General features: G+C 39.1%; 1 long non-coding RNA gene across 1 annotated transcript; it reads left to right on the forward strand.

Annotated features, from left to right (window-relative positions):
• The first annotated feature begins 29,368 nt into the window (after window positions 1–29,368).
• Window positions 29,369–52,333, forward strand: LOC117271017 (uncharacterized). The gene is made up of 3 exons (XR_004502843.2): window positions 29,369–29,690; window positions 50,462–50,585; window positions 52,137–52,333. It is a non-coding gene; the product is annotated as an uncharacterized LOC117271017 (long non-coding RNA).
• Window positions 52,334–72,089: the final 19,756 nt, after the last annotated feature.

Genomic DNA, 72,089 nt, shown 5'->3' on the forward strand with positions numbered 1-72,089 from the left:
TTCCAGCAGATGTCTTAGTTACAACATGATTGAGCTAACTGGAGTAGTTTCATGTCGTATCCGACAACGGGAGGCTTTTAACAGATGATGTCCTGTTACCTTTGCTGCTGCTGTTAGCTGTCCCTGTCTGCTGCAGCCACTGATGCTTTCTAGACATCGTGATTTCCTAAAACTGAACAAATACCACACATAGCAACACAAAACTGCTTTGCTAGCTCAATCATGTTGTAACTAAGATATCCGCTGGAAAAAAAAAAATTTTTTCACGGACTGTTTAATGAGTTATTTCCTATTACAGACACTGCTAACGGCTGACAGGGCTAACGGCTAACGGTTAGCCCAGCTAAACGTGCACACAGAAATAGTAATGTTTGTTCAATCATTGTGTTTATAGACTTAACAAACATCGGATTAGTCCAAACGGTGATACAATGATGTGAAAAATGTGATATATAGGCTATATATATAGCTAAAAGCTCTGCTGGTTTTCTGCCCGGAAGTATTTGTAAACAACAAGGCAATTCCCTCTAACATTATAGTCCGGCCGGACGGATGAGTCATGGCCTTGTAAAAGATTATGTTTGTTTCTTTTAGTTGGCGAGAATGTGTCGCCGCAAATGCAACAAACATCCACTGAACTTTGACGGCGTTTTCTGTGAGCACGCTGAGCCATTTTGTACCGCTACACGTGTTTCTAGTGGGACTATGTTTACAAGCACAAGAGTTCAGCGAGCCACCGAAGGACCGCCCTGCAGATTTACTATTGGTTCTGCAACGTAGGGAGTTTTTTTAAACTCTGAAATTGTATCCGCCCATCTAAACACAAAATCAGGGAGAAAGTCATCAGTATTTAGTTAAGCAAAGCGTCTAAAGACTGACTTGTGAGTCTAGGTTTACACTGCTGTTTCAAAACCTCTTCACACAAAGTCAGATGATCACAAACCAGCTGACACACAGTAAAGCTGACGCTCTTCCTAGAGGCCCGGGTCTCCAGAGTCATTGACCTCTGGAGAAATATTTAGCAAACTGTTCTGTAATGTATACTTTACAAGTTCTCTGAACAAGTGCTCTTTTAAAACGACAACAGAATTGAAACAAAGTGATATATTACTTTAAGATGGAGGCAGGGCGGCTGGCCCTCCCTCCTTCGTGTCGTCCTTGCTCTGTGGGCGTCTGCAGCTGTGCACCAGGCAGCCGCTCCCCAGAGGGCATCACCATGAAAGAGCTGTTTAGACATCAGCTTTCATCACTTAGACTATTATAGACACAGAAAAGGGCTAAATGAGGGTACTGTAAAGTGAGGAATGATGACCTCTGTAATTCTGCTCCCCAGCATGATGCCGCCGTCTTCTGAGTCGTCCTGCTCTCACAGATGTGTGAGGAGCATGTTCAGCGGAGGGAAACAAGAGGACACGTTATCAGCTCCGGAGCTTTTACATCAGAGAGCACCTGCAGATACAGCAGAGGTATTTCTGCACAATAACAGATTATCATAAAGATGAGATAAAAGATAAAATTTAAAGAGCTTTCACGTAGCGTAGACCATCGCAGTGATCCATCTGATGATCGTCTGTAAACACTCAGATAAAGAACAAATGTAGCAGCAGGTGTTCGCTGACAGATTTTATTCCAAAACACTATAAATCTGTTTTGAAAAAGATAAATATGACGTGTTTAATGACATTGATCAGTTTAGATTTTTAAAGGATTCAAGAGAGGACAATGGGCTCTTAAAATGTGACTATTTTGTTAGCAGATGTCTAAAAATGTTGCATAACTCAAGCTGCAAATCTTGTCTTTTTCAGTGATGGAGGACAGAGACTTATTTTAATAATAAAGCTTCAGGGTTGATATGAAACTGAAAAATGATGTTTTACAAAATAAAAATACTTTTAATGAAAAAAAATGAAATAAATGTCACGTATAGTTCTTTTTTTGTACTTTACATGTTAGAAAATGTCCGTATACTTTCAAATAACTGACGATATTTCCATCTTTATATGAAGGCTTTATACAATGGTTTGCAGACCTGATTCTTATGAGTTTGGTCTGTCTGCCGGACAAAGAAACTCTCGGGGGAAACCCAGGGTGTGTTCAATTTTCTTTTATTTGTCGCAGTTGTTTTAATTGCACATTTTACATGTCTTTAATGTGTCACTGTGTCTGTCAGGATGAGACTAGTACTGTGGTTTGGTGGCTGACAGGTCAGAGTGACAGTTATACAGACTGTCGTGTTATAAGTGAGTCAGAGGAGGTTTGTTTGGACAGACCTGTCTTCTCTGTCAGTCTGATGAGAGTTATGTTACTGTACCAGCTGTTCATGTGTCACACAGATGTAACACACTCTGACAAACTGGAGAGGGTTTAGACTGCAACCATAAAGTGCAGTTTTTCGGGAGGAAGTAGGGGACGCGTCCTCCTCAGTATTTAGAACATGTGCATTCGTCCCCCTAATAACAATGTGAAAGTAGCAGAGGACTTAGCAGAGACGTCACCTTCACCCTCTGTACTCCTGTACAGCGGTGGAAAGTAAGAAGTCATTAGTTTATTTACTTAAGCACAATATTTCTTGAGTATTTCCATTTTATGCTGCCTTTGTCTTCTGATCCATTACATTTTAGAGGGAGATGTTGTAGTTTTTACTCCACTACACCACCACTATAACATTTTAAGAAATTTTTAAAAAATTACATAAAGAAAACATAAAATAAGTTTATATAAATACAATATATTTTTAAAGATTAAACCTGTGATTTCCAAACTATTTAGTTCATGACTTCTTCTTCTTCTTCAAAAAAAAAAAAAGCTGTCTCTATTTGTTTCTCCTTGTCATGTGTCAGATGTCTATGATTGAGAGCAGTTTCACCAAATTATGAACAGGCCATTTTAAAATTCCAATGGTTATTGAGCAGAGACTTTTATTTTGAAGGGTTCTACAGCCCCTCAGGTGTATACATAAAACAAGCTGTACCCTTTCCTATAAAAGGGGATGATCTGTGTGTTTTAACAGCAAGTTTAGTGATTGTTTTATTTTACAGATCATACTTGCTGCACTTTACTTCTTCTTTTGTTTCTTGGCTCTTTACTTCTTATACTTATTGGTGTTTTGTAATCTATGAGATTTTAAAGGTCCAGCATGTAGAATTTAGAGGGATATGTAAGCAGAAATGGAATATAATATTCATAACTATGTTTTCATCAGTGTATAATTACCTGAAGCTAAGAATCATTGTGTTTTCATTTCCATAGAATGAGCTGTTTATATCTACATAGTGAGCAGGTCCTCGTCCACAAAGTCAGCCATGTTGTTTCTACAGTAGCCCAGAATGAACAAATCAAACATGGGCTCTAAATAGGGCCATTCTCATCCTGTATTTATACACTGGCCACAGTAGTTCTCCCACACACCTGGCACACAGAAGAAGAAGAAGAGAAGTTTCAGTTGGTTGCAATCAGCAACCTCACCACTAGATGCCACTAAATTCTACTCACTAGACCTTTATGTTACTTTAAACAAGTGTAAAGGGAAAGCATTGTTATTAAGTTTTATTCATTTTCATTCATAATGTGTAAATTAGAAGAGACGTTTGAGGACATGGTGTCTTGCACAAAGCATTTAGTGACTCTGTTCATGGTGAGCAGGCTCAGAGAGCACTGATGCAAGACAGACCCTGTGGAGGCTTTGATTCTCCAGGAAGGTATGCCGATGCCATTGCTGGTACCTTGAAATAAATTGCTGTAAAACAGCTCTGGGAGGTGTGTTCATCGTCCACCTTACAACCAACCCAGTCACCAGATGACAGTGTTGGCATTGTACATTTCTACAAACTTAATACATAGTTAATGCATTTCATATCAATGTTCCTAAAGAGACATAGTGCTGATTACATGTACGTGAGCTGAGTTTGCTATTGGGACATGAAGGGGGCGGTTGATGGTGGGACACCTTGGTAAGATGGCTGCCAAGCTGTTCAAGACCAACAAAAGACAAAACCAGGTGTTTTTTAGCAGCGGCATTTCCTGCCGTAATTGTGCCACCAAAATCAGATATTTGAAACCATAACATGATCTTTTCCTAACCATAACCAAATAGGTTTTGTACCTAAACATAACCACACATTAAACACAGTGTAATATGCATAATAACATGCAAATGTTACATATCCGTGGTTTGCAGAAATGTACAACGACAGTATTTATTCTGGCTATTGGGTTGACACAACACAATGCGGAGTCACACCCAACAACCCAAAAATGCTACCATTTCTGGTAAAGGGGAGGAAGTAGCAGTAATAAGTGCAGCCCCTACAGTAAAAAAAATACCCATTAGAGAAAAGAAATGCTAATATGTTTTTGCTTCAGCTATAGAACTGCCACTCAGAGTTTGTCTAAGGTCAAAAAGCTCTTTGATTCACCACAGAGTCCTCACTGTGTTCCAGTTAAGAGAAACAGCTCAGTTTTTCACGGACCCTGTTGCTGATGGTTTTAAATGTACACGTGGCTTTGGTCAGATGTGCCCGAGTACAGACTCACAGTGGGATCCGGCTGGTATGATCGGCCCGCTGTGCTGCCTCGTGGGCTGAAGAGGTAATGGAAAACAAAGCCAGTTTCAGGAGGACAGCTGAAGAATGTGTCCTCAGATGACGGCACAAGGGAACCATTAAACTTTATGTGTTTTATTTCATTTCAAAAGGGAACAGATAAAAGAAATTCTTGCAATCCTCAAATGTGCTTCACTGTGGCACATGCACCTTGCATTGTTCACATGTGTTCAAATATTTTTTTATCCGTGATGTCATTATCAACACGGAGGAATGATTTTCTTACAGCTGCAGTAACATACACTATTATTGAATGAATTGATCTTGTTGTGTTGGTGATCAGCTGGCAGCAATGTGAAATCATGATTGGATGATGATTATGTATCGTCATTTTCAGGATATATCGGTCATCAGATATGAACAGGGACTCATAGAAACAGGTAATAATACTAAGTGCTGATACAGCTGTCTAGATTGGATGCCTATAACTTAAATTAATTAACTTTCACAGATAGGCCATGTTAGAACAAATTAAACTATAAAATTTCCAAAGAAATTTTGATGGGGGCCTGTTACTGCTGCTGAGTACCAATGTACATATTGTATATTGTAATGTACTGCATACTACATGTCTTGCATATTACATGTACTACAGGCACTGAGCACTTTGTGTGTTTTATATTGTATGTATTTACAGTACATGACAACATGTATCTAATATCCATAATCCCAAGTCACAGCACACCATTCCCAAATTTTCCGCACATTTTGATGTATCTTCTGCCTATGTGGTGGCAACACTGTGGGAGGAGTAGCGTGCCAAAGTTTGTACAGAAGAAGACAGAAAAATAAACATGACTGATTATATTGTTGCCTTGCTGTTGCACATCAGGCACCCAGATCATTTCCATGACACTTGAGTAAGGCAAGAATATGTATGACAAAATCCACAGAAGGAGGGAGCTTAGGGTGATAGATGAGTAAAACAAACACAGGACTTTGACCCAGGAGACTGGGGTTTGTGTCCCATGTGAAACCAAAGGTATTTTAGGTTATGTACTTTGCAATTTCATGTTGCCTCATTTTGCATCATGTTAGGTGTAGTGACGACGCCCAATCATGACTCTTCTCCTAAACCTTACCTGAGCAGTGGGAGCACAAATTCGCAATATATCCAGCATTTATTCGTAAGATATCATACAAACTGTGTGCATAAATTTTCGTAAGTAAGTGGACGCTTAACTAAGTTTTTTTTTTTTTTTTTTTTTTTTTGTCAAACTTAAATGAAGACAAATGTAATATCCTCATGAAATACACTCACTGGCCACTTTATTGGGTACACCTGCATAATCTAATGCAATCCAACACAAAGAGACCTTGCCCTAACAGCTATATTCATCAAGGGCACGATGTTCAGTTTTGGCTGACATTATAAGAAATCTGTATATTCGAAACACCTCTAAAAATAATTCATGCTAAAATATATATTTGAATAAACACCTCAGTGATAGTGCGAAGAAAAATATAACACTACAGACATCATAAAAGGTGATTTGACATTTTAGTTTATTTTTTTCTTCACCTGGCTGCAGATGATTTGCATGATCACACTCTGATTGTTCTTATAACCTGGGGCATGCTCAATCTTGTTTTGCTACGAATTACAGGTTGAATGACATGTTTCCTCGAAACGGTGTGAAACATTATGTTTTAAGGATTATGTTTTGTCTTGTTTGGCAGGTGTGTCAGTGTTACGTCCCCTGGCCGCCTGTGTATTTATTATGTGTATATGTGCATTATGATCTGTGTAATTATTATGTGTATGTGTATGTGTATGTGTATGTGTATATGTATATGCATCTGATCTGTATGTTTAGTGGAGAGTTAGACCTCTCTTTCTGTCCAGAGATCGTGTGGTGATTGGCTAACACCTCTAGTAGGTCTTTACTTATTCTAAGTATACTTCATGTTTATATTTCATACTTTCTCTGTAATGTAAATGTGTGTTTCCTATGTCAATAAAACCCTTTGAATTGAATTGAATTGAATTGAATTGAATTGAACTGAATTGAATTGAACTGAATTGTATTGAACCCCGCCATATTAAACGTCGGTGTGCCTGCATAGCACAACAGAGTGTTCAACTCACCACGGTTTCTGTTTTGTTAAACGTTACACTACATTTTGACAGGGCTGAACAAAGCCCTTCACCTGTGTGAAGGGAACATGTGTCATTGTTATGTGCATCAATTCTTTTCGTTCTATCAAGAATCAGAACATTTAAAAAATGTTTTTTATTTCTTAAACGATGCCAAAGTATGACCTGTCCGACCGATTATATAATCTACATTAATGGTTAACAGTCAACAAAGAGCAGTGTCATGAATTTTAAAGCCTCTTCGCCTTTGTGTCTTTGTTGCGGTCTGTTGTCAATAGTTATCACATTCATGCTGGATTGTTTCCACGTGAGATTAAACAGCTTGAATCTGAAAAACAGCATTAATTCTTTGCGTCCAATAAAAGAAAGAATTCTCCTTTTTAACAGCTCGCAGCAGCTCTTTCATTTGATGCCAGCAGCAAAACTCAAAACACATCAGACACCTTGATTCAGTCATCCCAGCTTTGCTTGTTTGTTTGTTTGCTACCTAGTTTACTGTTCTCAACTAATTAACCCATTTATTGACACAGCGCACAGTTAAGTTGATATTAAAACCTAGCATGTCTTGTGCCGGCCCGGCCCTGTTACCTCACCCCTCAATACACACGTCTGTCACATCTCATCCTGATTTTGAAATGAACCAGATATTTTCTTTGGAGTTTAAGAAACAATTATTCAGTGATTGTTTTCATATGACTCAGATTCACTGATTAAAAATAACACGTGATGTGTCATGAATATTAATGCCCCACTTTCAGCTTATTATCAAATCGTGCAGGATATACAGGAGTCACATATTCCATTCAGCTTTAAAGTGCACGTTTGATGGTTACTGTGTAAACAATTATTCGTTTCCATGGTGGATCACACTCTTGGTTTCAGGAAAGACTGTGATCTTCCATAAAATTCAGACCATCAGAAAAAGATTCAGCTCTCACCGTTAAGTTAAAACGTGTGATGTTATGCTGCTTCATAGTCAAGGAACACATCATCCTCTTCGGTTCCATGAATTAAAAAAATCACATATTCAATCATTTTGAGTCAGCGGGCCATGTGTGCTATGACTTACCCATGACCAAACTTTCAAACTTAGGTCACATGTCAGGAGTTCAGAAATTTTTATCACAGATTTGTAGCTTAGCCTATTTTAACCTCTATGTACTTGATGAATGTAATGTAACATTTCAATATAAGCCTGAATCCCTTCAGATCTGCTTGTTTTAAAGACAATTTTCAGTCAGGAAACCGCAAACAATCGTCCAGTTCCCAACATCTGGATGATAAAAATACTGCTTAAAAGCTAGCCTAGCCAAGCTGCATTATATTTGACATGTTCGCACCTTGTGATTTACGTCCAAAGCCAACAGTGCCAATACAGGAAATAGTGTCCTTTCTAACAAAGTGGACAATTAGTGCAGGGACCATGCCCAAATTTCATGTAGGAGATAGAGGTAGAAACAACAGATAAATTTGCTGATTTAAATGGTTTTGTTCAGTTCAAAGAAAAACACTGACTTAGTTTGTATAGTTTTTGTTACAGTAACTGATATTATCACCATTCAAGTCAAGTTTGAAAGAACATCGGTACTGGACGATGATACAAAACTCTGGATAATATTCTCAAAGATTCTGTATATGATATTCAGAGCATTGATATAGCAGCAAACAACTAGGCTATTTGCTATGTATAGATATAGCAGTAAGTAATGGCATCCTGAGCAGAAAATGAAGCTCTTGTCCCTCTGTGTGTGCTGCAATCCAAGCTTCTCTGTTTTTTATTGTGGTAGGTGGTCCAGCCACATGTTCATGTTAGTGCAGGTGAGTCCTTTTGTGTGTATCCCACTGGCTAGCTAATCGCCACCACTCTGCACTGCACTCATACGGAAGTTACAAACAGTTGTCGTGGAAGTTAACACTGTTAGCTCTATCAGTTCTGTTGCTGTTTTTAGCACTGTTCACACTGTTAGCGCTGTTAGCTACTAGCCAGCTTCGTAGCCACCTCCATGTTGAGAGCCATGTGCAGAGAATCAGCTCTGACTCTGAATCATAGCTATGCTCTGAATTGTGCATACAATATCTGCACAAGGCTACTGTTTGTTTAAGGTTAAGGAAAGACTGGGGTTATGGTTAACACAAGCCCTTTTTAAATAGGAATTGTGCAAATTTGCAGGAAAGCCCAATCAGTCTTCGTTCAGCATTTGCAGTATAAAAACAAAATCGGGGAGTGCAGCAAAATGCCGCCTACCTACTTTTGTTTATACAGAATGCGCCTTTTTCAGGGCAATAGGGGGTGTGAGCAAGTAACAAAATGTGTAGCTCAGCGCGTGACGTAAACAGTGACGTACTCAGAGGGAAGCCACAGCTGGTCAGTCCTTTGGCTATTCTCTCATAAGCTGGACCGTCCTTCACCGTTCCTGTCATTTGACAGTTAATGGCCTCTTCGTTTGCGAAGGACAAGGAGGGTGCACAATTCCTTGTCTCCCCAGTTGCTCATCTATACAGTGTCTGTCAGGTTTGTGTTTCCCTCTTGCTACTAGCTGCTCACTAATTCCTGCTATCAGCTGTTTCCTGTTTATCCATCGCCAGTGGCTCGCATGTGTCGCGTCATCAACAGCTCCTCCCACAAGTCATCAACAACCCCTCCCGTGGCGGAAGGCCGCCTCGTTCTTTTGAAACCAAAAAGGTTTCGCCAATATGTTTACCTCTACGTGGCGGAAAATTGGGCAGCTCGGATCAACTCACCAATCTGGCTCTGTGTGTCTAAACATTCGCAGAAAATCTGGCAGTGTAAAAGGAGCTATAGACAAACATAGAAGAAGTGGACGGAGCCAGTGTGACGTCACAGATTTGTGGATTACCATTTTGAAGCCCTGACTTAGACCAGAGGGTGGAGGTGCGAAAGAGTGAGGGTTGAGAACTGAGAACCCGAGCACACAACCATGGTAGTGACTTGTCAAACACAATGTGGCCATGCCCTAAAGCATACCCTGTTTTATCGTCCATTTTAATCTAAATGAGACCACAATTTACAAAATGAACATCATGCTGTATTAAAGAAGACTTGAAACTAGGATTGAGACTTCATTGGGAAAGGTTTTACAGAGATAATAAATCAAGTTAGAAGTTGAGTCATTAGCTCACAGACTTTACAGTAATAAAATCAGACATATTTGTGCAACCATTGCAGTTGCCCCCTGCTTGCCATTGGAGTGAATTCAGGTTTGAGGCACTTCTGCATTAGCAGAAGTAGCCTCTGTAATGAAGTCTGTTTCATAATCTGTTAATGCCAGCTGAACACTTCCTACTGCTGCTTCATATTAAAATCTTTCCACAGCAAAGCTACTGGAAAGCTCTAATTGTGATGCATTGTGAGGTAGAAATTGTACTGGTGTATGTGCTAATACATATGGTTATGATAAGGTATCTTGTACCTCTGTGCCTTTTCTGCATCCAAGGTTCTGACCGTTATGTCGCAGTGCAACTGTCCCAACGGTACAAAACGTCAGCATAGCTGCTCTGTATATTATCTCCCCCAGAGGTTCAGTATGGCTGCTGTGCAGTAATGGGATAATGTCTGTAACTTGTTTTGACAGAGGGAAATCTCGTGGTCGGTGACCCTCAAAGAATCAAACGTCACAGCTGTGTTTGATACAGCTGTCAGTCAACACAAGTTGTTTGTTATTTTCTGCTTTAAAAATGCAAAGGCAGACTAACGTGACATGAGACAGATAGTAAGCCAGTTGGCCGAAGTATTAAAGGCAGAAGATTGAAACAAAATGTAAAAATGTTTTTGATTATGTCATGTCAGCAAAACACATTGTTAGAATATGTTGTTTTCAGAATTCCTTTTTAAAATATTTCACTGGAGGCTGTCAGAAGTTAAACTAATGTTATGCTTTGCACACTCAGGCTGAATTCTGCTCTCAGTGGGATCCAGGTCTGGTGCGGCCGCTTTCTCCAAATTTAAAGAACAGGCCATTTTGATACCAGATGTCAGCTTTTACTACCTAATTAGATTTCTCTTTGAAAGTAGGATTTCTTTTCAGATTTGGGGAAATAAGAGCCCCATGCTGCTGTTTCCCACTGATTTAACTTATTTCCTTCTAAAGGTCAGACTACTATGTGGCATACGACTATACTGTTATGTAATCGTTGTATAGGAAGCCCAAGCTTATTCTTACTGTTTGTAGATTTGGAGAAATACAGTAAAATCTTTGCAGCTGTGCACTTTCAACGACACAATCCATGAAGAAAATGCTTCATACAGCAGAGAATTAAGGCCACGGTGACAGTTTATTAGGTGGTCCCTTTCTGGATTCATAGATTTCTATTAACAGAAAAAAAAAAAAAGTCATCCATAATACACTGCTGGTCACTAACATTGTTTAATGGCACCCAGCAGCAAAAAGTCCCAGCAGGGTGGGCAGGGTGGGTGATGAATTTGTCCAACAACCACCGACTTTCACTCTGGAAGCTGGTGTTTGCTTCCAATTTCACAACGTTGTACTGTGGTAGTGCGTTTATTTTAAAAGAAACTGTATGTAAACGTTAAATTCCCTGTGATAACAGAAGTGGATTTTGACAGAAGACAATGCATGTAACAGACAAAAGTTGACACGGTGTCTCAGAATGAGAAAACACACCCAGGGTACCTTGCATGTCATATTTCAATGTAGAAAAAGTCTGTGATCAAGCGCTGATATGTGACGAGGTTGAAGTGAGAATGTGTTGCACATCAATAAACATACAGCAGCATGCACAAAAGTTTTCACTTTGGTGTGGTTTCTATAATGTGTAATATTGTTTTTAAATGTTTTTGCAATGGGAAATCTATAAAATTGTATTTTCTTTTACAACCTGTTTTCAGGCTTTGAGTTTAAACTCTATAAAAATATGTGTAAGATTCTACTCTCCAAAGAGTAGAATGGCCAAAGACAGGAAGTCATGAAGTATTTAAATACAGACTAACACATTGTTGGTTTTGGTCATGGGATTTTTCGACAACAAGAAAAGTAAACAATATTTCCACCCTTATCCTTTAATACAAAAGCCTGCACCAGTTGTTTAAAAGATGAGGCTGGAAATATTGTTTTCTTGTCGTCAGAAAATCCCATGGAAAGACCAAACCAACAATGTGTTCGTCTGTATCTCAGTACTTCCTGACTTAAGCCATAGAGACAGAGCGCAACACGTCATAATCTGAAAGCCACGCCCCCAAAGGGGAAACGAGGCTCGCTTTCCCCTCACACTTTCCCCCTCCGTTTCCAGCCTGTTGAGTTTTCCCAAAGTCCAAGTGCCGAAAAGTTGCTGTGTGGTGGGTTGGACAGCAAATAAAAACCCAGAGCTTAGCTTTTATCAGCTGTCGAGCAGAAAAACAGAACCTTGTAGAAGACAAAAGTGGATACAGGCAATAAAACGTGAGGCTTCAACAGGGAAGAAATTGTGGGATCCTGACACTCGGTATGCCTATGTGTGCAGCAAACACTTTGTCACACCCTCCAAATGTATTTTTTAGAGTAACAGTTAACTGTATTTATGTATGTTAAACTGATGCATTGAATGCAACTTCCGTTATAATTGTGCCCAGCGCTCCACGATTCAAGCAGGGCTGCCCCTGACCAAATTGGGGCCCTAAGCGAAATTTTATTCGGAGGCCCCCATCCCAAATGTATCATAGGTAAAAAATGACCGTACAACAACTTGCCATTTAACTTGACAACCTTTACTGGCAATAACAAATGTACTGTAGATACAGTAGTTTGGCTGTATGAGTCAAATAAAATAAAAAATTCAACCTGAAATAAATAAATAAATATTAAATAAAAATAACTTCAAACTGAAATAAATAAATAAACAAATCTGAGTCACAAATAGCCATCAATTACTCATCAAAAGAAAGTAACTTCCACCACCTCAATCCCCCACCCTTGATTAAACACTGAAAATAAAATAAAATACAGAGACATTCTTTTCTATTTTCATCTTATTTAGCTATATTTCTCTCTCTCCCCTCTCTGGGAGCATCCGACCTCCCGGCCCCGCACATACCCCTGAGGCTCGGGTCTCCCCCTCCGTGGAGCCCGCCCGCCCTCCCGTCTCCGCACACACTCCTCTTTTGGATGACATGTCAACAACTCTTCACCTGCTGCAGCTGTGCAGGTGCCTGCCGGAGCACCCCTCTTATTGTTCAGATGTCGAGTGCTGTCAATCATTGCAGTGACGCATGGCCGGTCAGGTCTCTTCTCTCCTTCCTCAAGCTGATTCTACGCGTACCTCACGGTAGCGCATGTGCGCATCCATTGCGCATATGCGCAAATGCGTCCCCTCGCACAAAATGTGGCCCCCCATGGAAGATGAGGCCCTACGCACAGCGCGTGTTCTGCGTTTAGGGAGGGGCGGCCCTGGTAGTAGGAGCAGGCTGACGGCTGAGCGTGCCAAAATGCTCCTCTTCTTAAAAAAGAATCTCCACATCATGTTTTTTCCAAGACGAGCAAGGTAAGAAGCAGGGACACTGAGGTAGACCGGCAATATTAAGCTTATCAGTATACCGTTGCCTCTCTGGTAGGCATAGCGTGCTATAACTAATTATTAGCTAGCTATAGCTAATAATTTTAGCTAGCTAGCTAGCAATTCAGTCATGGAGACTTGAAGGCGCGGCTGCGGAGGCAGAATGACAGCAAATGAGTGAAGAAGCAGAGGGGAAAGCGGGCCTCGTTTCCCCTTTGGGGGCGTGGCTTTCAGATTATAACGCGTTGCGCTCTGTCTCTATTGGTTCCAACGGAAGACGTAAATGTTTACGAACACAGACATATAGTTTTATTAAAAAAAAAAAAAGCTAGCTAAGCTTTAATCAAACAGGAGGTGATCTTTTGGGGACTATTTTCAATGGTGGATTAATCCGCATTTGGTGCTCTACTGAGTATTTGTGGCAGAAGGACAGTGTGTGTGGGACAGAGTCAAAATAAACTACAGTGTGTGTGTGTGTTCATGGTAATGAATGAATATGTCACCCAGTGCAACAGTGTGACTCACTGATGTGTTTTTAATAGTTTTGGCATAACAATGGAGCTCTATGGCGCAGAGGAAGATGATACATTGGGTTGTGATTCACATACAATACTTGTTGGTGGATACATTCACTGTTGGTTTTGGTCTTTGTGGGATTTGTTGACAGCAAGAAAAATCTAGATTACCAGACTTTTCCTTTAAAGGTCCAGAGTGTAGGATTTAGTGGCGTCCAAAACTTCTCTAATGTGCCAAGCATGTAGGAGAACTATACTGACGCAAAAATACAAGTGGCCGTGACCATGGACCAGAGTTTGGTTTGTCTGTTGTGGGCTACTGTAGAGCAACATGGCAGACTCTGTGGAAGACGACCAGTTCAGGATGCAGATACAAATGGCTCTTTCTAAGGTAAAGAAAACACAACAGTTCTTAGTTTCAGGTGATTATAAACTAATGAAAACAAAGGCAGGAATATTATATCCCATATCTGCTGTCCCCCTAAAACCTACACACTGGACCTCTAACAGCAGACTGCTCTCTGTTCAGCTACCACTTCCAAGCCAAACTAAACTTTATCTTTATTGCTCGTCACAGTCTAAACACTGTTCCCAGCTCATGATCTTAATGTTTCAGATTCGGGGATTTAAAAGCTTGAGCCAAAAGTCACAGTGACTGATCAGCGTAAGCTTATCTCTCCTCACTGGTGATGCAGCTGATAAACTCTGTCTGCAGATTTCTGGAGCCTTGAAATGGGGAAAAAAATCACCAACCTCAAATGACCCTCTGGGAAGAAAAAAACTTAACTTGGTGCTTTAAAATGACCAAAACATAAGTGTTGCAGCTCTGTCTGACTACAAGCACAATGATGTCCAGTAATACTTCAGAGTATTATGTAACCAGGAGCTGCACTGGATTTTGCAGATGTAGCAGCATTCACAGAGGGTAAATGTCACTTAATTACCATTTAATTTGTTAGAGACTGGGACTGTCAGTAATCCCTGAGACATATTTTCAAATTTAACCTTTAGAAAACATTTCCAGTGTTAACTTCCCAGCTGTGGAAGAAGTATTCAGGGGCCATATTCACAAAGCATCCTAGTGCTAAGAGTTGCTCCTAGTGACGAAAATCTGAGAAAATTCTTAGAATTGTGACGTTTTCTTAGAATTGTCCCTTAAAGTTAAGACTAGGTCCTTACAAAAGTTAGTCACAAAGCATCTTAGACCTTAAAAGAGCTCCTAAGGTGAAAAACTGTTAGGAGTAGAGAGGAGGACTTTTAAGAGGCTTAAGAGTTTCTTAAACAGAGCCAGAAAGACAAAGAGGTCGGAGAAATATAGTCCAAACACTGGATGACAGTGAGTTAATGAAAGGCTACACATTAGATCATACAGGGATAATATTTGTGGTCAATCTCATCAGGAATATGCACATATTTTCTACCCAACATAATAACACTATAACGCCAGAAATAAAATAATCACAATATGAAGATATTTGAAAAAACTTGAAAAATGCAACCATGCAGCAGTGATGACTTGGATCTGCCTCAATCTTCCATCAGCAGAGTGATCACACTAACAATGACAACACTTTCACAGTCAGCAGTTCATTTCATTTCCACTGGGTGTCCACCCTCCAGTCTCACAAAGGGGCATGTCTGTGACAACCAATTGCACCTGTTAAAATAATGCATCACATCTAGCAACAGGGTCAACCACACCTTGACACCAAGGTAAAAGTTTCTGTCTCTTTCTTGCTTTGAGCTGCTCTGAGACCTTTCGTAAATCACTCCTAGGCTAGGACAAACTTTTAGGCTAAGTTAGGAGCTCTAGTCTGAGAATGATCTTTTACATACATAAGTTAAGGTAGCCTTTTAATACTACATTGTAAAAAGGAACATTTTATCTGGTAAAAGTTTTAGCATACTTAAAGTACCAAAACTAAAAGGATCATCATGCTGAATGGCACATTTTAGAGTAACATTAGATTTATTGAAGCAATAACATGATCATGATCATTTAATGCCACAGCTGGTAAAAGTGGACCTAAGTTAATTATTAAGTTATACTGTTGGTATAATTTAATGCATAATAATATGCCATGATTCATTAGTTTGTTTAGATTTTTGTACTAATTATCAGAATGTGCAAAGTAACTAGTAAAAGCTGTCAGACAAATGTAGCAGACTGAAAAGAAAATGCACATTTCCCTCAGAGATGTGGTCAAGTGCAAGTATAAATAAGCAATAAATGAAAAAAAGTCAGTAAACACATTGTAACCTACCATAATTCAGTCATGTTTTTAACAGAGATCATTTAAACTGTGCAAAGTTTAGTGAAAACAGGTTTTCATGACCACTTTCTTGGCAGCACAACAAAGTTACTTAAAGCTTATGTAGTGTAGTCTACATAAAAAATAAGCATTTAATGAATCAATTACCAAACCAAAGTTGTGCATTTTAATATGCTCATCAGTCTAGTCCATACTGTGGAGGATATCACATAACTTTATTACACCATTAAAGTTAACAACTTAAACACAACATAAAGAGAACTCAACATTGTTAACATTTGCAGCCATAAAGGCAGTTTATTTTATTATGGACACAGGGAAATGTTTAAACTATGAGGAAACGCAGGTGCAAAGATGTTTTTATTATTCTTTATCTATTCATATTCCATATTTCTATATCTGTAATTTGCAGGGGCAGAGGAAGTACGCAGAGCTTCTGCTTCAGTAAAAGTGGATAAAAGTGAGATAAGATCACAAACTGATATTTAAAGTCAGCGTGACATCTAACTGCTGACATGGTCTCCACTCAATTCCTCCTTAATACCAGGAAGAGTTTTGAAGCGCGATCAGCTGCAGGGCAGATTCTTGAGTCAGATATTAATCATTGGTCCATCTGGACCGGATTGTTGCTGGTGAGGCACTGAACTGGTTTGGTCAGATACTGAATTGGTGACACTAATCTTGAGTGCTAACCTTAAAACTGTGCTGTTTGTATATATCTTCTGTGCTGCTGGGAGGGAAGATGTGTGCAAAGCATACATGTTTTCACAGACACAGATGTAAACTGTAACTGCACTTGCCTGCTTTGTAGAGGCATACAACCATGAGGTGGAAATGTCTAGTTTTTAAATCAAAGAGGCAGGGCTTTTCCTACTCTGTTGTGCTTCTTTTCTACTGATCATTCAACTTGGAGAGTTTCATGTCCATCCCAGACTTAGAAAGCTTCAACTGCTATTCCATTTCCCATTGTCTACCTCAGAAAACTGGACACCCACTTCACAACACCATTGACAGAATAGGCCGTTTACCAGGCCATGTATCTCCAGTATAGTATTCAGAGGATGTTCCCACTGCAATATGCCATCTGGTTACTGGTTCTTAATGTGGACAGACTAGCAGCACAGTGACTAATTGACAGATTAAGTCAAAACATGAGAAACAATGACCAAAGCATTTTTATCTTCCTTTGATCCTCCTTCACACACATGTTGTGGGGGAAAAAACAACAAACACGTAGCTGCAATTTCCTTTTCTCATTTTATTAATTTAAGTGTTTCACCAGCCTCAGATCTCTCTTATCTAATCTTTAATCTAATTTCAAACACACAAGCTTTCCTCGCTTGAGTTGTGAAGACTCATCCTACGTGAGCATGATCCTGTTCATTACTGTAGAGTCTGTGTGCTGCAGCAGCACCTGTGTGTCACATGTGCACTAAATTAGCGAGTTTGGAAATCCCAGACGGAGGTTTACTCATCCAGCGACGACAGGTTTCAGAAGGGAATCTGTGCTTTGCTTGTTTGTGAGAAGAAGTTATGATGACAGTTTGTTTAATTTATCGGATTTGGAAATTCTCTTCCAGTGAATTCCCCCCAAACTGGTACTTCTGTCATCAAAAAACAATAAACAATACTATGCAGTGAGCGGATGTCTTGAAATTTCACAGATTTTTTAAAGCCAACCACCATGTGCCTTTTTTTTCATCTGAGTAACTTGAGTGTCAAATGGTGAGGATAAGTTCTTGGATTGAACTGATGCAAATGTGGTCATCATGTTGTTGTATAACATAGTTTAGTCATGGGGACATTGTTGAGTTTCATAACAGAATTTCCCAGCAGCTAATTTTTTTTCTTCTCTTTTCCTGCATTTTTTAGTGAGAAGTAAAAAGCTTGAAGGGGTTCCTGGAGACAAACAGGCAGCCTGGAAAAAGCTGGTTGAACTAAGGTTCATTCTCTGAAAGGAAAAGATGGTTTCTGAGATTGACAGCTAATATTTGAGATATAGACTGTATGTAAAATAAGTAGATGATCAATGGGTTAAATTCTCCAGGTTGAACGTGACAGAAACCAGACTGTATAAGTTGTTTGGGTCACCAGGAAATCTTCATAAACAAATTACAAGTCTGGTGTCTGACTGGTGACGTTCAGTATGTCTCTTACTGTCAACAAATCTCATGAAAAAGATCAAAACCAACAGTAATGCGTCCACTAAGAAGAACTGTGTGTGTATCAAAGCCTGACATATCCTCTTCCTCTGTGCCTTCCATTATTATTAAAAGACACATCAGTGAGTCATACTGCTGTGCTGAGTAACATGTTCCTTCACTATCATTAACACACACTGTAGTTTATTTGTCTATTTACACACATCCCTACAATGTATTATTATGGATCCCACTGTATGCCGTGAAGTACTTGTCACATTGACATGTTGAGGTAAGAAGCAGTTAGGATTAAGAAATGTACACATTTGTACTCACAAATGTACTACCAGAAAGTTAAGTGACATAGTATAGCAGTGAAAAGGGCACCTACTGCATGACATGGGGCCCCATTGGTGTGCAAGAAGCTAGTGTGTCATGTATGGCGAAATAGTCTTCGTCCTTGATTCTTAATTAAGATTATGTAGACATCTGCTCGTTTTCATCCAATAGAGCACATCGTCTTGTTTTGATCACTCAAGAGGGCAGCTGAAAGGGCACATTCTCTCATATTTGTTAATCAAGAGGGCAGCCAAAAGGGCACATCCACTCGTTTTCATCATTCAAGAGGGCAGCTGATAGGGCACATCCTCTCATTTTCGCCACTCAGGAGGGCACTTTAGCGCAACGTTTTCAACCGAGGCGGCACCAGGGGGGAGTCCATCAGTGTAATATAGTATAGTAGTATAGTAGCATAGTATAGTATAGTATAGTATAGAGCGACACAGTCTGAAAAGAAGACTTAATGCATAAAGCAACACTGTATATAAACTTTAGTAGAATAGATAAATAAATCCCATCCGTGTCCATGTCATATTTCAATATTAGCACACACTATGAAACAGTATTGTTGGCTGCCTACACTTGGGTGCTTGCCTCTGCCATGATATGTATGATGAGAAAAAAACGTGTCAAAAAAAAGAGAATCTATGAAATATGAAATAGTGCACGTTAATGTTAAAATATAGGGATATATATAATCAAATAATATACATTTTTGGCAGGCAGGTATACAGTAATTGCTAAAGAATGAACTGTATGAATAAACTAAATGTAAGTAGGAATGTAGTGAATCTATATGCATAATAAGAAGTAATATATGTAGTGTATATATAACAGTTAGTTCCAATCAAGCAATTTGATTGGACAAGAGGCCAATCAAATTAGTGTTGATAGCAGCTGTGGGACTTTTATCCATGCATGTATCACTCTGCTCTACAGGTGTTCTGAACTGTTAGTTACATTAGCAATTATTTTTGGCAGATTTGCACCCAGGTGTATATAGCATCATGGAATATTTAAGATTTTTTTTTGCCAACTGCTGCTACTCTGCAACTCATGTGCACATGCAATAAAGAACCTGAAACTTTAAGGCCCAAATACATCGAACCTGAATTCAGGTAGGTGAATTCAACGAAGCTCCCCCTGCTGTGTTGCCTGAGGACATTGTGTCTCAGACAAAAAAGTTACACATGAATACACTGCAAAGACTACAGCCAACAGCCAACCAGCGCGTATGTTCTGCACCTGTCTGAGAGGAAATAACTCTCCACACCAGCAGACAGCAGTCATCTGTAACTGTCATTCAAAAATGGAAACCAGAAGACTGTATTGATGTTAGTTAGCCAGTTAGCACATGAAAAACCAATCCAATGTTAAAATAACAAGAGTATATTTACTGCGCCAGTGAACTATAACACAAACCATTATGAGATGTTTCTGCTAAAAGGCTCAGTCGCTAAAGAAAAATAATCTTACCTTATGTAACAAGTATTTTTTGGTCTCACTCCCTCTTAACTTAAGCTATTTGTTTACTTTCCTCGCTGCTGTTTCTCTTCTTGAGTGCTAAGCTGACCTGCCAATAAGAGTGATTTCACTCAATAACAAGCTCCGCCATCACTGATGCCAATTCAACATGCTGAATCAGCCAAAAGAAAGCAGACAAATGGCAATGGTGTGGGACACACTGGGTCCAATAAGCTGACAGATGCTCACCAACAACATTAAACAACTGCCGACCATCAGCTTGGTGTGTCATGGCCTTTACAGTAAAGACGGTCCTGCTGTAATCACCACAGCTATGATAATTCTTACATGGTAACAAAAAGTAAACAGGTTGTTTTTTAGGTCTGCTTCTTATGAGCTCTCAAAGTAATTAAAACAATGTTTTAAAAAAGTGAACATTTTGTATTGTTCACCAAGACTTTGGTATTAATGCTCTTGTTGGGGTTCATTTTAAAATCCACAAAACCATGAGGCACAATACTTTACCATAAATTATGTAAGTTAATTAGGTGTTCTGAGGATCTTGTCCTGGCCTTTAATAAGAATTTGTCCACAATGACAGCTGAGCATTAACCTGAAACTCAGACTGTGCTTTTAAACAGTCCAGTAAAGCCATTTGTGGCAAGTGTGGTCAAATACTAAATAATCTTCCAGTGCAAACCATGAGTCACAACATATGTTTCTGAACAGGTAGTGTGTTTCTGAGGTTGTTTTGGCGGTTCGGTCTCCATGGAAATTTAGCTTTTATTGAAAGTGTTCAGAAGCAGGAGGAGAGAGCGACTCAGAGTGTTGGTTTATGTCCTGCTGTTTAAAACATGACCTGACTCTGTCCCTGGGAGAAGTTTACTCAGCAGTTCACTGTTTAAATTACAACAGACAGACTGCACGAGGGACTAAAATCAGGAGACCCCCTGTGACTGTGCCTCTGTGTAAATCTAATCTTATTGTTGAATTAAGCTTTAATACGTTGTAGAAACAGTCAAATTAAATTCCCTATGAATGGTCCCACTAATGCATCTCAGCAGTGGTGGAAAGTAATAAGTATTTATTCAAGTGTTTCCATTTTATGCCACTGTTATTCCATCACATTTCACAGGAAAAAAACACATTTTATTCCACTACAGTAAACTGACAACTATGGTTACAAGTTATTTCTCAGATTAAGATAAAAACATGTCTAGTTGTTTAGTTGTTATGAAAAAGAGACATTTCCACTGTAAACTTCTCTGTGGTGTCGGAACTCTTAAATACATCACCAAAAATAATCCAAATATTAGAGAAAGTCCGGAAAATCAGCAATTGGTGTGTCAGAATTTAATTTGATGTGCCTTCTTTTTCCCATTAATCATCTCATGACCACTCTGATTTATCTTATGTCTGTTGCGGTACTTGGTACTACGAGGCCGGGCATTGTCCTGCATCAGGAAGAGCCCACAGCCTACTGTACCAGTGTAAGGTCTGACAATCGCTCTGAGGATTTCATCCTGGTACCTAACAGCAGTCAGGGTATAGCTGGCTATGACATGGAGGTCTGTGCGACCTTCCAAGGATATGCCTCCTCAGACAGTCACTGACCCACTGCCAAACCGGTCATGCTGGATGATGTTACAAGCAGCATAACATTCATCACGGCATCTCCAGACTCTGTGAACCTGTTCTCATCTGTGAAGAGAACAGGGTGCCAATGGTGGACCTGCCAATTCTGGTGTTATCTGGTCAATGCAAATAGAGCTGCATGGTCCCATTAGGGGGCGTCAGGCCCTCGAGCCACCCTCATGGAATCTGTTTCTGACAGTTTGCTCAGAAACATGCACACCAGTAGCCTGCTGGAGGTCATTTTGTAGGGCTCTGGCAGTGCTCCTCCTGTTCCTCCTCACACAAAGGAGCAGATACTGGTCCTGCTGCTGGATTGAAGCTCTTCTACGGCCCTGTCCAGCTCTCCTCCTGTAACAGCCGGTCTCAAGCTGTTGAGACTGTGCTGGGAGACACAGCAAACCTTCTTGTGACCACACATATGGATGTGCCATCCTGGAGGAGCTGGACTACCTGTGCAACCTGACTGGGCTGCAGGTACCGCCTCATGCTACCAGTAGTGACAAGGACACTAGCAGAACACAAAACTAGAGAAGAATCAGTCAGGAAGGATAAGGAGAGAGCAACTGTCTGTGGCCACCACATGTAAAACCATTGTCTTTTTGGGGGTTGTCTTGCTTTTGCCTCTCCATTGCACCTGTTGTTACTTTCATTTGCACCAAAGCAGCTGAAACTGATTGACAATCACTTGTGCTTACTAAATGGACAGATTGATATCCCTGAAATTTAACTGACTTGGTGTTATACTGTGACCATTAAGTGTTCCCTTCATTTTTTTGTAGCAGGACAGTTAAAACTAGCTCCACCTAAAGCAGCAACATGTTACTCTAACACTGATACGTTGGTACTAACTATCTTATGTAAATATTATAACACATCAGTACAGGGGCAATCTTTCTGCAGAATGTGTACTTTTACTTTTCGTACTTTCAGTGCATTTTGCTTATAAAACCAGATTTGAATGCAGAACTTTTTACGGATAATTTAATATTAATATTTTTGTGCTGGCCTGTCCTGTCAATCATTATTTATGATTTGTTTTGATGTTCATTTTGATATTTTCCTTGTTTGTCTACCTTAGTTACTTAGGGTGTTTTTGTACTTTTAAAATGTGTCACGTTATGTATATATGTTACATTTTGAATAGGCAAAATAAAACTAAAATGTAACCTGTCTTTAAAGTCTTTAACAACGGATCTACTAAGACACCAACCCACTCTTGGAAACAGTGTTTTAATGTTTGAACAGAAAAATGATGATGTCTTATTTCTGCTCTAATTTTATGATGATATATTGATGCCACCGCGGCATGTCCTTGATGGATGAAATTCTTTCACCAGCTGCATCCTCTTTATTTCAAAGGAACTTGGTCGATTTATTTGTTTTTCACAGCACAATTAAAAACACATTTGGATAGAGAGTTCTTGATATGCTGAGCAGTTTGTTGTAAATTCTTTGTTCTCGACAAATTAACTGTAAAAATTAAGTGACAGTGCAGCAAATCAACGCATGACCTAAAGTCTGAGGTCATGACCTTACAGTCTGGGGATGTTTTTCCTGGGTCTTTTAGTTTCAGTGAGGGGACAACTTAATATAAAGCATACACAGATCCTGCATTCAGGTTCAACATCTGGATTAAACCCCAGAACCAGGAGAGTGGAGGCTGTTAGAGTAGTAGATTATTACCCATAGTTTTGGGATCACATGTTCAGCTATCACGTGGGTTTATTGTGCATTTGTCCACAATTTAACACTGATTTTGTGATAGGTATTTATCACAAAGTTTTCACAGTAGATTAAAAGGTTAAAAGTACCAGTCTTGCAAAAATGGAAAAAACATCTAGTTAAGACACTATGTGCGCTTAATAAAAAGTAAATAGATTTTCCTTCAGTGTTATATTCACACTTTTAAACTGTTGGGGAATTTCACTAATTTGTTGTCAAAAATAAAACGTGAAGGAAAAAATTGACTTAGCAGTTGTTTATGGTGTTTTAAAAGAACAAATATAAAGTAATTTACATATAATTACACATATAAAAAGAAGCTATTTGTTAAAAGAGCTTTGGCTTTTTAAAACTAGGTCATCTTGTGTTTGTTTTGTTTTGTTTTGGGGTCTTTTGGGACTTTTTTTCAGGACTTTCCTGCAGGAGTGCAGCTCCCCCATCTTCTGAATCTAATAAAACAAAGTATAAAAGTAACATCAGTCTTTCCAGTTAATCTCTAGAAATGGATGTACATCTCTGTGGTGTAAGACCAGGAGAGGGATGCAGGGGCAGTATTTTTATGGGTAATGATGCTGACAGTGAAACAGTGAGTTGTGAGTGGTCAGAAATATCCTTTAATCTGTATTGTGGGGTTGTTTTATGCATTTTCCAGAGGACGACTGCTGAGTCTGTAAGAGATCTTTCCATGAGCACTCACATTTACATTTATGCATTGACACGGAGGAGATGCTCAATACAGTCAGAGCTGGAGGGGTGAGTGCCTTGCTCAAAAGCTCTGTATAACGAGGCTGTTAACCTCTTTGAACCTGACTTTTCAGTTTTACCTCTAACATTTCTTCATTCTTAAAACTTAAAAAAGGGCATCTGAGCTATTTATATATCCCACCTCAACATCTCTCATTTCTTATTGTACTAAATATTGTTTTTTTTTTAACTCCATTATAATTTTTGACAGGTGTAGTTACTAATTTGTTACTTTAGTTTACATAAACAAACACATGATCAGCTTATGAAATACAATGCATTGTTCTACATCAAACCAGTGATACCCAAAACCCTGGCTGTGGCTTCTCATCATGTTTCAGATGTTTATGAATTGTAAGCAATTTAATCAAAAAGATATTTCCCTTCTAAACTCTCAGTTGATCAAAGAAAAGTAAAAAAAAAAAAAGAACAAGAAGAAGAAGAAAATGAACTTAGTTTCTTCTCCACTCCTCTTGATCACTTGATCATCTCACGACCCTTGGCTAGTGATGCTTTAACTTCTAGGCTGGAAACCACTGGACTACACCATTTGCAAATGAAAAACAGGCTTAAAACCATTAAGACAAAATGTTCTTACCAAAAAAATTAAACATCGGACTGCTTAGAGGGTCTTTTAGTACAACCAGACACTGAGTAGGATTTTTTTAGACCAAAACTTCGCAATTAACTTTCATGAACTGAAAACACAATAAAACAGTCACAGCTACAGCTATAGCCATCTCTGTAAATCTGGGGTTTCAATGTGGTACGTTACCTAACCAACCTTGTCACTGTGTTAACCACTTGTCAACGGACAGCACACAACATTAAGTCAAAGCAGCAACACCCTTAATTATGCTTAACTAAGCCTTAATTAAATTTATTTTAATGAGTGAGTTATAAAACAATTTAAACACACACACACACACACACACACACACACACACACACACACACACACACACACACAACACACACACACACAAACACCAACCTTCATTTTCTAGCCCTGGCGGTTGCCTCTTGGATTAAACTAACTAACTGTTTATTTAGTGGTTAAAAGCAGCTCCACCTCGAGCAGCTGCAATAGGAAAATGCTGCTCTAACATTAATACCACAGTAACAACATCTAATAATGTCAGATACGATTTGATACTAATAAAAAGTCGGTCACTTTTCTGCAAAACGAGTACTTTTCCCTTTGATACCTTTATTACATTTAGCTGATAACACTCAAAACCCTTTGTGATAATGATGCCAAAACTGCAGTGTTATCCATTCAAAACAAGAACATTTGTCTTAGTTCGCTAAAAGATAACATTTGGGAGATTATGGGACTGCGACACAATGTGAAGTTTTGAGTTTTTCAGTATTTTTATTATTATTTAATATTATATATTATTCTTTTATTTTGTTCATTCATACTTTTTAAAATCCCTGCCATAAAGAAATTAACCCGGTGAATTAATCATTTATGACAATCACTTTTCAATTGTTTTTTTTTCCTCAAAAATGTTTGGGCCAGCTGATGTCATATGATATAATAAAACAAATAAATCAGGCGTAATACTGTTTGTTTCTAAATAAGCATGTGTTTTGAATGTGTATTTAATTTTGCTTAAAAAAAAAGAAGTCATAATCACAACCATCTGTTTACAGTATTATGTAACAAAGAGACACTTGGTAAAAAAATGTCCATAATATCCCTCCAATAAAAGCCATATTTGTCTAATTATCTTAGACAGTTTTGTTTTTATATGTCAGCTGAAATTTTATTGATCCCAAAACAAAACCATCTCACATTCTGTACATGTGCAGCAGAGAAATGCTGCTAAGTGGGGAAGTGAAAGTGTATCAATTACACTATCTAAGTTCATAGGTGTAACTGTACATATATATATATATATATATATATATGTTAAAGACAGTGTCATGACAAAGTTTAAGTTTTAACCAGTTTACATTAAGGTTAAATACATGCAGACACCTAACCTCTGACCTCTTGCAGTGGTAACAAAGAGCTGCTTGCCTGTCAGTCACTGTCGTTCCTAAAAATACAGAGAGATTTGCTACAAAAATGGAGAATAAATGATGATTTAATACATTCGCAGCAACACAAAAACGTCTCACCAACACAGCTCGGCTTGTTAGATACCACATAATCTCTATTGTAACTTTCAAGGTGCAAAAGTAGTTTATTTTGCCACCACGTAATTACTGTCATTAAATCTGATTTCACAGTTTGACACTTGCTTCCAGTAAAAACTACAAAGGCCAACTGCTGCGTTCAACCTTTAATGGAAGGGCGTTTAGTGGGCTGGATTGCTATGCACTTACTGTACACACATGATGAAGGCAAAAGATCCTGAAAGTTGTCATTATTATTATATTAGTAACTACTATTATAAAGGATTATATGTGGCTCTAAATATTAGTTTAAAGCACAACACAAGAAACAGTGGGGTTTGTGGGACATGTAGTCTTATTGTAAAGAAACCCGTCCGGGTATCCCAGTTTTTGTAATAACCTTACACATACTCACCTCACCCTTTTTGGACGGATAGGATAGCTTTTGGATATCAAAAAGGCCAAGAGTAAATGCAATCAAGAAGCAAGTGGCATGCAAACACCTTCTCAAGGTTTCCGAACATTCTTTCTTTTTAGAAGTGATGAAAAATCAAGACACAACTGCACACAGATGATCAGAAATCTGGGACTTTGCCTCCATTTCACCAGCTGAGGGGAGGAGGGCTCACCTCTCAGAAAGACCCATTCATTAAACAACTAAATGTTTCCACTGACATCATCATCATCCATTTTGGAAGCACAAAGTGTAAAGTTAGAGGATCTCTGTGGCACGGCCATCTCGTTTGATCAGCGTCACTTACCGGCTCAATCTGAAGCAGCTGTTGGCTCGTTGGCACGCTGTAGCAGGCTACCTTTGCCATACTTCCTCCTTTAACGTGTCGTCAGCATAACAACATCGTTGTACAGGAGCCAAGGAGGCTTAAATTTAAGCACAATGAGCTCATTTCCCTGGCTGAGATGCCTGCTGTATGCACAGAGATCATAAATCATCACCACAACTGGACTGTGTGATATACTGCTCGGGTTTACAGATAATACATATGTTGAGTGAAACTTTACTGCATTATATATTGAACTCACACACTGTGGGAGCACTGAGTACACTGCACATGTAAGTTAAGCGAATGGTGCTTTATGGACTGATTTAAAAAGACTGCAATAACTGATTTTTCAAAAGCTGTTACAAGACTGACACATAATCACCTTATAAAGTTAATATGGCAAAACAGTTGCCATGTCAGTGTCAGATATTCACTCTTTTTAGCTCTGCTTTTGGTCTCCACCAATTCCTGAGGGAAATATCTGTTTTAGCTGCAAAATGCTCCACTATGTTCACTGGCCATCTTATTCTGTCTGTCTGCTGTACAGTGGCTTATTGGCTGAATACAGCAGTGTGCTGCATCTGAAGAGCTGAGAGTGAACCAGGACAGTTAAGTTGTGGGACGTAAAAAACCAAAGGAAGTCTGAAGAGCATTTTTGGTTTGATGAGTGACTCTAACTGACGGCTGAGATATTTCAAGTAAAACAGCATTTTTCCAGCATCAAACTTGAGTGCAAACCCTCATCTTCTTTTTATTTGATTGCTGAATCCTTATCAAGTGACTGTCATCAAAAACATGGTTTTAATAAAGCTCCTTATCATTTTATTTTTAAAAAACACTGATGTGATGAGAGGCTGTAGCACATTACTGTGTGAGACCTTTATTTCTTTCAGACTTAGGAGCTACTTTCAGCACTAAAACGTATTGTAAAATAATTTCAGAGCAAAAACAGGAGTCTTAAAATTAGGACTGACAGGCTCCTCATTTTTGTCTTAGCTCTTAGCTCTTTAGTCATGGGATGTTTTGTGAATATGGCCCCAGGATGCTGCCATCATTCAAACTGGCAGTAAGTGCCATCTTAATAAAATGATTTAATGTTTGTCTTTGTCACATAAAAGCAAGGGTGTAATTTCCACTGAGAAAGAGGAAACACTTTTACACATTTGATTAACTGACTGAAATCTCAGTGTTGTCTTACTGTCCGATCTCGCAATCCAGATACTCAGACAGCATACATAAATGCTCATGCACTCATCTTGTTCACCTTAAAATATTGCCTTACGGCCAGATCAAAAAGCTTCAAGAGTAGCAGGAAGCAGTGTGTAAACTTCTGCCCTGGCTTTCACCCCTCAAGTGACTCCTACCATCTGATTGGAGTTTGTGGAGGCAGCTTGAGTGGAAAATATGCAGTCTTTACTGGACTAAAAAACTGTATTTTAATTTACGGCCGAAGTCAGTGATGGCGTACTTCAAATTACACCCCGGACAGCAACTTTTTGAAACACTCCCCTCTGGTATGAGGCTGCGGCCCATTAGGACCAAAACTGGACCAAAGCAGTTTCTTCCCGACTGCAGCTGGCCTCGTCAACAAGGCCCAGGACCCTCACTGACACTGACCCTCATCCACCCCACTGACACACAAATCAGACTCACAGAGTTACATTAATGCGTTTTTTTTTTTCAATTCTTGGGTAATTATTCCAGCACATTGCACACTGAGGTCTTTTAATCAACATTTTGCACATTCTGTCCTCCTTGTTAAATACCCTGTTCAACTCTTCTCATTTTAGAGCAGAAATATTTGACTTTTTATTTTTAGTTTAAATATCTATTTTATATTTATGAGTCTTAACTTTTCAGCACTTGTTTCTTTTCCTTTTCTCTTACTATATTTATTGTGGTCCTGATGCACCAAAACAACAAAGCAAATCCCTTGTATGTGAAAACCTACTTGGCAAATAACCTGATTAAAATTTCTTATTCCGATTATAAAAACATGCTCAAAAAGACCTCAAGAAATGATCAGCAATCACAGAAAGCCAAACCAAAAAAAGCAAATACATTATTATTATTATTATTATTATTATTATTACAGTATTTGTCATTTTATATCAGGTCTCTATCAATGACATTAAACAAGTTATTGAATTAATAAAACACTAAAATGTACATCAATGTAGCATTCCTAATTATTTTTGCTAGAGTGTATTCATTTGGAAGAACACCGTATTTAGTTTAAATACTGAGCATTCAGAAACCAAAACAAACCTCTTCTTCGGTGTTTATTGTGTCTGTCCATATTGGTGAAACAGCGCCCCTCTGATTGGTAATGGACTGTAGTGGTGGGACGTGGTATTGCACTCCTATAGTGGAGGAAACCATGTTGCGTCTACCTGAAGAGGAGGACAGGTGAGACTGATATCCTTTGATTAAAGAATAGTTTGAGACAAATAGATACGGTCACTTCAGTGTCTTATCGAAACGGTAAACTTTGGAAAATAACTGTGAAGTTAAATGAGGCGCATTTTGCTACAAACTGCACCAAGTTAGTGAAAACATTCAAGTAAAATAGCCAGTCTTCTGTGTTGCTAATAACCGTTATGGCAGTAGGTACCGTTAGCTTGTTAAGCTACAGCGGAGGCCGGATGGAATATAACTCTCATCGCAGCAAACAAGTGAAGACTGGGACATGTGGACCATTTCACCTCTATGACGGAAAACAGAAAAGCCTCTTCAAATACCGTAAGTCAAATAGTGTATCTCTCTGTCCCTGGTTAGCTCTGCCCCTGAACTTATGTTTAAATGGATGTGTTTTGTATTCACTTGCTCTTTATGCTAGTTGTTGGTGTAATGGAGACGCTTAAATTCTCTGTCTTGACTTTATGGAGATTAAACTGCTTAAATATACTGTGGTTGGATGTCATGGAAGTTGAATTGCTTGAATTAACTGTGTCTTGGTGTCATGGAAGTTATATAACTTAAATTACATGCTCTGCGCTTTGATATTATGGATCATGAATTGTTTAAATGTATTGACAGGGTAGACTTCATGTTGTCTTATGTGTTTTAATGTCATGGGGGTTATATTGCTTAAATGCATTGTTTTGACGTTATATAGATCATGTGTCTTCAATCAATTTAAAGGTTAAATTGCTTGAATTACACGGATTGCATTTGGATGCTATGGGGTTTAATCGTTTCAGTTTACTGTGTCTGCAAGTTATGAAGCTTATATTGCCTTAATGCATTTATGTCGGTTGAGATTATATGTCTTGATTTTATGCGGTTATGACACTGCGCAGGGTTTTGTTTTCCTGCCCACTGAAGCTGAGGGATGGACAAATCTTAAAGCTTCAGTCAGATATAACTGGTGCCACAATGGTGGCTATCAGCTTGCTTTTTTAACCCATTCTTCAGGCACTCATGAAGTGCGCTGTAGTAATGCGCAGGTTGGGGTTTTTTCCAACCCGCGGGTCCTGCATTTATGAAATAATTTGACCTGCTCCATCCCGCCCGCACAACCGCATCTATTTTCACAACCCGCCCCACCCCGCCCCCGCCGCTATTAACGTACCCGTCTTGTGGCTCTCATGCTGGTATAGCTTATCACAGGAATTGCACTTCACATAGCCAATGCTGCTGTCGTCTGCTGCACTAACTACCTCACAGAAGTTGTCCCTAACATGAGATTTAGCAGCTTGGCCTTCTTTTCTTTTAAGTCTGTACTCTCCCGACCATAATTGTAATCCTAGGTATTCTTCTTCTTTCTTCTTCCGAGGAAATCATGCTTCCCATGGGTGAAAACTCACCAAACTTTGCACAAAGGTCCAGTCTCATGCCAGATATCCTCAGCTGTAAACTCAAGCCAGTAGTCCTGATGGTGGCGCTACAGCAAGCGTCTAAAGTTCAAAACTTTGAATATTCATAACAAATCAACTTCACAACTTTCATCAAACTGTAGCCCTAATACCGAAGAAACTTTTGTACATTTAAACCTATTAAAATTATGAAGTTCATCACTCTGTTTTTTTCAAAAACTGTAAAACTTATTAAACCTATCTCCTCCCACAATTTTTGCTCAATTGACACCAAACTTGTTACAGAGCATCTTCAGACTGTCCTACAAAAACTACATTTCTCAGATTTGATTAATCAAAAATTGAGCCTACAGTGCATCAAAATGTTTGACTGTAAACGGTACTGTATATGCTGTAATACTGTAATTGTACATATACATGCAAATTCTTGCTGAATAAATCTTCAATGTTCATGAAAAAAATGACAAAATTCTAGAGTCATGGTAGATGATGTGTGGCAAATTTCAGAATTTTATCTCAAACTGAATTTTTTGACAGCATTTTGAATTTTTCTCTAATGTGAACAGTTGGAGTCAATGTAAAAATGGCAATTTTAAACATCAGTTTTTCACTTATGAAGCAAATCAATCATTGTTAAAACAAATTACCAACATTTCCATGCTGTCTAGATGCAATGTGTGCATTTTTAGATTTTTGTTTCGATAACTGAATTTTTTACAGTGGTTTGAAATCTGCTTTTCCATGCATGGATGGCTGCTAAACCTGCACATCTGGCTTAGTCAATTTGTGAAGCTACAATGAATTGTCACTGACTAATTTGCTCAGTGAGATAGAAATTGATTCTTAGTCTCAGAGGTTGTGAGTTCAAGCCTCAGCTGATGCAAAAGGCAGATTGTGTTGCTAAATTCCTAAATGTCTTCCAATTCTTCTGCTTGTTGCTCAGAATTGCCTAAAAATGCCCGGACCCGACCCATCGCTGCACAGCAGCTATAATCTTTCCCTCACTTCTTCTTCCATCTTCACTGCTCCATTGATTCTGGTTTATTGTGGCTGCTGCTTGGTGCTTTTGTGACGTCAGGTCGCAGGTTACATTACATAACATGCATTTACCTAACCTACAACAGTGTTGTTAACAAGTAGGCTATATCCGACATATTTAATCTTTAATGACCGGCCCCACCCGCCCCGCCAATAAAGTGAACATTTCTTGACCCGACCCAACCCGACCCGCGGGTAACCTGCGAGACCCGCAGGTAACGGGGCGGCCCGTGCATCACTAGTGCGCTGGTCTTTGAGGCCAATTTTTGTAGTGGCCAGACAGTAGTACTGCAATTTCCGTTGTCCGTAATGTGATGCCCTGTGGCCCAAAAAGAGTTTCTCCTGACTTAATGCGTTCATGCAAAAAAAAACAGAAAGAAACCTCAGCAAGAACAACAAAGGAGGGATCCCTCCTCCGGAACACAGATGTACTGTAGGTTCCTGGGTAAAAAAAATAAACAAACAAAAAAACATGATGTGATGAAGAATCTTCTTCTTCTGATAATTTCTTAATAACTAGGAGATAACAAAAGAATAAAGTGATTTCAAAGACTTGAAAAATAAGGGACATGAATCAAAACAACAAGAAACGAGATATATCCCCAGTCATGCACACCCAGTTTTAATAAACTCAATACTGTTTTTCAACACATACTGTTTTGTCTTCATTCAATGTAATTAGCACATATTGTTATTGCGCCATTGGTTTTGGCCTTGGTGCCCCAATAAATTTGTATTTATCAAAGGCCAAAGTGGCTTAGCCCTAAAAATTTCTTAATTCCAGGCCTGTAATCATGTATTTCCTCTCCTGTTTCTGTCCTTGGAGGGGCCAGTTGCAGTGTGCTGCTTTTTTATGTGCTGCTGCCTCCATTGGCTGAGCGTCTCTGCTGACGTAAGATATAAGTCATGAGCGAAAATATGCACCTCTTAGGCAGGGCAAATAAGAATTTAGATGGGGCAAGTAGATTTGAAAAATACTTGCCCGTCAGGGCAAGTAGGAAAAAACCTTAACATCGGACCCTGCAACCTAATATTTGTTCATTCACTATGTTTTTTTTTGTTTTTTTTCCCAACTAATTTGACTATTCATGTTCAGAATATGACACAAGCTATACACAATATATAGCTGCATACATGTAGAGTTTTTTAAATACAAACATTTCATACAATAACTTTGTTTTACTGTAAAAAGCAATGCGACTTCATTACATTCACACACAGCTTTTTAGGAAGAGTTACACATCTTTTATGGGTCTACAGTTCATGATGTGGACTGAAAAAATGCCCTCTACATTGAAATAGTCAACTGACCAGCACCCATGTGCTTCACAGATCCTAACTTTTTAAGGTTGAATTGTGGAGAGTGCTACCTCTGCGAGTGACCTGGAGCAAGTAATGGGTGTGAATCTGTGCTAATGAATCTATCTGCCCATGATTGTCTGCACTGTGGGGGATAGTAGTTGACAATGATCACTGGGCCTTTCAACACTGGGCTTCAGGGTTACTAACTTCTCATAGCCAAGATGCTATATCCAATTCAGACTGATACACAAGTCATGAGAAATTAAAACTAATGTTTTAAGACAGAAAGGCATGCAAAACAATGTCACCTAAGCCATGTAGGCTTTGGTGACATGTTTGTCCAAATATTAACCTGAAAACCTAGGTCACACTCTTTAATGAAATTAAACTCTAATGGTAGAAATACAGTTGCTTCTGAAATGATGTTTTTTGATAACAGTGTATAATACAATGGATGAGGAAATGCTTTTGTCAACTGTCAATATAAGAATTTATATTAGAATTTAATTTATATAAGAACTATTTCACTTTAGTCTCTTTAACACTTCCACTACTTGTAAACCTCTCAGTGAATTGGAAAATGTTTATGGTCTCCATCCACCTTTCACATAAATGAGTGGTGATTACTGCAAGTTTTACCTGCAATGGATATGATTTTTTTTGTCACAGATGATCTTCCACTGTCTGCAAGTAGAAATGCTGCCTAGAAACAACAATGTAATATTGTATGTGAAATTAAGATTCACCAGATTTTCAGAGATATGAAGGATAAGTCAAATAGAGGATAGATTAACCCCTAAAAGCCTACTATTAAACTACTGCAACATAATTGTCTACATATGTACACACATAGATACAGTAGGGGCAAATACTGTGTGTGTCAATAGGCCCGTTTACACTGAAGAAGTTCTTGGTACTATCTGGGGGGCAGGAACTACTACAGGAACGTCCTCTTGCTTGGCCCTCTCAACTGCCGTGTCTCCACTGAGAGAGCGGAGTAGGAGGAAGGTTCCTGTAAAGTTACCGGGCTCTGTGTGTGACGTAATCGTTGCGCGACCATTTTGACCGGGGCGATGTAGCAGCGTAGGGATGCTGTTAGCTGTTAGCCGATAGCGGTGTCTGTAATAACTCACTAAACTCACAAAGTGGCCTGTGAAAAAAATATTTTTTCCAGCGGATGTCTTAGTTACAACATGATTGAGCTAACTGGAGTAGTTTCATGTTGTATCCGACAACAGATGATGTCCTGATGTTAACTTTGCTGCTTTAGCTGTTAGCTGTCCCTGTCTGCTGCAGCCACTGATGCTTTCTAGACTTCGTGATTTCCCAAAATTGAATAAATACCACACATAGCAACACAAAACTGCTTTGCTAGCTCAATCATGTTGTAACTAAGATATCTGCCGGAAAAAATATGTTTTTCATGGACTGGTTATTGAGTTTGTTTACATGGCGGTGGAAGCTATGAACGAGCTAACCCTCGTCTGCTGAGTTTTAAAAATGCCGGCTATTGTTCACGTCATATTCCGCCTTGAGTATATCCAATCAGCACCAAGTAACCCCCAAGCCCCAGCCAGGAGTTTCTCGGTGCCGCTCTGAGTACCTACCCCCTAGATGCGGTTGTTATATGTGTATGTAAGTGTGTGTGTGTGTGACCAAGGCAACACAGGGCTCGACAGTGCGAGCGTTTCACTCGCATTTGCGAATAAAAATAGGTGTGTGCGAACTGTAAAAAATATTTAGGGGCACATGTGCGCATAAAAAAATCAGCCGAAGCAGCCTATATTTTTGTCAATAAAAAAATATGATAATCTAACCGCAAATGTTGGAGGAACTCCAGCCGCCTTCCCTCTTCCCTGTGTGACACGGTTATGGGCGGTTTTCCAAGCCACTGTCGGCACAATGAATAAGTCCAGTGTTTCCGCTACATTCATAAATTATTGCCGCCGCTGCTGCTCCTTCAAAACATTTTTGCAAATGCACCACCACTCTGAGACATCTGTGTACTTGCACAGCGCAGCAGCCAGTAGTGAGGAGAGCAGCGGTGAGGGGAGTGGGGGAAGGCTCCTTTTTAGGGATGCACCGAATATATTCGGCCGAATATTGCAAAAAAAACCAGTCGGTATTCGGTGGAATAAGTGAAAAGCAAGGCCGAATAATAGCGGCATGTTTTGATAACGCAATCCAACAGCGTGCGGTGACGGACAGAGTAAAATGTCGGCAGTGTGGTGATAAACAGTAACGGTGAATCCCGCCGGTTGTGGGTTGAACGGGGGTCACAGACACAGACAGGAATACGTATTCCTGTCAAATACGGCGGCGCATTATAATGGCTTACCGGCGAAGAAGTCCGGCTCCAGGTGAATAACTTGTTGTCATGACTGCCCAAAAGTACCTGAACAGCTGAGCCATGGCGGCACACAGTATGTGGCGTAACAGAGGAGAAACTTATGAAGGGACTTGTCAGGGGAGGAGGGTGGCTGGTTGATTTTTATTTCATTTATTTATTTTATTTTGATCCCCCCTATGTTAATCACTTATTGATGCTGTTTTTGAAGTATGAATAAGTCAATAAGTAATTTATTCCATTGAAATATCATTGATGTATTATAGAAAAGTGATTTATCTTTTTATAAATGACAAAAGGCACATCTGCCTCATTTTTGCTGTGGTATCCTGATTCAGGGGCGGAAATCCCGGGGGGGGACAGGGGAGACATGACTCCCCCTTCAATAAAGCTGTACCCCCGTAGAATAATTTGAGACACAATTAATAATTTTTGAACAATGCAGTAGTATTTATTAAAAGCACAATGTAAGCAGTGCTCATTATAAAAGCGCAATAATGTGCTATTTAAACAAAAAACAAACAAAAAAATTTAGTCCCCCCCTCCCATTCCTAGTAGTGGTGTATCCCACACTCTTTCCAATGGGCGGGGCTAGCAGCCGTTACTACTTGGCAGCAGTTGCAGTGTGTGGCTGGACCCGGCTGCCCACATCGCGCGTGGTAAGATGTACACTCGCAGATACAGTTTAACTTACACAAGTTACAACACATTCCATTTACTGTTACAACAAGCCTTGATGAATGAAGCCTTATTGTTTTGCTGCTATTAAACAATGAGAGACATGTTTTCTCCATTTACTTAATAGCATAAATATTCACACTACTGTGCACGGGGAGACAGACCTGCTCTGCTCCAGACACACTCAGCACCTTGGACAGCACAGCGCACCTGCCTGTTGTCGTTGTGTACATGTTAATTTGATTTCAATCATTTTGTTTTAAATCTGGACATGTGCAGGTGGACTCAGCCAGTGCTAAGAAAGGTCCTATGCCTGCCTGTTGGAGAGATAGAGAAAAGATTAAAGCATCAAATTGCAGTAAAAGATGTTGTATAAAAGACAGGCTACAACTTTTTTCCTTGTCCCCCCCTGGAATTATTCTCTAAAATTTTACTGTTTATTGTTCCCCCCAACTATGAAATGGGATTTTCGCCCCTGCTGATACTACTCAGAACCATGATACTTTCACTGGTATTGTACCATGGGTCCCAATTGAGGGATGTCTCTCACCCCCACCCCTCAATTTACTTTGTGCCCCTAAAGTTCTTTGTGCACTCCTTACTTTTTCAACTTAGGAGCACATGTGCTCCTTGGGAAAAAAGTTAGCATCAAGCCCTGCAACAGTAACCATGGTGTGTGTGACCATGACAACAGTCACTACGGTGTGTGACCATGGCAACAGTAACTCCGGTGTGTGACCATGGCAACAGTAGCTACGGTGTGTGACCCTGGCAACAGTAACTATGGTGTGTGTGACCATGGCAACAGTAACCATGGTGTGTGTGTGTGAACATGGCAACATTAGCCATGTTGTGTGTGACCATGGCAACAGTAACCATGGTGTGTGTGTGTGAGAGGGACCATGGCAACAGTAATTACAGTGTGTATCCATAGCAAGCGTAACTATGGTGTGTGTGATCAAGGCAACAGTAACCATGGTGTGTGTGACCATGGCAGCAGTACCCATGGTGTGTGTGTGTGACCATGGCAACAGTAACTACGGTGTGTGACCATGGCAACAGTAACTATGGTGTGTGTGTGACCATGGCAACAATAACTATGGTGTGTGTGACCCTGGCACCAGTAACTATGGTGTGTGTGACCATGGCACCAGTCACTATGGTGTGTGTGACCATAGCAACAGTAACTATGGTGTGTGACCCTGGCAACAGTAACTATGATGTGTGACCATGGCAACAGTAACTATGGTGTGTGTGACCATGGCAACAGTAACCATGCTGTGTGTGACCCTGGCAACAGTAACCATGGTGTGTTTGTGACCAATGCAACAGTAACCATGGTGTGTTTGTGACCATTGCAACAGTAACCGTGGTGTGTGTGACCATGGCAACAGTAACTATGGTGTTTGTGACCATGGCAACAGTAACCATGGTGTGTGTGACTATAGCAACAGTAACTGTGGTGTGTGTGACCATGGCAACAGTAACTATGGTGTGTGTGACCATGGCAACAGTAGCCATGGTGTGTGGCCATGGCATCAGTAACCATCATGTGTTTGTGACCATTGCAACAGTAACCGTGGTGTGTGTGACCATGGCAACAGTAACTATGGTGTTTGTGACCATGGCAACAGTAACCATGGTGTGTGTGACTATAGCAACAGTAACTGTGGTGTGTGTGACCATGGCAACAGTAACCATGGTGTGTGTGACCATGGCAACAGTAGCCATGGTGTGTGGCCATGGCATCGGTAACCATCATGTGTGTGTGACCATGGCAACAGTAACTATGGTGTGTGTGACCATGGCAACAGTAGCCATGGTGTGTGGCCATGGCATCAGTAACCATCATGTGTGTGTGACCATGGCAACAGTAACTATGGTGTGCGTGACCCTGGCAACAGTAACTATGGTGTGTGACCCTGGCAACAGTAACTATGATGTGTGACCATGGCAACAGTAACCATGGTGTGTTTGTGACCAATGCAACAGTAACCATGGTGTGTTTGTGACCATTGCAACAGTAACCGTGGTGTGTGTGACCATGGCAACAGTAACTATGGTGTGTGACCCTGGCAACAGTAATTATGATGTGTGACCATGGCAACAGTAACCATGGTGTGTTTGTGACCAATGCAACAGTAACCATGGTGTGTTTGTGACCATTCCAACAGTAACCGTGGTGTGTGTGACCATGGCAACAGTAACTATGGTGTTTGTGACCATGGCAACAGTAACTATGGTGTGTGTGACTATAGCAACAGTAACTGTGGTGTGTGTGACCATGGCAACAGTAACTATGGTGTGTGTGACCATGGCAACAGTAGCCATGGTGTGTGGCCATGGCATCAGTAACCATCATGTGTGTGTGACCATGGCAACAGTAACTATGGTGTTTGTTACCATGGCAACAGTAACCATGGTGCGTGACCCTGGCAACAGTAACTGTGGTGTGTGTGTGACTATAGCAACAGTAACCATGGTGTGTGTGACCATGGCAACAGTAACCATGGTGTGTGTGACCATGGCAACAGTTACCATGGTGTGTGTGTGTGTGTGTGTGTGTGTGTGACCATGGCAACAGTAACCGTGGTGTTTGTGACCATGGCAACAGTAAATACGGTGTGTGTGACCATGGCAACAGTAGCCATGGTGTGTAGCCATGGCAACAGCAACCATCGTGTGTGTGTGACCATGGCAACAGTAACTATGGTGTTTGTTACCATGGCAACAGTCCCTATGGTGTGTTTGACTATAGCAACAGTAACTGCGGTGTGTGACCATGGCAACAGTAACTATGGTGTGTGTGTGACAATGGCAACAGTAACCATGGTGTGTGTGACCATGGCAACAGTTACCATGGTGTGTGTGACCATGGCAACAGTAACTACGGTGTGTGTGACCATGGCAACAGTTACCATGGTGTGTGTGACCATGGCAACAGTAATTACAGTGTGTGTGACCATGGCAACAGTAACCTTGGTGTGTGTGACCATGGCAACAGTAACTATGGTGTGTGTGACCATGGCAACAGTAACCATGGTGTGTGTGACCATGGCAACAGTTACCATGGTGTGTGTGTGTGTGTGTGTGTGTGTGTGACCATGGCAACAGTAACCGTGGTGTTTGTGACCATGGCAACAGTAAATACGGTGTGTGTGACCATGGCAACAGTAGCCATGGTGTGTAGCCATGGCAACAGCAACCATCGTGTGTGTGTGACCATGGCAACAGTAACTATGGTGTTTGTTACCATGGCAACAGTCCCTATGGTGTGTTTGACTATAGCAACAGTAACTGCGGTGTGTGACCATGGCAACAGTAACTATGGTGTGTGTGTGACAATGGCAACAGTAACCATGGTGTGTGTGACCATGGCAACAGTTACCATGGTGTGTGTGACCATGGCAACAGTAACTACGGTGTGTGTGACCATGGCAACAGTTACCATGGTGTGTGTGACCATGGCAACAGTAATTACAGTGTGTGTGACCATGGCAACAGTAACCTTGGTGTGTGTGACCATGGCACACACACCAAGGTTACTGTTGCCATGGTCACACACACCATGGCAACAGTAACCTTGGTGTGTGTGACCATGGCAACAGTAACTATGGTGTGTGTGACCATGGCAACAGTAGCCATGGTGTGTAGCCATGGCAACAGTAACCATCATGTGTGTGTGTGACCGTGGCAACAGTAACTATGGTGTTTGTTACCATGGCAACAGTAACCATGGTATGTGACCCTGGCAACAGTAACCATGGTGTGTGTGACTATAGCAACAGTAACTATGGTGTGTGACCATGGCAACAGTAACCATGGTGTGTGTGACCATGGCAACAGTAGCCATGGTGTGTGTGACCATAGCAACAGTAACTATGGTGTGTGACCATGGCAACAGTAACTATGGTGTGTGTGACCATGGCAACAGTAGCCATGGTGTGTGGCCATGGCAACAGTAACCATCATGTGTGTGTGACCATGGCAACAGTAACTATGGTGTTTGTTACCATGGCAACAGTAACCATGGTGTGTGTGTGTGTGTGTGTGTGTGTGTGTGTGTGTGTGTGTGTGTGTGTGTGTGTGTACACACACACACAGAAGTCTATCTCCAAGGACGCTGCTCTTCCTCTCCTCCTCCTCTCTCTGTCCTCTCCTGCCCTGCTCCCTCTTACATGCACGTGTTCGTGACCTGCCGGCAACAGCATGTGAGATTTGTTTTGTTTTCAGCTCTGCATCCAGGTAATCTCGCAACTCGCGCGAGTTCTTGGTGTAGGTTTCAGGCTCCAAACATTTAATGGAAACACACGTTTCACATTTCTAAAAGTGCACATTTCCCAAAGATTCGAATCACTTTTAGATGGAAACGAGGTTACAGTCTGTATCGCTCATGTAATGAATCAGTATTGACAATGGCGTGGCACTACTCAAAGGAGTGATGAAAGGAACTTTGTAGCTGATTCCAAGCCAAAATTCAGAACATAAACTGGTTCTGATTGGGTTAGGTCTGCTGTTTCATTTACCATGACAATCTAGCTAGGTTTAAAGAGAGCCACGTTCGCAGGATGGAAAACTCTGGCTTTAGGCTCAACATATCTCACTGAGACACTAATCTTACTTCGTGTTGCACCCCTCCATTGTGATGCTGCTGCTGTCTACACAAACAGTAATCAGAGACAGGAGCTTAATTGAATTAATTTGAAATTTTCCAGTTTTGTATTTCTGCTTTGGGAGGTCACTTGTTAAGTTGTTTGAAGTTTCTGCAGAGAGCCCGGTTGATGGTTGTATACATTTTCATCCTAGTTTTTTTTTTTTTTTTCAAGCTGGCCTGTATGATATGATATGATTAACTGGAACCTTTAGACCTTGCAGGCAAAAAAAGTTTTGTTTTGTCTGATCAGCATAAAATCCAAAGATACTCACTATGAATCAACTAACTGACTCATTGTTTGAGCTCTGTTATTTCTTATGACTATCATTTATATAAGGGGAGTAAGTCATGTATTTGATGCATGAATTGGTATTTTGTGATGTGGATACAGTGGGGCTTCGGCTGCAGATTTCTGTAGCCTGAGACTAATAATTGAACCCCACCCACATTCTTTTTATTATATCCAAACCCGACTTGAGCAGGACGCAGACATTGAACAGAAGCACTGAGTTTGTCCCTGTAACCCTGTTGTTGTCACCATAGTTACAGCTTGCCTGTGGGTCCTATTATTTAGATCAGAGGTCTTCAACAGGGGGTCTGCGACCCCTAGGGGGTCCACGGAGGTACTGCAGTGGGGTCGTGACATTTCTGGTTGATTAGACAATTTTTTACATTTTTTTTCACCCAATTTTTTTCCACAAATTATAATGTCTTTAAATACACTTTAACATTAATCCAACATATTGTAGCAAATGGATAAATGGAAGCAGAAGATGTTGTCTTTAAGTCAGAAATGCACACATTCAGCTACACACACACATGGACGCATGTTACATGCTGGCTCTGTCAGGTTACCTGTGATCGTGATTGGCCGAGAGCCTATTCAGTCCCCAGTAGTGTTGTCAAAAAAATATATTCTCAGATTCGGCACTCTGATCTGTACAAGGAGTATCGACAGGTCAGTTAAGCTCCCGTTTAAACATGTAAATCAGGCCTATCCAATTTAATTTGCGGCCCAGAAGCAGCCTCTGAGTGGGCCGGGCAGGGATCGGTACTGAGACCCTGCGATGAGATTTTAAAGAGTTTCTTGTAGCGGACACAGACCCAGAGCCATACCTGTTTGAGCCGGAGCATACAGATGAGGAACTCCATGTGTTTGATGCTGAGTGGGCGAGAAGAGAGGCTTAATGCACAGAATGGGATTCGGTGCTACCATCGCTGGGGAGATATATCATCAGGAGGAAAAGCGCTGCAGAGAGTGCATCACAAGGAGTGAAGTTGCGTCTTCTTTTCCTTGTCGATGACGGTTCGGGTTCATTCTCTCCTGTTGCGTGGTAAGTGTGGTCCAACTTTATAACTAAAACAACTTTTCACTACTCTCTATCGACGAACTAATAACACTCTCTGCTGTTTCCTCCTCCTCCTCCTTCTTCCTTCCTTCCACTGTCTTTGTTGGTTTATTTATACACGCGAAACGCGTTCTCTGGCTGGCTAGATTGTCCACTCGGTCTGCCGTACATACATGGCGGCGCAAGATGGCGACCTCTCTAAAGCAAGGCCTTTGCTATATATATATATATATATATATATATATATATATATATATATATATATATATATATATATATATACATAAATAATTATAAGGCTACAAAAACCAAAGAATTTTATTTTATAGCGATTATACACTTGTATAAACATATTAATGGGTAGAATATTCAGATTCAGATTCAGATTGACAATAAACCATGCCAAATATTACACACTGGCCCTTTTAAAGTTTTTCATGTATGTATCATTCTGCAGCCTCTCTCCTGCTCTCTGCATGTCAGGGCTGACCTCCTCCTCACAGCGTGCGCGCACACACACATACACACACACAGACACACACACAACAGAGTATCAGACAACAGCAGAGAGGCTGCTGTGCAGATGAAGGGAATATAACTTCAAGATTACTCTAGTAACAAGCATAGTAATCTAGAGTAATCTTGAATATAACTTCAAGATTACTCTAGATTACTATGCTTGTTACTGTAAGTAAGTGCGATAAAACCTCTGCCAGCCAAGCCAATACTTTATCAATACATGTGATCAGCATGTAGAAAGCCATATTTCAATCTGCTCTGTCCGCAGTCTCTCATTGACCGCTATTATGGTTTATGATCACAGTTTACACAAGCACATCGCGAGCGGTGCTAACAGCAAACTGTTAAAGACAAACTAAAATGAAAGCTGTCTGTATGTAGGCTAACACTTTATCTGAACATGTACCTGAGGTAGCCGACCTGCAGACAGTGAGTCTCCTAAGTAGAAGAGGGACAGAGAGCAGGATAAATGGAGAGGGAGATGCTGGTAGAGAGATAGTGTGTGTTATTAGATACTGTTAATGTCACTTATTATGCTTCTGTGCATTGATGGCTCTTTTTTATTCTGTTTCTGCATTATGTTGAGGAGGCCAGCCAGCCAGCCAAAATCAATCTCTTCCTGGGAAGTTTGATCGATCTGCATGAAACTTGGTGAACATAATCTAGGGACCAACATCTAAAGTTCCCTCTTGGCAAAAGTTGGAAAACTTACTAAAATTGAGCTTCTATAAGGCAATGAATATTGCAGAGGGCGTGGCCTATCACATAAAGGTGTATAACATCTCAAGGGTTTCACCGATCACCACGCAACTTTGTAGGTATATGACCACACATAATCTGAGGGGACCCCTCCATTATTGACCCCATCAAACAAAATGTGGGCGCTAGAGAGCTAATTTCTTATCTAGGCCTAACCGCTGTATCGATTTTTACTAAACTTGGTAGATATGTAGAACAGGACGCCTCAAGATGACTGGAGAAATTTAACTCTAATTGGCAACTGGGTTGCGCTATAACAACAGAAAAATGAACGAAGGCCAGATTCCAACCCCCACCGCCGCAACAAGGTCTAGCCGCACCTTTCCCATGTGAACTACCAGTGCGCCCCACTTTTAAGTCAATACAACATATAAACACTTTAACTATCTGCCTTTCAACGTGCTACCTCAACTACTAATGTACAGTTTTAACCCACTAACTATCCCGCTATTGGCAATGGTACTACTGTACTTTCAATAAAGCAAGCGTACTATCAAATTCACAAAAACTCTGTCTGAATACATTGCTCTTCTTAATGGGTTCAGTTGACTATTTAACCTGCAGTTTCCTATGACCTGTGTCCCAAACACACACTGTACGTGGGCAACTGTGCACTCAATGGGTATGGACTAGTTGTTGTTATTTTTGTGATGTTCTGACTTTTAGTTAAAAAAAAAGCAACATATGCCTGTAATTTTGGTATTTCTGTTTCTCTCTCTTTCTCAAAAATAGTATCGGTATCGAGTTTGATATTTTAGTATCGTGACAACATTAGCACCAATAGGCCATCACTCATTTTTGTTTCCACGTTTATGTTTAAAATAGAAACATCAATTTGAGTAGCTTGCATGCTAGATTATCATGCAATTGGTATCAGTTGACAAGATATGTTTATAAATGGTAGTGGCAAGGCCAACCTACTCACTGTACCTTGCACATGTTTAAAATAAAAACATAAATATATGAACCTGTGTATTATCTGAATAGCTTAGTATTGAATGCACAATATCAAGGTACGTTTATACATGGTACTAGGCCCAGTTTAATATAAAACACAATTTAGTATACAATACAGTAGGGGGTCCCTGCTCCATCTCTGCGTCAGTTTGGGGGTCCTTGGCCTGAAAAACGTTGAAGACCTCTGATTTAGATAATCGGAATCATGGTTTATGTAGAGTTAATTCGGAGGAAGTGGATAATTTAGCATCCACTGTCGATGGCTTCAGAGCTGTCCTCCTCTGTTGGATCAGTCTTCCAGCAGTGCTAAAGTTCTCTTTACAGCTGCCACTAACTGTAAAGGCCAGAATGTCCCGAGCAAGTCCATCAAGCCTTGGGTCATGTTATGTGATGACATATTTTGTTTGACGTCCTCCAGTGTTAGCTAGCTAACTTACATGAATATTTACCATCTGAAATGGCCTTTGTGTATTCATGTGTTGTCACATAAATAACAAGCCTCATACAGCAAAAGCAGTTAACTAAAATTCTTTAAGTCCAGCTTCATTGTAACCTTTACAAAGAGACTTGCTGGTTTATTTTAAACTGAGTGAATTTTTTTCTCTCACTGCTGCTTTTCTGTGGTGCAGCCACACTTCAGTTTATGTCTCCATAACAGCTCGAGAAAAAAAGGATTCAGCCAACCACAGCAAAGTATTTCACAGTCAATTTAACCCACTTTTCTGCAATTGTCACTTCACCTAACACTGTGCATTGTGGTAAACTCCACCCAACTTGGTCTTCCTGATGCTGAAAGCAAATAAATGACTTCTTGAATCAGAGTTGGACACGAGTTTAAGGCTCACATATTTACAGTACATACATGCACGTGCACTTGGCTGAAGTCCTTTTTGGGTGGAGTGAAAGTTAATCTTTTTGCTGCCCATTTTGGCCAATAAAAATCAAAAATGCAGCTTGTAGCTAGTAAAACAGCATGCAGCCTCACAACTGTCACCCTGAGACCAATGTTTATAAAAGGCCGAACAGGATGTTTGCACATCGTCTACTTTAACAGTAATAGTTTCTGAAGGATGTTAATCACATAATGGACCAAAGTCAGGAATTCAAAGTGAGGTCAGTTTACTACTCTTATTCTTGTGTTTGGCAATAAAAGATTGTGGGTTTTGTGAACTAGCTGCACTGCACTTTTTTAGGGTTAGGGCTCGTTTAAGGTGTCCAGACATATAAATTGCAGATTTTTAGCAATTCAAATCAGTCTGGTGTTGTTCTCAGTGACAGCTGTTTGTGCTGGTTGGAGAAGCAAGCAGTCAATCAGAAATGGCTGGGCAGTATGGCTAAAGATTTTATCACATTAAAATGTGAATATCAGTGTCAGTCAGCTCAATTGAAGAAAAAAAAAAAAAGCTTCATCTTGTTGATGTTCCTTCCACCATGATGCTCAAATTGCAGTTCTCACCATAAATATGGGCACCTAAATGAAAGAAACAATTTCACATCAGCCTTCTGGTTGTAATTTAAAGAAGGAGACATGGGAAGCATGAAACGTCTGGATGTCTTTTGGATTTTTTGATAATAATAGTACTACATTGGATTTATATAGTGCTTTTCACGACACTCAGACACTTTCCAGAGAACAACAGCACAGATGGAAAGGAGGACTTGGTTATTACATCTGATTTAAAAGCAGTGTCATATGAGAATACTCAGAGAATACTATGAACATGAGGGCTCACCTCATACTCCACCATCCAGAGATAGCATTAGCCACTGACAGCCAAGCTAACACTAAACCCGCTCCGCCGAAAAACACACTGGGCACACTTAGAAAATAACACAGTCCATCTCTTACTTCATGTGCAAAGATCTGCGTCCATACAGCGTTGTTGAAAGCAAAGGCTTTTGTTACATGCTAGAAACACTCCGTCAATAGGAGACTCTGTCCCGACACTTTTTCTTTGACACATCTGTACCCAACCTCTACAGAGAAATGAAGCACAAGCTAAGGAATCTTTGAATACAGCAGGAAGCGTGGCGTTAACTTGTGATACGTGGACCTCACGGTCAGTGCACTCATACAGTATGTGACTGTAACGGCACATTATCTCACTGTCTCATGTTTTCCAATGTAGAGCAGTACACAAAAGTCACGTCAGAGCAAATATTGCAGACCTTTTGCAAAATGCAGCACAAGAATTTGGGATTGTGTTTGTAACAGACGATGCTTTTAACATGGGTGTTGCCATTCAGTTAGCGGGACATCTGAATATGAAGTGTTTCATTCACTGGCTTAATTTGGCCGCCCAGAGGATGTTAAATCTGCCAACAGTTCAGTTTGTCAGGTGTTTGTTTTATGATGGTGTTGGCCAGTCTGTCTGCTTTACATCACATTTTGCTGCAATAAAAATGAATAAAGTCAGATGAAAAGACTGAAAAGGTAAAATTGATTTTGGCAAAGTTTTCCTTTGGGGAAATAATTTGCAGCTGGTAAAAAGGTAATAAATCACAATAAATATTGCAACATATTGTATCACAATACTAATAAGCATATCCCATTATCGTATCATAATATATAATAATAATCATAATATTGTCTCGTGTCTTCTGCTGATTCCCACCCCTAGTATCAACAAACAACCACCATGGCTGACCATAAATAAAATCTAATATATTAACAATCAATGCAGCCTACAGCCTTCATAGTTTATTAATATGCAAGTGTTTTCGGTAATGAGACAAACAAAACATATGATGTCTTCTTTGGTATTTAATTCTGCATTTTAGTGGCATGGTAGGAGCAAAAAAAGGTTAGCAACTGAATTTAATAAACAAAAAAACTTTAAGTAAGTACGGACATATTTTTCCTCTTAGGCTATTAGCTTTTCTCTTACAAAGCTGTGTATACCATGCGTGGGTCACCCAAATGGGTTCTTCTGGTAAACACTAAACCAGGTTGAGGCAACATACTGTATGACTCAGAGGGTTGCTGTGGGCCTTCTGGGAAATGTAGGAATTAACTAAATGAAACATCAGACAAGTTGATTGAACATATTTACAAGCACTGTGGTACAAATGTGTGTGTGGTTTGTTCATTTGTCTCTATTTGTCTAAACTAGACATGTTATTATGTGTCTTTGTATATATGTGTGTGTGTTTAGTATCACACAGGTGTTCACACAGTGTTTGAAGGAGTCCATATCAACACAGGTCATGTGAGCCAGCACTCAGAGCCAACGCTCCACACATGGTGCAGAGTGAACATGTTTATCTGCCGTGTAAATAAAAGCAGAGCAGAATTTATTTCGGCAGTGTGAACATGCTGATCTGATCAGTCAGACCATGTGTGTCCAGGAAGTCACAACAGGTACAGTATAGGAATTGTGAAACATTGAAAGTCTGAATGTGGAGGAAATGTAATAATATACTAAATATAAAGACTAATAAATCTCCACTTTAGATGTGGAGTCACAGAGTCCGGACTTTAAATGAGTGCTGGTGGTAAATCAGTGGTATCAATTAGTTAATTGGTTTACTGCCAAGAATATTTGTGATTGGCTCAAAATTAACTGAAACTGACATCCCTAGAATCCATATAATCTTAATTATTGATGCTTAAGTAATGTAAACTAATACTTTATAAACAGTTACTCCTTTTATACAGAACAGTTAGGTTATTCACTGCGTGTGTACTGTGGTCACAACCTCTTAAAAGCTGGTAAGTACAAAAAAGACCAGATCAGAATTTAGTATTCTCCAAATAAGAAGTGTATTTATTTCTGATGAGACTAAGAAAAGATTATTGTGAGCAGTAAAATGTTTCTCTGGGAGGACATAGCCAAAGTGTAATGGAGCATTTTGAGGAGTGAGGGTTTGGCATTATATTGCTATGGCACACTGATAAACAAGAACATTTGAAAATGGCACTTAACGTAAAAACAGTTGGGATAGACCAACAAGGAAAACTACTGTATAAACATGATAGGATGATAGATTATAAACATACATCACAAAACCCAAAAAAGTGTATCATTTTTTTGAACAGCGTCTCAAACCCCCGTTCTCTTAACCTTTCTGATGTGTCTGAATTGGCTGGGTTGGGTCTGGCAATTTTTGTAACTTTCAGAAACTGACAATCTCACAGTCACCCACTTCATGCAGCTATTGCATTGTTTGAGCTTGTCTCTCGCTGTCATTGTCATTCTTTCCACAAATACTTCCATAGTGTTTTGTATGTGCAAATGAGTGCAGCTGCACAATGAATGCCTCCCAGGATATTAACCATGTTGCCCTCCCCTTTAGTGGCTGTCTTTTACTCTGCGTTCCACTGTGACTTTGCAGAACAGCTACAAACACTTTGCCTTCAGACGTGGTCAAACAAAAGGTCGCATAAACCTGTGAGGGTGAATCTATTGTGTCAGTGACATGTTAACGCGATGCTCCCTTGTTCAGATTCATGTTGAGTGTGCAGAATAAATATGTAATAGGAGACGTCTGAAAACGGCCCATGATCACGGAGACACTAATCAATACATGTTGGGTAGGAAAGTGCAACATCTGGCATTTACTGCGACTCCTGCATCGCTCCAAATTACTATCCTGTACTGCTTTAACAGTTGTTTTTGTCCACTGGTATGAGGAGTGAACAGCACTGACGGCTGTCAGACCGAAAGTATAACTAGAGGAGAAATGTGCTACAAAAATCTCCCCAGGAGATTTTATATCTGCATGCGACCACTCTTTAATCAGAGGGTGGGCGGGAGTTTTTATTTATAGCTCACAGAAAGCACAGACTCAATTCCAGGTGTCTCCTCTATGAGCAAGATAAACAGAAACAAATAAAATCTATAAAATCTTGGGAAAGACATTAACGAAGTTTTGAGTCAGTGTAAACTGAATGACGATAAAATGCTCAGCCCGTAGTTTGTTTTTCTTTAAATTTGATACTTGGTTTGGCACAAGTTGACTTAATCTTCCAGTCTGGTCTCTCACATTATTTTTGCAGTCTTCTTTACTGATACACCTGCTGTTTGGACATGTAGACACTTATTAGCCCTTGTGGACTATCTTCATGTAAAGTACATATGTAGTGCTGATTGCCAGAATTATTTTATGCTGATAATACAGATAACTGCTGTTGAACCTGATATGACCCACATTTGTAACAGAGCATGTCTTTTTCCTTAGTGTTAACATCTGTTTGTTTCTTGTATTAAGAGGAAAAGTGTTGCAGATGTGGTGCAACTCAATAAACTTACGCAGATATACATTTGTTTAACTTTGTTATTGTGGAGCAGGGTGGATAACAAGTTTGTATACAGTGGGCTTGCGTGCAAATAGAGGTTGTCTACTTCACTAAAGGATACATATCAGAGATGTACAGGAAGTAATTGTCTGATAAAGACAATATACATTACATAACGTTTTAAATCTCTGATTGCAAAATACATTGTTTTTTTACGCCCTTGCTTTAAGTAGTCTGTGCCGTATTCAACAGGTGCTTGTATATGTTAGTCTTTATGTGTTTGTTGTAACTACTTTTAATGTTAAATAGTAGAAATGTAGTTGTATTATTAGTTAATCAACATTTTAAGAACATTTAAATGAGTCCTTAAGCAGTGGCAGCTGCAGATTTTTGAAGCTGTCATGTGAATTTTAGCCTGGTCTCACTCCCAGGACGTCAAAATATGCCACTTGGACATTACCGCCATGTTTGTGCTAATCACAGCCAGGTATTTTTATAGGAACATTTGCAGTTTGTTCCGAACACTAAACACGTAGTTCTGTTGCCTTAACCTAACCGCTGACCCCTTTCTTACTGCCATGTTCATGCGACTTAAAGCAGGGTGTTTTTTAGCGACATCTACAATCCTCACCTTTTCCTCACCATAACCAAGTAGTTTTGTTGCCTACCCCCTTTTACCTCCAACCCCTTCTGCATCAAGACAAAATGCAAAACGCTGCCTCCAGTGTCATTACAAGGTGCATCTCAAGTCTCTTAATTGTCATTTCCTTGCTCTTTGATCCTCACTTGCACTGGAAGTCATTCTGGTGTGCCATTTTGAAGACTGTCTCAAAGCTCTTATTTCTGCTCTTAGGAACAAGGATTGAGGAGAGATGTCTGAGGAGCAATAAGTGAGGATACACAAACGGACACTGCAGCCAATCGGACTGATCTGATACATCACATCATACCGGAATTTTATACTGTAGTGAAAACAGGTAAGAGATTAAACTGAAGTGTTAAAAAAACATATTTTAAAAAATTAGCTGTGGAAAGTGTAAGTCTGAATTTATTAGACTTTTCTTTTCACAACCTGTTTTTCACTATATTAACATAAATTATGTAGACAGAGAGAGGCTGTCTGTCAGCAAGAAACACTTTTTACATCACTGACCGTCATGTCCATTCAAGCACATGTGAGGCTAATCATACCTGAGCATCAGGTTGATGAATTACCGAATTTCAATTTTCCCTGAAACTTTTAGCCTAGTTAATAATTTACAGTCTATAAAAGACACCATAATTATATAATGGGTTGTTAAGTAATGAATTCACAATTAGGATATCAATAGATGCAAATAAATAATATAAAGGCATTCTGCTCTGGCAGTGAGAATGTTGTTCTTTTATTAGTATGAGCACAGTGCACGTGTGCAGATATAGACTCCATTAAAAGTCTCTACAGCTGTTAATAAAGTTGACTGACAGTTGATCCAGCTGTGATCAGCTGTTGCTGTTATCAGAAATGGATTTAGCTTCACGTGATGCTTTTCCTTGCGTCTTAGTTCCTCCCACCAGGGAGGAAAGGAAAAGATGCAAGTGAGAGAAACATGGATGCAATTCGAGACTTTTGATGCACCCTTACTTACAATGGGGCTCCTGCCAAAGTGGCAAAATATGATAAGCAGGGATGAGATCACGTTGTGAAGATGACCATGGCACACTTTTGTTCATTATTAATTTATTTATTTTTTTAAATATATCAAAAAAAAAAAAAAAAATTTAAAGGTCTTAAATCACCTGCAACAAAATTTGAACATTTTCTAAAGCCATATTTATCTTATTCTTCTTGTGTTTGCTACCAAAACTCAATAGCTTATTGCTAATTATTTGCTAAGGTGTTACCATGTGGTTGCTAAAGCATTTGTATGTGGTTATCATGGTGTTCATGGGTGGTTGGTGGAATTTAAGGAAGATTGAAAATCACAAAACCTTAATGGTACTTTAACAAAAAAAGTTTTAGCAGATCTGAAAAAGTTTGCTTAAAGCTATAAAGTTTAAATTGTGGGTGTCTGTTTAATGTTCAACTAGAGTTTCCACCTTACAGTATGCTGCTGCAAAATTGGACATACTGGACTTACACTAAATTGGTCACTTATTTTGTTTAGAGCTTCTAACAACGCTTTTCATTTTAGATTTAAATTTGACTTAGCATGAGAAAATTGTAAGGAATTGTGGTAACTGATCACAATTATCACAGTTTTCCAGAGCTGAAGATAATGTTTTCAGAAGGCTTGTTTTGTCCAACAAACAGTACAGAACCCAAAGATATTAGAAGTTCTTCTGATCAACTATTTGATAAATTTGATTCTTTCAACACTAGTTTTGTTAAAACTCAAACTGCAGATACACGGTACATCAATGAGCATTGTGCTTTTAAAAGCAAGTAGAGCCATGGCAGGTCCATGATGCAGCTGGAATACCAGGGGGTTATGAGATGTTGTCTCCCGTCAGACTGCTGATCTGGACTTCGTCTTCTCTGTCTGCAGGGATCCAGCAGCCGGCTCCTCCTGGGAGGTCGGCTTTTTGCCTTTTGGCAGTGGGTTCAGGAGAGGAAATGGGGATGATAGGGAGCCACACTGTTGTTGTTTGCTCTCACACTATGCATGGCAACTAAATGTACACAGGACACCGAGGGGGAGCTCTTGAGCTCAGAATATAATTCAATAAAACTCTAAAGTATTATATCCCAGCACTGAAATTTTAGATTGTGTTAGCCACAGCAGACCTCACACTATTTGAACGTAACTCCAAAGTCCAAGCTGATATGAGCCAGCACATCCTGATCATTTGAGGTAATACCTACCAGCTCACTGGACTGAGTTGTTAGTGTGACACCAGTGAGCGTGAGTCATCACTAATAGCCCACGAATTGTAGTGAAGTGGCTCATTAATCACCTAAATAGCTCCTCTGAAAGGGTGTAATGACACACAAGAGGAAGAGAGGTGGTGATCAGGCAACGAAATAAGTGAAAACAGAGCTGCAGACGCTTCAACACTGATTCAAATCAACTTGTGCTCATGGAGACTGGAAACAGATATGAGAGACGAACAGCACAGTTCAGGGATCTGGGGACGAATAACAGATATTGAATTAAATCACAAAGCTCTGCACAATAATAGAGAGGTCTTTCAAATCAATATGTTTTGAATTTTCAAAATGCACAAAATTAATGAAATGTTACTGAAGGTAAAAGGCCTCCTGTTACATATTACTGCTTTTCCCTGTTTACCAAACAAAATGTTCTAAATTGATGAAACTGAAGCACAGCCCCTCTGTGGCTGCAGGGTGAGATAACGAGCTGGACTGAAACCAAACACACCTCCTTCACACAGCCCCCAAACCCACATACTCGCCTTGACATTTCAGACCTGAACCACAACAGTAAATAAGTTTGACTCAAACTGACCTCCCACCACTGACCCACTTCTCACAGCATGAACACATGACTCGTACAACATCAAGATTTTATAGTCTGTGAATCTGGGAACCAGCAGAAATAACATGGCTCTGTGTTTCACTGTTTGTACTTCTGAACTCAAAGTACTAAAATCAGCATAAATGTAAGGATTTGCCATATGCTGTGTTTTCATTTGATGTCTAGCTGAAGTGTTGGCAGAAGTCAGTTTCTTTTTTGCTCTGCCTTTAATCCTCTACTTGTCAACTTTTATGGCATCGTCCTTCATCAGTCTTGGTTTATAAATGTTCAGCCTCTGTATCATTTTGGCTTTCACATGCTGCCAGAGCTTCATTCTCTCTCTCTCAATAATAATTTTGTGTAAAAAAAAAACAAATGTTACAACTTCCCCAGACTCCAAGGTAGTTTCTACAAATGTTTTGTTTTGAACAACCAACAGTCCAAAACAAAAAGATGAGCACTTAACAATTATTTCAAACAGAAAATACAAAAAACCCTTTCATTAAAGAAGCTGGAATCAGTGAATGTTGACAAAATGACAGTGTTGCTTAAAAAATTGTTGCTTAAAAAAATGCAACCCATTTAGCCTGAGTCCTTAGCAGCGGCCCAGATTCAAGTCCATCATCCCCGCTGTCTCTCCCCATTTATCTCTCCTTACTTAGTTATTAAAATTTTCATTTTCTGTTGATCGACAAATCAAAGCAGCTTCACTCCTCTTATTCACAAACTCCTTCCAGCATTCAGAGAACCAGTCGGTAAATTAATTATCTTTGCAGTGTTTGCAATTTTAAAGACAAAATACGTCACATTTCATTGTCTCGCAAAACTACATGTGTTTTCTTATCTGCCGCAATTATGGGCAAGTTAAGATGTTTTGCAAAAGTATAACAATGTCAAGCTACTTCCTTTGCTACAAAATGCACAATAACTATTGTTATAAAAATCTTAAGATACTTAGTTGTAAGTGTTTTAACAAACTTTAAATTGCAGTCTTGGCTGCAGCATGTGCCACTACCATCTGCAGCTAGTTTTGGGTAATCATTTCTATTTTCCTCATTGTCCAGTCATGGTTATTCGAGATCGCCAATGAGCAATCCAATCTCAGGGGACAATGAGAGTAGGCGGGGGTAGGGAAGGCACGCCACAACACGGCAGTGACTAAGTCTTAGTGTCTAAGTATGAATGAATAAACGCATAAGTACTGGAAAATATTTCTATTACCTTTATAATATTTTAATACTAGTTGTGTATGTAGTCATTTTTAATAATTAATAAATTCTCTGTTTGGTATTTTTTAAATTATTATTGGCATTAGAATTTGAACTTAAAATTTTCATTAATCAAAGTATTCTGTGAACAATACAGTTAAATGATGTTAATAAAACATTATACCGTGTCAACAAAAATATGTAAACATGAAAAAAATCTAATAGCAATGTTTCCTCTATTCAAACAATGTCTCCCTTTTAAAGTCAGGGTGGTGCAACAGTATCACAGCATCATCTTCCATTTAATATTATTATCTTCAATATCACAATCTAAATCATATCCATAATGTAAGCTACTCTCATGAGGGACAGAGAAAATGTTTGGTGAGCAGGCACATGGAGAGCAGAGATGCAGAGTATCAGATCTATGGAAAAGAGACAGGAAACTTGTGATTCACTCATCACTCATGCTGATTAACAGGGCTCAGCAGGCAGACATATCACTCCCCCAGATGCAGGTCTACATACACAACAAGGTGCAGATTCTAGAGATTTTTATTACGCTTTGCTCTGATAGTAAATTAGTTACAATTACCTTAATATTAGTGTAGGAAAAAACAATCACTGATCATCCCTTCAGTCTTAGATATATGTTTCGATCGCCAAATGGCACAAGCCTATTAGACTCTGTCATGTCTGCTTTGATTTATCAACAAATGTTGAATTAAAAATCCAAAATATTGCTCAGTGCAGGTTTTTAGCAGACAAAGTTGGAGTCTAGCTGGTGAACAAAGTGGAAAGAGCCAATACAATACTTAATATTTAAAGACTAATTCCCTGTCAGATCAGACTCGTGTTGCTCACACTTTGTGATATCTGAGTTTTCCAGGAACCAGCTGCCGGAGCTGTGAACCAAACGTCCTCAGTGTGCTTTTTTTAATTATTATTTTGGACGGGTGATTCACTAATGATCTTTGGCTTAAGGAGGGTGTTTTCCACTGCTCATTAATCACAAGGGAAATGGCTCCCCCACTTAGTCATGGTCAACATGTGTCTTGGATATTTTTCACCCCATCTGCAGAGTCAGCAGCAGGATAACAGACTACTGACAGCTTGCTTAGTCCACCTCTGACATCTGTCGTCAGTGCCCCTTCACCTTGTGAACTAATAGTTAACATTTTTGTTTATTCAGAATTAGTCTGAGTGGGCGGAAGTTCGCTGCATAGATCAGCCTCTCATTGGGCGGAACAAGTCACCCGCTGAAGTCCCGCCCTACCACCTCCAGTTGTGTAGCAGTTTTCAACCGTTTTCAACATGTCCTTTACTAACTTTTGCGGTGTTTGATCTTGCGGGGATGTAGCCAGTTTTCTGCCATGGTTCGTGTCCTGTAGGCGATATTTTTGTGGGCGTGTTACACCAAAACCTGTTTCCCCCCGGCAATATTTTTGCTAGCGCACCGTTGCTGTGGCACCGCCCAGAATGATTGTGATTGGTTGAAAGAAATACAAGCAGCCAGGGCTATGACTTTATTTGTTTAACAGAGACCAAAACAGATAATATCTGTAAATCAGACTGTGATGGATTTACTCCTTTTGTGCTAGAAAAGAAGAAATCAAGTTATAAACATGGTGGTATACATGGGGTATGTCTATTAGTTAAAAATGAGTTTGCAAATTATGTTCAGGAGATAAAAGACACTACTTCTGACGCCATCCTGTGGACTAAAGTGGCCAAAGCAGCTTTTGGGTTTGAATTCATCTTGGGAACAGTTTATGTGCCACATGAAGGATCTATTTTTTTCAACAAGGACTATTTTGGAAATGTTTCCCAAGATATTTCATTTATGAACAGTAAAGACAGTTTACCAATAGTGATGTTGGGTGATTTCAATTCAAGAACTGGTACTCTTAGTGACTCTTTAAATGTAGGTGACGTAGGAACAAATATTAGAAATGGGCTGTCTTTTGATGGCGAAATGCTTTTAAACAGTGACATAAATGATTTTTCTTTGATGGATCTACAGAGGGTCAGTGAAGATTTAATGACTAATAATAACGGTCACAGCCTAATTGACTTATGTCAAAGTTCAGAGTTGAAGATTGTAAATGGAAGATTTGGGTCTGATAAAGGCATTGGGCGTTACACCTGTTTTAACTATAATGGTAACAGGGTTATTGACTATGCCATAGTGTCAGCTTGTTTGTTAGCACAGATTATCTATTTTTGTGTTGATCCTTTGGACAAATGTTTGTCAGATGTCCATTGCCCTATTAGTTTAACTATAAGAGCTAATAACTTGGGTACTCATAAGTGAGAAACTCTTACAGATACTGCTTATTATGATCCTGAAAAGAGAATAGACACATGGCCCATTTAATGTTTAAACACCGATGGAAATCTGAGCTAAAAGCCACATACCAAGAATCCTTTAATTTAGAAGTTATAAAAATGTATGATTCAATGATTGATGCAATTAATATTTCCAATACAAATCTGGTTGAAATAAATAACATTAGTAAAGGTATATGTGACATTATGGTAGATCCTGCTAAAAGTTTGGGTTTATGTAAGGCATATGGTCAGGATCTGTACAAATTTGGTAGAACATCAAAAAAACTACAAAAGAGAAAACCCTGGTTTAATGCTGAATGTGTTGAGGCCCGTAGAAAATATTTTAAATCCATGAATATATTTAAATTTAACCGCTCTGCTCAATGTAAAGTTGAAATAAAATGTATAGCTAGAAAGTATAAATCCATCATAAGGAAATGTTCAAGGCAGTTCTATGATTCTTTACATAGGAAACTTCGTACACTTAAGAAATCTAATAGTAATGAATATTGGTCTATTCTAAATGCAGGTAAACCATTTGGAAGTTTAGGAAATGTATCTATAGAAACCTTTGCTGAATATTTTAAGAAACTCAGCCAAAAATCGAGTGATAATTGTACACCAGAAGACCAGCAATTTGACCTCAGACAAGTCACCTCTCCTACAAATTAATGCATAAATGATTTGTTTACTTTGGAAGAAATACAGCGAATGGTTAAAAAAAAAAAAAAAAAAAAAAACGGTATTGATGATGTTATAATGAATATATAAAGAACTCCCCTTTGGAAATGCTGAACATTTTAGTAAAATTCTTTAATTTGGTACTGATAACAGGTATAGTCCCACTAACTGGTGTTTAGGAGTGATAAAACCATTATACAAAAACAAGGGACCAGTAGATGATCCTGAAAATTACAGAGGTATTACTTTACTTAGTTGTATTGGTAAGCTTTTTATGGCTGTAATAAATTACAGACTAACTGCTTATATAGAGTCTGAAAGAATTCTTGGAGAAGAGCAAGCAGGGTTTAGGAAAGGCTTTTCAACCCTTGACCATATTTTTGTTCTTCACTCACTGGTTGAATGGTACTTGTATAAGAAAAAAAGACTGTATTGTGCTTTTGTTGATTATAAAAAAGCGTTTGATTTGGTAGATAGGTCATCACTATGGTTTAAATTAGCTGCACTTGGTATAAACGGAAGAGTATTAAATGTGATACATAATATTTATGAGAATGCCAAATCTTGTGTTAGAGCTGGTTATGATTTATCTGAACAATTTGTATGTAATGTAGGAGTGCGTCAGGGGGATAATTTATCACTGCTATTGTTTGCACTATATTTAAATGACTTTGAAAAATATGTGAGTCAATGGTACAACAGACTTCAACTTTTCTCAACTGAATGCCGCAATGTGATGAATGGTGAAATAGGGATATATTTGAAATTATATGTCCTGCTTTACGCGGATGATACGATTGTACTGGCAGACACTCCTTCAGAATTACAGACCACATTAAATGCAGTTGATTCCTATTGTAAAAACTGGTATTTAACTGTCAACACAGACAAAACAAAGGTTGTTATTCTCTCTAGGGGGAAATTACGGATACTCCCAGAATTTAAGTTTGGTTCAGATAAATTAGAAGTTACTTTTGAGTATGACTATCTTGGAACATTATTTAATTTTAATGGACGATTTGATAAAGCAATAGCTAAGCAAATTAAACTAGCTAAAAGAGCTTTATTCTCCTTGGAAAACAGAGTTACTAGATTACAGTTACCTGTTGATATACAATGTGAGTTATTTGACCAGCTTATAGTGCCTATTCTTTTATATGGAAGTGAAGTCTGGGGATTTCATAAACTTGACCAAATTGAAATGCTTCACAGATCTTTCTTGAAACGTTTACTTAATGTTAATAAACGCACAGCAAATTGTATTATTTCTGGAGAGTTTGGTCAAAATAGTTTAGATTTAAAGGTAAACATGAGAATGATTAACTTTTGGGTACATTTAATTAGTCATAATACAGCAAAAATCTCTTTGACTATGTTTATTGTTTTCAAGATTTTGTATGATGACAATATTTTTCAGTGTAAATGGATTTCCAAAGTTAAAAATATTCATGATGATTATGGTTTATCGTATTTATGGCATGACACTGGACGGATGAACCCTAAATATTTAAAATTAATGATTGAACGTAGATTATCTGATATGGAACTACAGAGATGGCATGAGAAATTACAAAGTAACTCTTTATGTGATAGTTATAAATTGTTTAAAACTGATTTCACTTTTGAACCTTATCTGATTATGTTAAGACCTGCCGAAAAAGTTTGTTTGTCTAAGTTTCGGTGTGGAAATCATAAGTTACCTATCTCTGAGCGCAGGTATGATCGTGAAAAGGTCCCCTGGAAATGTACTCTTTGTTTGACTGGCAATCGAGGAGACGAATATCATTATGTACTTGTGTGTTCTTTTTTTGATAAAGAGAGAAGAGAGTTGGTTGGACAGTTCTACAGAGCAAATCCAAATATTTATAAGTTTCAAAAGTTAATGTCATCTCGAAAAGTAAAGGTCTTGTCAAATTTGTTGAAACTTTTAAAGAAAATCTTGAATAGTTTCTCTTGATTTGCTTTGACTTGTATGTATGTACACAAATTCTGTTTTATTTATTTTGTTGTGCATTGGCTGCCGCCTGTTCTGATTTGTTAATGTTATTTTTTGTTGTCTGCCCCTTATACCCTGGGGAGGGGTCAAAAGGAATAAATGAAATGAAATGAAAATGAAAAGGGCGTTTTTTTCTCCAATCTCAAAGTGAGAGTCGGCCCAGCCAGACCTTTCTTTTCTTGAGAAAGGTCTGATGAGCGAGACTAATTCAGAATAAACCATCAGGATAGTATCTTACAGGATAGTTATGGTAGATTCTGAAATGAGTACAATACAGTCTTACTTTTAAAAAATACAGAGGTATTCCCATATTTAATTTGTCCTCATTTATATGCCTCCATAGTGACGAAAGCCATAGCCAGAATAATTGTGTTCTCAGGTTGCCAGTCCGAACGCAGTATCTCCTTGCCTTAAGAGACTTTATTCAAATTTGGCACAAACCTCCCCTTGGACTCAACAATAAACTGATTACATTTTGGTGGTCATAGGTCAAGGTCATTGTGACCTTGTCTGTGTAATTCATGTGAATGGGATATCTCAAGAACAGTGCAATGAAATTGTTTCAAATTTGGCACAAAAGTTAACTTGGACTCAACGATGAATTGATCAGATTTTGGTGGTCAAAGGTCATGGTCAGTGTGACCTTGCATCTGTCTCATTCATGTGAATGCGATATCTCAGGAACACCGTAACAGACTTTATTCAAATTTAGCACAAACGTTCACTTGGGCTGAAGAATAAACTGATTAGAATTTAGTGGTCAAAGGTCAAAGTCACTGTGACCTCAAAAAACATGTTTTTGGCCATAACTCAAGAATTCCTACACTAGTTATGAGAAAACTTTTTACAAATATCTAATAGAATATAATTATGAAGTGATTGCATTTTATACTCAAAAGGTCAAAGGTCAACTTCAGTATGACATCATATAGTGCACTGGGGCATACAGCAGTGGGGATGGGGTTGTGATCTTAGTTTTTGGTCAAAGCTAACTGTTTTGGTGATTCTGCTCTGCATTTCTCTGAGAAAATCAATCAGTGATTGTGATGCAGTCTTCCAACTACTTTTGGTTGTCGTCTGTCTTTCATCTAGTGCAGTTAAAATCTTGAATTGTCCAGTACTTTGTTTTATGATCAAAAGCCCATAATAGCAGTTCCAGTAGACTGTAGTGTTTATTACACACCAGAAAACAACATTATTGAATGGACAAAAAATGAGATAAGGTTACATAAACATTTTTATCAAACAGTTCAAAATCCAAAAATATTCTTTTTTACAGTGTCTAAGGACAAATAAATAAAATCAGCACAACCTCAAATTAGAGATGGAACCAGTGAGTATTTACAGTTTTGCTTGAAAAAAAATACTTAAACAGTTATTAGGATCTTATCTGCACTCTTCTCTTTTAAAGTTCATTTTATAATGATTATTTATGTTTTTATTTTGTATTGTGATTTTAATGCATTTTCTTGCTCTGTAAAGCACTTTGAATTACTTTGTGTACGAATTGTGCTCTACAAATAAACTTGCCTTGCCTTAGAATGGTTTAATAGTAAGTTAAATTTCCATCATTCACCAAATTTATTTATCCACTTATTGTGTCAGTTCTAGTTTGACCTGTGATAGACGTTAGAAGAAAGATCATGTTACTACCTTAAAAGGATAGTGCACCCAAAAATGAAAATTCAGCCATTATCTACTCACCCATATTCCGACGGAGGCCCTGGTGAAGTTTTAGAGTCCTCACATCCCTTGCGGAGATCGGCGGGGGGAGCGGCTAGCACACCTAATGGCAGACGGTGCCCCAGACTAACGTCCAAGAACACAAAATTGAATCCACAAAGTATCTCCATACTGCTCATCCATAGTGATCCAAGTGTGCTGCAGCCGCGACATAAAAAGTTGTTTCGAAAAACGTCATATGAACTCTGTTTTTAGCCTCATTGTAGCCTGTAGCTCTGACTGCTTCTCTGTGCTCCGCGCTCACGTGTGCGCGCTCAGGGTGATCGATGATGCACGGTCTCTGAAGAGCAGCAGTCTCGTCAATACTGATGTCCAGATTCTCAAGTGCAGGCATCGCCAATTCCCAGTCTGAGCAGCAAAGACTTTCCTCATCCATTGGCATTGCTTTGCATTTGAAACAACTACACCACCAGGTTTCCAGCGCTCGACTCTGGTATTCTGCTGCTGGCTGAGGGTTAGGCTCATGAGCTGCGGCGGCTGCTTCGTCCAGTAGTCAGAGTTCCGTCCGTATACTCAGGCTCAAACAAATACGGCTCAGCAAAGAAATGCTGTTCCTCCTCACTTTCAAAGTCTTCAGACATGTTGGGCTGTCCTTTGCTAAAAGACCGTAGTGCAAATTATCTTTTAGCTACTGTGGTTACGTTGTCTCCCCCTGCGGTGCATGTGTCACGTGATGTAAACACGGGTGAGCAAAGCTCATGCTTTCGCTAGTCTTGCGCAGGCGCGCACACGTGAACGCAGAGCACAGAGAAGCAGTCAGAGCTACAGGCTACAGTGAGGCTAAAAACAGAGTTCATATGACGTTTTTCGAAACAACTTTTTATGTCAGGGCTGCAGCACACTTGGATCACTATGGATGAGCAGTATGGAGATACTTTGTGGATTCAATTTTGTGTTCTTGGATGTTAGTCTGGGGCGCTGTCTGCCATTAGGTGTGCTAGCCGCTCCCCCCGCTGATCTCCGCAAAGGATGTGAGGACTCTAAAACTTCACCAGGGCCTCCGTCGGCATATGGGTGAGTAGATAATGGCTGAATTTTCATTTTTGGGTGCACTATCCCTTTAATCAAAGGTTCTGTGCTTGGTATGGTGGCCATGTTAGGACATAGCAGAATCAATAACATGTATGCCGTTATCTTGGTGTCATACTAACATATGGCACATCATGAGTTCGATTAGAGCTGTAATGATTAGTTGTTTAATAGAAAAATGTATTATTTTGATGAATTTTCAAATATAATCTACAAACACTCTGGTCACAGTTTCTAAAATGTTAGCATTTGCTGCTTTTCTCTGTTTTATATTATTGTAAAATTAATACCTTTAGGTTTTAGACTGTTGGTTTTAACTGGAAGATGCCACCTTTTGTATTGGCATTTTGTAGTGGCAGTTTTAGTGACTAGACAATTATTTGATTGAGAAAATAATCATTAGATTAAGTGATAATTGAAAGGTTTGTTATTTGCAGCCCTAATTCTAAAGCTGGCTTTGTTAGCGTTAAATATCTCCTTTAATTTCATTAACTAAAGATTTTTGATCTCCTGGCGATGCAAAATGAAAAGTCTGAGGATCACCAATCTCATCAGGATTCATCCTCTTGATAACATGAAAATCTGGACCAAAATTTGTCTATACATTTAGTAACTTTTGAGATAGTAAATCAATATTGCAATACCCAGATGAGCTTTAATGCCTCTTTAAATAATTTTATGTTGATTGTAAACATATATTTGTATTGATATTTTATGTTTAGAGGTTGATTTATTTCTCATGGTGTTTCAGAAGCTTGTCCTCTCAGTGAATCTGTCATGAGGCAATAACACACATCCATGTGAACTCATTGCAGCAGGAGCAGTCAATCTGCCAGTTTCTCTTTATAGGAAGTAGATGGAAAACTTTTGACAAAAAAGAAAAGAAAAAGAAAAACAACATTAATGTAATCATGTTAACCACATTTTATTGGGATATAAAACCCAGAGTATTTACCTGCAGTTTGTCACATCCATTTACAGTCTGGGTGTTGTGATCAGGCAGGAATGTGAGGCGTCTGTCAGCCGCTCTCAGAGTGTGGACAAAATACAGTCATTAAATGCTCCCTATTTGTTTAATATCAACATTTGTTAGAGCTGCCCTGTTAATCCTATATGAGCTGTAAACTGCGGGAAGAGAAGCCAGCTGTTCACCTCAAAGACCCCAAACCTGGAAGAAATGGATCATTCCTGTTTAAAAGCTAGCTTGCAGCTTGGTAATGTCATGATTGACATTATTTATTTCATAATGTCTAATATACCAATAATAGAATTTGTACAAATTCCTCAACCTAATGTCTTTTAATGCACCTTAGATCTATGTATGCATTGCTTATGATTCACTCTGAACTTTTTGCAGGTTAAGCAGTTTTGAAAATAAACAGATAAAAGTGCAGGATTTCTGCAGGTCTTGAAAAGGCATTAAAAAGTCTTAAAGATTTAATTCACAAAAGTTGAATATTTTCCTCTTTCCTGCCGCAGGCAGTAGCATTTAACATTAAATGTCTTTATATTGGATTGCTGGCTGTCTGGGGACGTTTAAAACCTATTAACTAAAAGTTAAATTGTGCTACAGAAAGCGTTTCAAATCTTTTTTGTAGAGTTTAAGTCAAATCAATCTGTTAATCAGTTAATTATTGTATCTAATCAACTAATTATTGTAGGTGTAAATCCAGTAATATAATATCTAGTACAACACTCACAGGACCATTTTCTAAATTATGAGTTCTTTTTTTTTTTTTTTTTTAAAGATATTTTTTAGGGCATTTTTTGCTTTTTAATTGACAGGACAGTGAAGCGTGAAGGGGGGGAGAGAGAGAGAGGGAGAGACATGCAGCAAAGGGCCACAGGCTGGACTCAAACCCGGGCTGTCACGACAACAGCCCTGCACATGGGGCGCCCACTCCACCACCAAGCCACCGACACCCCAATTATGAGTTCTTTTACTTTTGATACTTTTAGTATATTTTACTAATAATTCTTTTCATTTTTATTTTCAATGCAGGACTTTTAGTTGTCAGTGAGTGTTTGTATATAGCAGTATCGCTGCTTTTACTTGGCTGTAATCCTATGATCTGAATACTTTCTCAAAGTCTGATCGGCTTCTCCCTACAGCTTGTACTGTCATCGGTGTCACCCAATCAGATATTTTTATGCCTCCATACCGTCGACAGCCGTGGCTGGATGCATTATGTTTTCGGGTTGTCCGTCTGTCCTTCTGTCTGTTGCATCTCAATAGTTCTATATGTCAAGAATCCTTTAAGGCAGCAAACTCAAATTTGGCACAGACATCCACTTGAACTCGATGAATCAATTTGATTTTGGTGGTTGAAGGTCAAGGTCGCTGTGATCTCACATCCATCCAGTGCTCATGAACACTACAGGAACACATCTGCAGGAATTTATTTAAATTTGGCACAAACATCCACTTGAGCTAAAAGTGTGATTTAGATTTTTTGGACAAAATTTCACACAAATGTCTCATAGGGTAAAATGACAAAGCAGTGATAGTTTATATACAAAGGGTCAAAGTTCAACTTCACTGTGATGTCATAATGTCCTGGAAAAAACTTTTTTCTGGCCATTATTTAACACATTAACTCAGGAACATAAGTGGAGATATTTGTTCGGATACTGAATTGGTGACTAATCTAGACACTGTGGTCACTGTATAGATCTTCTTGCTGCTGGGTAAAAGATGTGTGTGAATCAGCCATGTTTTGTAATTTGTAACTTCTTTGCAGCAACATCCATATATATATCATCGTCAGCTGTCATGGCTACATATGAATCCTGACAGACATGGATATAAACTGCAAATTGACTGGTCAGCGGCGGAATACAACCATGAGGTAGTAATTCTAGTGTCTTGACAAAGTTAAATAATGTGCCTTGCATTGTTTGCTCTACATATGTTTTATGGGGGTACTTATGTTGCCTGTGAGGAAAATCCTCCGTTATGGCTACAGTCAGGGAACAAAAGCCTCTTGTCCGCAGATCACATGATAGACTATAAACATGATTGGCTGCAGCCTTGCCCTGCAAGATGTGTAGGGATATATGTCCCTGGCTGTTGTTAAGTATGATAAATCCCCTTTCCCAGACCTTACTATTGGCCATTTACCCTTTACTGTACACAACTCTTTGCATTAAAAAAACCAACCTGACCTAGGTTCAAACACTTAGAGAGTCTCTGTAAGGCAGATGGATACTTCAGGACATAAACATCTTCTTCAAAGAGAGGAGAGCAGCGTCACATGTGGCAATCATTAGAGGATCTTTGATTCCCTCAGTTGACTCCTGGGGATGGAAAATTCTGTTTGTCAAACAGAGAAGGTCAAATCTAACATTTTGTCCGTAATAGGATAAGATGTTCAATATCTGATGTTATCAGCACGTTCATGTGTTTCTTCCTAGTTTCATTAGAGTCTGAGTGGAGACAACTGTAGATTAAAGAAGTTTTGTTCCGTTGGCCAACAGAAGCTCACACTGGACTGTTGTACTTTAGAGATACAGAATGATGAAGGTGATGATGATTTTCTTTGGCATCTTTGGTCAGGAGAGACAGCAGAGGTTTGAGGCCAAATGATGCATACAGTCTCATAAGTGACTTAACGGTAAGTCAAATCGAAAGTGTCCTGAGTCGTCTGGTATGTTTTCAAGTGTGGACAGAAAGTACAGTTCAGAGCATTAAGTCACAGTACAATGCGGAGAAGGATTTGTTTTGTAATTTTTGCACGTTTCAAAACTCACATTCAAAACAAATTCTAGCAGTATTTTGGTGATTTAGGACATACTATCTCTCTTCCTCTCAACAATAGGGTACACTTTGAGTGTAATGATGCAATTCGATTCAGCTGCAATATAGGTCTGATATTTTTTGAAGAAGATTTTTTTTTTATTCCATATTGAATCAGAAATACCCCAGAAAATGTTGTATTCTGACACACAAACAAGCAAAGCAAATATGGGCAGTGATACACTGGATAACTTTTCAGCCAGTTCCCAAGATGTGTTTTTGACTAAAATACTTCTGCAAGGTATTGTTCACCTCAGTTCCTGCATCCCTGTCATACGTCTGAATGTGGTACTGTCAGTAACACTGTGTGGACTTATGTCACCGTATAGAAAACAGCTCGTGGCTTCAGTAACCCAAGTTAGGGCCCAGACAGAAGTAACATTAGCTGCTAACGGCAGTGTTTCTCACCCTGTGTTGCACCTTTAAACAAGCAGTTTCTGATTCCACTGGCGAAATATAGCATACACATGCATGTTGTTAAAGGTTGCAAATGCAATGTAAATATTTCGAACAATGTTTTACGCAGTAATCTGACATTTATTGTTTTATTCATGACTGTTCTTTTGTATCTTGGTTGTATCCCATATTTATTAATACCTGTTAAAACAAAGATACATGAACAATACTGACAGTAGAAGACATCATCCAGTTTGACTTTGTGCTTGCATTTTTGCATCATTTTTTTTTTCCATTTATTTATTTATTTATTTGGTAAAACCAGATATTTTCTTTCCATATGTAACCATGACCCAAACAGTAATGAACTGATTTGACTGGTAGAATATAAAAAAAACCTGACTAAATGCAGCTTTTTACCCTCAGACTTATGGCTGTAGTCTTCTTTTTAATGTTTGAACCAGGACAGACAGTCAATTTAACCAGCCAAACCAATGAAACGTATTTAATGTAAATCAATTGAAAGTCTCTTTCAATTAATTTAATCGAAAAATGTTTTACTGGCCTGCCTGTTGAAAATGAATACTGTCTGTGTATGATGAAGCCAGAGATTAATGAAGACCATCTTCCGCCTCTCAGACTGAAGACAAACTCACTACCACGGATCAGATCTCCGCTCCTCAATCTGATGCCACATTTCCACGGGCACAATGTCAGACGAATATTAGTTTGGGCTGCTTCACACCTGCTTTTGCTTCCAGTCCCCTCAACATTCCAATAACAACAAAAAAATGAATTTTAAAACTATAATTTAATATATGACATCTATTATTTTCAGGAACTTTGACTCATAAAGATCCTGAAGGAAAATATAGAGGTGAACATCTAATTCAGTGGCATTAATGCAATTTCCATTTTATACTTTTAAGTTTGGTTTATCAGATTTGAAAACAAAGATGTTTTCAGAATTGTTAGAAGATAAACCCTGGAATCCTTCTAATTGTGGTCAGTGATTTTTACAATGATCCTTTTTTGTTGTGCATTTAAAAACAAAAAAACCTTGCACAAATGTTTTACATATTTATCATCATGCATCTCTGTGAAATCTGTTTTAGTAATACAGATAAATCGATCAAAACAAATACCTGTAGACACAGCTGGTCACTGTAGTTTTTATCAAACAACCAGGAGGAAATACTGCAGTTGTTGAGGACTACTTTCAGCAGAGGATTAATCCACTTTTGGTCTCTCCCTGTATGGCACCAGGACAGTAGAGCTTCATTTATCATCCATCTTAAATTTCATTCCTTATTGTTTTTCATATTAGAGTTATATTTTAAATTTCAGTGTTCAACTTTAGCCCGTTATTATTGCTAATCCAAGTAATTAATAATGGTGTAAAATCACAAGTTTCATCACAATTATTATTATCAATAAAACCCACTTTACTACACATGAAACATGGCTTTGGCATTCACGTGGCATTAGGCTTTGAATTCAGCTCAATAATTGTCAAGATTCATAGACAGAACAATTGATTTTGCAAGTCATGATTATTAACTTAAGTCTATGGCAGTTGCTGTTGTTGCACATAACGTAATGAGTCGTCAACTCGAGTAACGTTTACTTAACCTGTCTCTCCTCTCCTATGAGCAGTACTGCTCCATGTGTGTGGACAAACACATAGAGGGGAGAAAGTAGCGGGACCATAAATGATAGCAAAAAGCAGTAAGACTCCCCACAAACCCAAATCATTGATTTCTGAAATAAATGGGTATTTGCCATTATTTTTAGCATTAAAAAAAATCTGGCCTGCGGTTCCTGTACTCTCCTCATTTTAATACAAAAACCAAGATAAGGTGGCGGGAGATTTCCAGGGAGCTGAAAGTTCCTGACTAGCACTAATAGCCTACTTGCTGTTGGCTACACTGTATATCATTTACAGTAAATATTACAATATAAAACATGTTTTCTGTTTGAAAATGTACAAACATAGGCTCTTTGAAGTGGTTACCTTGTGCGCACAGCTGAAAGGTACAGGTTTTATTAACCCCGATTCAAAAAAAAAAAAAAAAAACATAAGTAAAAACAGAATGACTTATATTTGGTTGGATACAGACAACATATGTTATGTTCAAGTTTGAGAACGTTTCTCAATGAACAGCTGCAAGTAATTTAGGGATTTCACCATCTACAATTCATCCAAAGATTCAGACAATCCTGTGAAATTGATGCACGTAACTGGGGCAAAGATAAAAACCAACTCTAAATGACCGTTACAATTGATCCCTCAGGCAGCGCTGCATTAAAAATCGGCATGATTTTATAAAGGATATGACTACATGGGCTCAGGAACACTTTGGAAAACCATCGTCAGTTAACACAGTGTGTCACTGTATCTACAAATACAAATTAAAACAATACTATGCAAAGCGAAAGCCAAATATCAACAACACCCAGAAACACTGCCCACTCTTCTGAGCCTGAGCTCATCTGAGATAGACTGACACAAAGTGGAAAAGTATCCACATTTTAAAATGTTTTTTGAAATCGTGGACGTTGTGTTCTCCGGGCTAAAGAGGAAAAGGACCATCCAGATTGTGACTAGTGCAATGTTCAAAAGCCAAAATCGGTGATGGTATGGGGGAGTGTTGGTGCCCATGGCATTATGGGTAACAGCACATCTGTGAAAGCACCATGAAGGCTAAAAGGAGCATACAGGTTCTGGAGCAGTGTATGCTGCCATCCAGATGACGTCTTTATCAGGGACGTCTCTGTTTATTTCAGCAAGACATTGAGCCACATTCTGCCCGTGGTACAACAGTGTGGCTTCGTAGTAAAAGAGCGCAGGCACTAGACTGGCCTACCTGCATTCCAGACCTGACTCCCATTGAACATGTGTGGCACATTATGAAGCATAACATATGACAATGGAGACCCCCGACTGTTGAGCAACTATAGTTGTATATCAAGCAAGCCTGAGAAAGAATTTAATTTTCCATGACCTCAGTTCCCAATCGCTTTCTGTGTGTTGTTAAAAGAAAAGGTGATGTAACACAGTGGTAAACATGCTCCTGTCCCAACTTTTTTGGAACTGTTTTAGGCATTAGATTCAGAATGAGTGTATATATTAAGAGAAAATTTATTGATTAGTTTGAACATTGAATGTCTTGTCTTTGTACTGTATTCAATTGAATATAGGTATAAAAGGATTTACAAATCATTGCATCTGCAAAATAAACTGCAGTGTTTGTTCATGGTAATGAAGTTTCAGTCTCTTCATGGAATTTGTTAACAATGAAAAAATATGTTTTAATACCACCAGACTTTTAACATGTAAGCTTGTTGACATGGGTCCAATTTATGTCACTTGTCATTTAGTCATTATTTTTTATACTGTTGGGTAGTGTAATCAGTAACAATCCATCTGATTTTATAAGATCATATGTTATGATAGATCTTAAATTGCAAAGTTACTGCAGTTTTTGAAATAAATATAGTGAAGTGAGGTAAGAGTACCTTAAAAATTGTACATAAAATACATGTATAAAAATTTTACAGTGTTTTTCAGAAATAATAATCAGTAAAGACCAGCCGGCCTGCAACTATAACAACAAATGAAACATGAGACATTTTTAGTGGATCTCTAAAATGAGACAAGTGCCATAAATGTGTTCATATAATTTCTTCAATCTGACAACCATCAGTTTTGTTTCAGACACGCATATCCAGCTCCTCTGCATCTTTTCAGCCAAATAATAACTTCATTTTCTGTGTAGTTGTTCAAAATGTCACATACAAACGTCTCCGCCAGAGAGAGAACACAGGAATTGTATTTGAAGCTGGCTGTTGTGATAGTTAACGATGCCTTGTTATCAGATGTGGAGGAGATCATGGTTTTGCTTGAGAATTTATCTCAATATTGAGCTGAACTTTTTTATATTTCCTCGGGAGATCGTCTGACTTTTCTTTGGACAAGCTGCAGCTGCTGATTCAGCCTATTTAGTGTTAAGTTCATTAACGATTATCAGTCATCAAAGTGCAGAAACACCAGAAGACATTTTCACTGGGTCAGGCCTGAGGCAGTTTTATTGCCCTGATAAATTAGCTTTCAGCAGCGTTAACTCCCAAATAAATAACATGGGATACGTGCTTGTGTGGAAAACTGTTTCATCTTTACTGAAAAGCTCCAACTCATCGTAATAATGAAAGAGTAAAGTGGATTTATTGGAAAGATTACACACTGAAATAGTCATTAAATCAGCGTCTTTTTTTTTAATGTTAACTCAACTTTATTTTATTGAAACAACAACTTTGATCTATTACTAAACATAAAATCTCACAGATTGAGGTTTAAAATCACTGATGTCCATTTTTGGATCGTCCAGTTTTTGACATGAAAGCTTTATTTTTTAATAACTGGGTGACATAAAGTATAAAGTGTGAAGCAGATTCTTCCAGCTGTTAGATTGTTTCCACACGGCGTCACGCTGTTCACACTTTATTACAGATGCAGAGTTTGTTGCCAAAAGATGAGGTTGTGTTTGCGTCTCGTCCCTGTGAAGTGTGTTTGAGATGTGATGCTAATGAGCAGCAGATTAAAGAGAAAGATAACGTCAGAGTCTAAATGATGGAGATCAGTGAAATTCCAAGTTTTAATGCTGACACAGAATAACTTCTCCTAAATAATACAGTTAATGCACATGTTGCATTTAACAGGGTTCCCAAGGTCATGGAAAACCTGGAAGAGTCATGGAATTTCACAATCCCATTTTCCAGGCATAAAATATTGGGGAATTAGTAAAAGTACTTTCAAGTTTTAGAAAAGTCATGGACTTTTATAGTGTGTTATACAATTAATTGTTAAAGGGCCAGTGTGTAATATTTGGCATGGTTTATTGTCAATCTGAATCTGAATCTGAATATTCTACCCATTAATATGTTTATACAAGTGTATGATCGCTATAAAATAAAATTCGTTTGGGTTTCGTAGCCTTATAATTATGCTTTTATATTTATATATATAGCAAGGGCCTTGCTTTAGAGAGGTCGCCATCTTGCGCCGCCATGTATGTACGGCAGACCTAGCGGACAATCCAGCCAGCCAGAGAACGCGTTTTGTATGTATAAATGAACCAACGAAGACAGCGGAAGGAAGGAAGAAGGAGGAGGAAACAGCAGAGTGTTAGTAGTTCGTCGATAGAGAGTAGTGAAAAGTTGTTTTAGTTATAAAGTTTGCAAATGGACCACACTTACTATGCAACAGGAGAGAATGAACCCGAACCGTCATCTGCGAGGAAAAGAAGACGCAACTTCACTCCTTGTGATGCACTCTCTGCGGCGCTTTTCCTCCTGGTGATATCTCCCCAACGATGGTAGCAGTAACACCGAATCCCATTCTGTGCATTAAGCCTCTCTTCTCGCCCGCTCAGCATCAAACACATGGAGTTCCTCATCTGTATGCTCCGGCTCAAACAGGTATGGCTCTGGGTCTGTGTCCGCTACAAGAAACTCTTTAAAATCGCATACAAAGTCGTCCATTGCAGCTACTATAGTCCGGAGATATTGCTAGGCTAAGTAAACAGCTGAGCTCTGTTTACCGGCTATGCTGTCAGTCAGTGTGTGGGCTGGAGATTGGTGGAGCAGAGAGGGGAGGGGGTCCCCACTCGGTATGGTAAACGAGTATGTGTGTATGAAGTGTGTCTGTTACGCTAGAAGAGTCAGAGTTTGGGACAGAGTCTTTTACCACCTGGAGTGTTACTAGAGTTTTTGGAGTGCTCAAATAAACTGGCCTTTTTCCTGAACGCTCCTCTGGTCTCCTGCTCGTGAGGGATTCATTACAA

The sequence above is a fragment of the Epinephelus lanceolatus genome, chromosome 13 (assembly GCF_041903045.1).
Source record: "Epinephelus lanceolatus isolate andai-2023 chromosome 13, ASM4190304v1, whole genome shotgun sequence".
Taxonomy (NCBI): domain Eukaryota; kingdom Metazoa; phylum Chordata; class Actinopteri; order Perciformes; family Serranidae; genus Epinephelus; species Epinephelus lanceolatus.